Below are 72,089 nucleotides of genomic sequence, written 5' to 3'. Positions count from 1 at the left end.
CCTAACAAGAGAGTCTGCCTGCCCTTTGAAGCTTTGAAGCCAGGCACTGACTTCTCCTCTCCAGCTTTGAAAGTCCTTGGTGGCATCTTCTTCCAATAGAAGGCTGTTCTGTCTACTACATCATTTAGTGTGGCCACCTTCATTAAATACATCCCCTAAATCTTCTGGATAACCTGCTGCAGTCTCTTATCTCAGCACTTGCTGCTTCACCTTGCACTTTTTACGTTGTGAAGATGACTTCTTTCCTTAAACCTCATGAACCCATCTCTGTTAGCTTCAGACTTTTCTTCTGCAGCTTCCTTATTGCTCTTAGCCTTCATGGAAGTAAAGAGAGTTAGGGTCTCCCTCTGGATTGGGCATTGGCTTAATGGAATGCTGTAGCTGGTTTGTTTGATCTTCTGTCCAGATGACTGAAAATTTCTCTGTATCAGCCCTAAGGCTGTTTCACTTCCTTACCATTCATGTGTTCACTGGAGAAGTACTGTTAATTTCCTTCAAGGCCTTTCCTTTGCATTCATAACTTGGCTAACTGGTACAAGAGGCCTAACTTTTGACCTGTCTCAGCTTTTAACATGCCTTCCTCACTAAGTATAATCACTTCTATCTTTTGATTTAAAATGAGAGATGCGAGACTCTTCTTTGCACTCGAATGCTAAGAGGCCACTGTAGGGTTATTAAGTTGGCCTAATTCCAATGTTACTGTGTCTCAGGGAATAGAGAGACCAGAGGGGAGGAAGAGGGATGGCCAGTTGGTGGAGCAGTCAGAACATACACATTTATCAATTAAGTTTGTCATTGTATATGGGTACATTTCATGATGCCCCAGAACCATTACAATAGTAACACCAAAGATCACAGGTCACAGATCAACATCAAAATATAATAATAATTTAAATGTTTGAAATATTGCTAAAATTACCAAAATGTGACACAGAGATACAAAGTGAGCCAATACTGTTGGAAAGATGGTGCCCATAGAATTATTTGATGCAGAGTTGCCCTAAACCTTCAATTTGTTATAAAAAAAAAAAAAAGCAATATCTGCAAAGTATAAGGTGAACCACAGTAAGATATGCCTGTACTTGCTTTGTAACAAAGTAATAATAAAAACACTACCTTTGGTATGTATGGTATTTTATAACTTACAAAACACTTTAAATTCTTTCCTCCTAATACTTTAAATAGCTTTAAGAGGTAGATTAATGTTTTTCCATTTCTCATATAAGGAAAAAAAAACAGACCATAAGTACAGGTCATCAAAGAACAGTTTTCCTTCCTAAATCCAGAATATCTCTCAATCAGATACCTGACTTTCAACTCTTTAATACTCATCCCCAATTAATGAACATTTACAGACATATATAGTGTATGCAAATGTAGAGTAACACAGATACCTATGAAAAATGTGCAATATGTGCTTAACATATTAAGGGAAGTTTAACATAATGCTCCTGTGTAGGCACTGTCCTGATATGGTACTAAATCATATAATAGAACTACTGACCCTAGTCAGTTTAGCTCCATTAGTCCTAAAATAAAGCATAATCTTAGACACCTGCACCTCAATGTTCATAGCAGCACTACTTACAATAGCCAAGACATGGAAGCAACCTAAATGTCCATCAACACATGACTGGATGAAAGAAGCTGTGGTATATTTGTACAATGGAATATTACTCAGCCATAAAAAGAATGAAATAATGCCATTTGCAGCAACAAGGATGGACCTGGAGATTGTCATATTGAGTAAAGTAAGTCACAGAAAGACAAGTATCATATGATATCATTTATACATGGAATCTCAAAAAAATGATACAAATTCTACTTACAAACCAAAACAGACTCACAGACACAGAAAACAAATTGTGGTTCCAAAGGGGGAAAGAGTAGGGAGGGATAAATTAGGTGTGGGGATTAACAGACACATTACTTTACACAAAATAGATAAACAACAAGGACCTACTGTATAGCACAGGAAACTATATTCAATTTCTTATAATAAAATATAATGAAAAATAATCTGAAAAGGAAAAATACATATGTACGTTTATGTATAATGGAATCACTTTGCTGTACACCTGAAGCTAACATTGTAAATCAACTATACTTCAATAATTTTTTTTTAAAAAAAGCATGATCTTAGAATACTAACATTTTCAAGGAAAGGTAATGGTTATTCCAATAGTCCCTTGATATGCAACCTTCTACGTAGGTTATAAGCAGTCTAATATCAGAACCACCAGATGAAATGTAAAACAGCATTAAGCTTAAGAGAACTGATTTGAAAGCTTTTCCTACTCCTTGGATTAAACATCTGTGCTGGTATTACTTGCACACCCCATTGTAAATTCTGCATATCCTGCATTTAACTCTGGACTGAGATGTCTCTGTTCTGTTTAAATATACTCACTGATCTCCACAAAGATTTGCTGCAGTGCAGTAGTAATTTGAGGTAATGTGTCAGAAAAATGAAATAAAACAAAACAAAACGGGAAACTCAATTTGTTTTCCATTCATGGTAAGCCATTTTTCAATCCGAATGTTTGTCAGACGTGTATGTGGGGATAAAAATGCTTTCTCGATATAGTTTGTTTCTAACCATCTTTCCTTTTTAAAGAATAAAAGATGAATAAATAAATATAGCAATTAAGTTGAAATCTTCTTTCTCATGTTTATTTCTTTTGCAATTAGAATAAAAATATATGACATTCCAGGATTTTTCAGAGGATTAAATAATATATCAAATGGGAAATTGTGGTGTAAATTATAAACTAAATGTTCTTAACCTGAGATCTAGAGTTCAACTGTCACTATCAAAGATGTCAGGGTCCATGAATGGATTTTAGGAAATTGAGAATAACCAGAATAACTGAAAAATTGGTGGATGTGCAGCTTGTAATGCATCATAGATAAGTGGCTTTTTTGTCTATCAGCGTTTCCCTTAGTAAGATACACAGGGTTCATCCTTCTAATTTTACAGATGGAAGACACTAAAAGCACATGGCAAATTATTTGAATGGACCGCTGGACTCAGGACCCTTTTTTTTTTTTTAAATTCCAATTCTCTGCTCTCTTTACTATACTGGACAAAACCACAGAACCAGAATTTGATTTGAATCTATTTTTCTTGTCATTTCAAAGACATCGAGAAAGCCTCTGCTGTCTACAATATATTCATGTATGGATTTTAATTTCTGTGTCATCATTTCCTTCCTATCTTATGTCTTATTTGAATAATGGACAGAGTAAGCAGAGCCAGCATTCAAACCCAAACACCTGTGCTCATTTGGGAGAAGTTTCCGGGTAACAATCTGCCCTCTACTGGAAAGCAGTCATATGTGGAGAACATTCTAAAAGGACATGAATGCAGCAATTTCTCTCTTTCTTTTTTTCTTTATTGAAGTATAGTCAGTTACAATATGTCAGTTTCTGATGTACAACATTATGTTTCAATCATACTATACAAGTATAAGGTGCAAACTCAAGAAATTGCTGAATAAAAATATAAAAATTATTTAGCAACTTCTTGAGTGTGCACCTTATACTTGGCATTGTACTAGGTATAGGGAGAGAGGGACTCTTTCAGTTGATTCACTTGAGAAGGGTCTTGAACATGCAGAGATGGTGTCAGATTTGCATTATAGAAAGTGAATCATATCTGTATTTAGAGAATAGACTGGTTCTCAGTGTAGACTGAGTGACTGATTAGTGTATTGTAATGATCCACGTGAAAGTAATGAGCAATGGGGAGTGAAATGACCGTGAGATGCAGAGAAGGGGATGAATTTAGTAGATATTTAAATATTGGAAAAAGAAGTTCTTCATGGCTGTTGAGCTGATTGATGAGAGAACCAAGGGAAAGTGATAGGTTGAGGAACATACCTGGATTTCTTACTGGAGCAACCAAGGTAATGATGATGCCCTCACAAGGAACTCAGGGGACATTGGGACTTTTTTTTTTTTTTAATAATGAAGATTATTTATTCAAACTTGGAATAATTTATTTCCTTCAAAAGATAACTTGTAGAAACTTCAAGAGTTTTCTGAAAACACTTGAAGCTTTCACTTTGTTGTTTAGTTGACTTTGCGGACAAGGGCACAATGGTCAGCATAGCTACAAGAACAAGCAGCAGAGACATTTTCCACACTTGAGGTTAGATCTCACCAGCATGTCAATTGGATGAACTCTGTCCTGTCTCATGGATGGTGAAATTTCCATGCCTGTCATGCTGTGGTGTGTCATCAAGCCAGTCAACTGGCAGCAGTTTGTTCTATTTACCAAGAGCATTTGTAGCTTGAAATTGATTTGTTATCTTAATTTAGTGACTGCTGAACATGCTAGGAATCGGAGGTGAAGGGGACTGTGTGGGGAATCTCAGTTTCCTACACGTTGGGCTGGCAACTTGGACTCCTTCCTGCCTGCACTTGGCGTGGCTTTACATAAGCAACCTCAGGGCACGTGCTACTTTGCCTTTCCCTTCTGTGAAATGAGGGCAGCTGCTGCAGTTGGATACTGTGCTATGGGCATCCATTCCATGAGGGCATGATGCCAGCAGTGTTAGGGCAGCTTACTTAGCATTATGGGGCTAGAAGACTCAAGTAAAAATCATTCCAATTACACACATATTTCAGGCAAAATTAACCCTTCAGCTCAAATTTTGCTTGAAGTAGGATTTAATGTCTTTTAAATCTCCATTTTGTGAAAGAAAGAAAGAAAGAAAAACATATAAGTATTATTTTTTATAGCTATCTCCATCTCTATTATGGTATTTATTTTTCATTCTCACTTCTACACTATGATGTAGACAATCGGCTGATATACTCATTTTTTTTAAAGATAGGATCATAAGCAATTAAGAGTTTCAATCACTTGCCCAGGGTCTTTTTATAGTTAATGGTATAGACCTAAACAAAGCACAAGTCTGATTATTTATGGCAAGAAATAGAACCTGGGTGATTTTGCCTCTGAGGGGACATGTGGGAATGTCTGGAGACATTTTTGATGGTCACAGATTGAGAGTGGGGTCCTACCAACATATAGTTAGTAACAGTCAGGGATGCTGCTAAACATCCCACTATGCACAGGAAATCCCCTGCCATATGTGCGCCCAACAAAAACTATCCAGCCCCAAATATCAGAGGGCTGGGACTTTCGATTTAGGCAGCATGAATGTACATCAAGATATGGAGGTAATCAGGGAGCTCATTTTAGGGAGTTGCAAGTCCAGGAAAAAAAATCCTAGTAGATATGGAATGGACCACTTCACTACCTGAGGAAGTAATAGAAGATATATATTGGTGTTTCCACATTTCAGGGGAAGTATGGGAAGCATATTCTAATATTATTATTATTATATAATTTCTCATATATTCTTCTGAAGATAATAAACTTATAAGGGAATAAGAATGACTCAACAAAGTCTGTCAAAATTAGTTGACTCTGACTGACACAAAAGCACCAAAATTGAATGTATATTAAAATACACATATACATATATATGTACATATACACATATATAGACATATATAAGTATATAAATTACATACACGCTAATATTTACTAACACATACTCACATGATTTACTTTCTAAACACATTGTACACACAGTGGATTCCACTGGTTCCCCATAGACTTCAATTATCTGAAGCTCTTGCAATCATTTTGAGAATTCTCCCTGCATGAAACTAACTACAAACCCTTATATCAAAGGTTCATGACTTCTGAAATCACCCAGAGTAAAATCCACAATGTCAGATCTAGAAGAGGTAAATCAACATGTCAAAATTAACTCTTCATGGAAAACATGAGAGGCATCAAGGCTATTGGTTCTCATCATAAGTACTAACTGTAAAGCATACCACAACGAGAGTTTAAAAATTCAAATACAGCTTCCAATTTGGAGCCTCTCCAAACAAGACTTTGACATCACATTTTTGACTGCTGCAAAATAACCAGATAGATGGAGAGAAGAGCCCTGCCTATTATAAAATGGGTACTTTTCAGCATTGGCATTCTTAGATTGAAGTAATTTATGTCCTAACTGCACAGGATTTCAGCAAGTCAAAATATGTGCATCCCTGGAATTCAAGTCAACAGAAACAAAAGTAGCAGACATGGAAGAGGGTATAGAGAAGTAGAGTTAGCAAAGGTCAACATGCAGCCCAAGTAAATGATTGGGAGGGACTGTCGAGTGTTCTGGAGAATGCAAGGTGAAAGATGAGACTGGAAGGGATCTGTGAAAGATAATTGATACTGCCTACCTGTGCTAAGGCACCATGGGATGCACAAACATGTAAGACACAGGTCTACCTCCAATGGAAGCCTAGATCCCAAGAAAATAATAAAGTTTCAGGATAAAAATTAATTCTTACAGTTAAGTTGGAGAATAGTTTCATAAATGTTTTATTTAGCTCTTGAGTTAAGTCTTAAAACTCTAAATCTATATTAGAATAGATAGTGGAACAAAGAGGGAGAAGATGGTTTTATGCGTTTGTGATCTGTGATAAGGTCCTAACTGCTATTTTTTTTAACCCACATTCTATTTCCTGTTTTAACCATCCACTGACTACCTAAGTTGTTACCTACAGAATTCTCCATGCTCCTTTAACCTCAGTATACATCTTCTTATTTTGTCACTGTCTTCAAAATTTAAACTCTTTTTAGGGCAGAGTAACTGTCTTTCTCACAGTTATAGCCCCAGTTTATTATAACCATGATACAATATAAGCAGTCTACAAAACTTGGTTGAAATAGTGAAACCGAAATCCCAGAGCAGCTCTGCCCAAGGCTGAAGACTTCCTTTAACCCTCAGAGGGAGACTGTATGCAGAAACATGCTGAGACCTTATGCAGAAACATCCTGAGACTGGGCACAGACATAGGCACTGAAGCAGTGAGTCACTTTCAGGAAAACACTTCTGTCTTTTTAAGAGCATCTGAACATATCAGCCCCTTTTGCTCACTAAAAATGCCACATATTCTCAGAAATAATGTACATACATTGAGAGACTGGGAAACAGGAGTGATAATGCCTCTATCTTTAGCAAATTTCTCTTTAACAGCACCTTACTTATCACTTGCTCAGAGTAAGTGTACAGATTTGAGAACTATTCATAGGCAAACGTTCAGTAAATGATTTCCTCTTTACGTAGAACCACGCTATGAAAATCCTTTCCCCCCTCATTTTGCCTCTGTGAAACATCACCTAGGCAGGTGGCTTCTGTAACTTTAGGGGTAGAGTCACCTATCCTGGATGAAACTTTATAGGTAATTAGGGAGCTGGGCTTATGGACTTGCCATCTGTCTCACATCGGGTTAGCTAGGGTTTGGGGGCATTTCTCTGTCCTTGAGACACACTTTAGAGCTATGCAATTCAACATGTATTTAAATAACATTACAATGACATACTTAAGACTTGGAGAAATCATTGGCAACTCGAGTTCTAGCGACTCTTCAAGGGCTAGTGGAGTAGAGGCGAAGCAGTTAGGAGAAACCTCGGTTAGGGTTAGGGCTAGGGTTGGGGTTGGGGTTAGGGTTAGGGCTAGGGTTAGGGCTAGGGTTGGGGTTAGGGTTAGGGTTTAGGGTTAGGGTTAAGTCTAGGGTTAGGTTAGGGATGTCTATAATTGTTTTCACATGGCTCTAGGGTCTGTAAGTCCAAACTAATTCACCTTCAAGCTAGTCTTTAACTAATGGTAATGCTACTACAATAATTAAATGTTTAAATCAATTGAATGAACCCGGTGAGATTTCCACGTATAATCTCCCTCTGAGGAGTAAAGGAAGTCTTCAGCCTTGTGCAGATCTGCTCTGGGATTCCGTTTTCACTATTTCAACCAAATTTTGTAGACTGCCTACATTGTATCATGATTCTAATAAACTGGGAATATAAAAACTGAAAATGACAGCTGTTCTGCCCTAAAAAGAGTTTAAGTTTTCAAGACAGTGACAAAATAAGAAGATGTATGTTGAGGGTAAAGGAGTATGGAGAGGTCTGTAGGTGGCAACTAGGTAGTTAGGTCGTCAGTGGATATGGAAAACAGGAAATGGAGTTGGGTTAAAAAAAAATAACGATTAGGACCTTATCACAGATGGCAAACACATAAAGCCATTTTCTCCCTCTTTATTCAGGCGAGTTGATAAGATGAACAAAAAGTCTGCTTCTATTTAGTATCTATGAACAAAGAAAGCTGCACATGATGAAGCACAGTATCTGGCCCTTCACAGGGTTTCTAACAGACTCTGTTTGTTGCCTCCCAGTATGTGTTCACCCTTTCTTCCTTGTTAACACAACCTTGATTGTATCCAGAGAAGCGATGTTCCTGGATAGGCAGTCACTCTCCCAGCCTCCCTTGCTGGCGGGAGTGGCCATGAAGCACAGTCTGACCAATGAGACGTGTAAGTTTACAGCATTTTATTCCAAATGATTTTGTTTTCTTGAAAAAAGGGGACATCTACAGCTGGTATGTAGCTTTCTATCTCCTGTTTTCAAAGAAGCCCTTCTTTTCCCTCCTGATAATACACAATCTATCCAGATCCCTTTCCAGAAAATTTTCTCAAATGGTTAATTTATATTTTCTTTTTTCCAATTTCTCTACTCTCACTCTATTTTAAACACATGCTAATCACATTTTCACCCACCACTTACCGAAACCCTCCCCACAGTCGCTAAAGCCTTCCAGCTGTCAATACAATGGTTATTTCTTAACTTTTCTGTTAGCTCATCTGACAGCAGAATTTGAAACTCTTGATCAGTTCATCCTTTTTAAAAAACACTTTCTTCATTTTCTTCCTTGGGACACCACTCTCTTTGAATAATCCAGCCTCTCATTTTTGTTCTCTGTACTAGACCTTCTCGTATTCCTGAATTCAATGTGTTGGCTGCAAGCTTGACCCTGGGAACGCCTCTCTCTCTCTTCATACAGCTTTTTGAATCATCTCTAATGCCAAGTCTTGAAAACACCATCAATTCAATGCAAACTCCCACAGTTCTATCTCTGGCCCACATTACTTCACTGAGATCCAATCTCAAATTCTCAACATTGCCATTTGAATCTCAAGCACTCACATAAAATTTAACAAGTTCCAAATTTGCCGAGTTCCCTTAAACCTGCTCTTTCTCCATCTCAGGCAACTCCCTAGTTTCATTTGCTCATGCCAAAATCTCCATCACGCTTTATAGCTCTCTTTTATTCCTACCCTACAATGCCCAGTCACCAAAGCCTGCCTGTCAGGTCTGTAAAGCAGATTATTCACAGAAAGTGACTGTTTCCCATTACCCCATCACACTGGTTCGAGTCACCTTCATTGCTCACCAGATTATTGCATGATCCTTACACATTCTCCTGTTTTCACTTTGCCTCCCTATGGTCTTCCCTTCATGGAAAAGCCACATGGTGATCATTCCACAATGTAAGTCACGTCAAATCATTTCTGTGGTCAAAACCCTCCAAATGACTATCCTTGGAGAAAGAGAAAAGTCAAAATCTTGATGTGGCCTCTGCAGCCCTGCATAACCTGTCACTCTCTCGTTCTGACTTTTTATTCACCATCTACTGGCTCTCCTCATCCCACAAATGCTTCAGGCCTGGTCCTGCCTCTGCATTTGCAATAATTCTATCTACAGGCATTTCCTTCAGATAATGATGAGTGGCTCCTTCACTTATTCAGTTCCCTACTCAAATGTTACCCCATCAGAAAATCCTTCCCTGACCACCCTCTATAAGACAGCCTTCACTCCAGTTACCTCCTCCTCCTTTTGTTCTACATACCCTGCTCCACTGCACTGCCACCTAACGCACAGTTATTTGCATATATGTTTATTTTCTGTGGATTTTCAGTAAAATATAAAACCTAAGAAAGCAGGAGGTTTGTTTTGCTTATCTAAAATTGTGCTTGGGTCTTGATGACCCAAAACCTTGTAGAGTCTCGATGAATATTTGTTTAATGAACAAACAGAGGAATCAATGAATAAATGAGCAGTTATGGTGAGCTTTTTTGCATCATTAAAATTATGTGCACCTCGACATGTGCACCCCGACACTTTAAGTAGTATGAGAAAATACTTCACATACAGTAAGTTGCCAAAGCAAAATGCTTTGGAAAAACAAGCCTAATTCTTTGTATTTTTATTAGAAAGCCTAATTTCTTTAATATTTGACACAGACATATACATATGTCAATTATTAAAAGAACTACATCAAAATATTGACAGTGATTTTAGTTCAGTTTGGGACTGAAATATCTTCTTAATATTTGACTTTTATATTCTCAAGTTTTTATTAATCTGCATGCATTATTTTAGGGGCACAAAAGATTTATTTTTAAAAATAAATAAAATCAATAACGATTACTTACATACTGTCTTATCTTTTCCACTTATATTCTTGACCGTGCCCAACATAACGCCATGCATATAGCAAGTGTGTTATAAATATGTGGAAAATAGATGACTAAAATGCTACTTTAACGTGAAAATTTTCAAAATCAGTTTAACTTTCTGGCAACAGTATTTCATGAACACTTTTATATATTCAGGCAGACAGTCATTCTGCAATTATTTTTTAAGCAGGATTTCTGACAGGCAAGATTCTAAGAACATAAAGGTGATTATGACAGCTAAAGTTTCTACCTTATGGAACTTACTTTCTACTACAATTGGGACGTGGTAAGCTCTATAAATTTGTAAAATGTAAATAATAGTCACCTACAAATAAACTTCTCTCTCTGTATCTTAACAATAAAATGGGTTTTTGTTGGCATCTTATCCTTTCTTTCTGTTTGTTGGGTATTGTAGTTAAATATTAAGACAAATTAAGGATATTTTATTTGATTAGAAACAATATGAAATTCTTTTTGGAGACACGTTTTGAGGGCCTAGTTGAGTTTATTTTATTGACCTTTGATTTCCCCTTATACACAGTGTGATAAACTATAATTATTACTGCTGTTTGTACCTTATTATCATCATCATCAATATGTGCATAACAGCTCAGACATGAATCATACTAAGAATATTAAAGCTATGATGTACATACAATGCACAGTTTGTAGCACAAACAATTTGTATATTTTAGCTCTTAACTATTACAGATACCAAATGTTTATAAGCTTAACTGATTCAGTTTGGGTGATTATAAAGTGAAATCATGTGAATTCATTAGGTTATCAGATTCCAAAGCCATTTGATTATCTGCTTAATTCTTCTTTCTCTAAGTTCATGCTTACCAAGTGTCATTCTGATTATAAGTTGCTTTTTGATGTAACTTTTCATCAGAGTTAAAAGATAGGTGTTGGTGAAGTTCCAATGAGGACAGACTTGACAGTAATATTTCTTGACTAATATAATTAAATTGCCATGATGTAACATATGTTTATGTAAAACTAACGTATAAATAAAAGTTTTCCAGATTGGTTACAACTATATCATATCTAATATGAGGAGAAATAACAGTAACACTTTACCAATTACACAAGTAATTAAATATTGATAAGCAATGTCATATTTCCTTAGATTATCAGAATGCCTTTTCCAAAACAAGATTTTACATAAATATGTGCATGACTGAACTAAGCTGAACAGCTCAGTCTAAAGTGTAACACTTGCACTTGCAAAATGATGCAAACACTGTAGTGTATCCTAATTATACCCTCCAAATATTAGTTACCCATTTTCACCTACAACTTACGTATATTTCTACAGAGTAACATCTTGCTATCCAATACCAAAGAATAAATTAAATATAAGATGCTTAAACAACTACTGAGAAAATTACAAAATATTACTTAGAGAAACTGTGAAAGACCTAAGTAACTGAAACATTACATCTCATTAATGAATTGGAAAACTAAATATTGCAAAGATGTCAGGTCTACCCAAATTCTTCTCTAGTTCAGTTTAATCCAATCCCAGTACTATTTTGGTAGAATTGAACTTACATACGAAAACAGGAAGGTTCAAAACTAGTCAACATAATGTTGAAGAATAATAACAATTTGAAGGAATTTTACTAAAATATATAAAGATATTAGAAACACCACAGTAATTAATAACCACATGCGTCTAGTTTAGCAAAGATGCAAATAAGCCAAAAGAACTGGACAGGAAGCCCAGAAATACGTGATCATTTGATTTATGACAATGACATCACTGGGATGGAGAGGAGAAAGGTTTCTTTTGGTGATTTTTATAATGATGTGGGTCAATTGTATATTCACAGGTAAAAAATAAATAATTTTATTCCTTGCCTCCTATGATAAAAACGTACTACAGGTAGAATGTAGAACTAAATGTAAAAAAAGTAAAATAAAATGTCCAACTAAAACTACGAAGATAATTAAAAGGTGAGCAATACCATATTTGTGATAAATTTGTGATATAGGACATGAAATTAAGAATATTAAAAACTCCTACAAAACAATTTTTATAAAGCCAACCCAACTTAAACAGTGCGTGAACGGTCTGAACAGAAATGTGCCCCTCTGTTTATGCACAAAAACACAGTACAGAATGGAGGAAGCTCAGCTGTTTCCTAACTCGGCCCCCTCCCTTGTGTTGGATGGCCTTAGCACTATGTTAATAAGCATAATGGAATGAAGACCAGAAAGACCTGAACTGTCCTAAAGTAAGTCAATAAGAAATAAAATTATGACTTATGTATGCCTATATTCTTACTTGTTACCCAAAATATTTGATTAACCCATATAGCTTCTATTCAGTTATGCCAGAAAGTAGAAAATTTAGTGAATTTGAACTGCTGGAAACCGAAACAGCCTTGTTAGAGAATAAATCATTTACATATATTTGCATATTTTATTTTGATACTTATATAATTTTGTTGCAGAAAAATAGCAGGATATTTAAATTTAAATATAAGAGAAAAGTGAATGATGTAATACACAAACAAAAGATGGAAAGCTGGAAAACAAAACAAAAACAACCTGAGTTTAGGTAAGAGGTATCTCTGACACCACAGGGGCAGTGAGAATTATTCTCATGAAATGGCTAACTAAATGTACAAAAATATCAGTATGCAGATGAAGAAACATAGTTCTGCACCTATTTAGGTTTTCATCTCTGAGCTTGGTTTGCCTGTTATTTGCTTTCAGGACAGGTATTAAAAGGACAGATAAGGGAGGGGAAAAAAAACAATTTTTAGCATAATGAACAAGATAATTTTAAATTTTAAAACTGACCTTGAATATGCTTGAGTCAGCAAAGGTTTGAAAAAATAAGCAATGGGATATACATTGATTTAAAAAATCATGAGAGTACGTTGTATCCTTGACATTTTATTTTATTGAAACTAGCATGTCATAGCACATTTTTGCAAGTAATTTATACATTGTATAGCTCAATAATTCATTATTTTCTGAGAGCTAACTCCTAGTATACTATAGTAACCATCATTTCTGAAGCCTAGAAAAAGAGTAGAGCTGACCATGTTTCGAATGCTTCCCATTTGAGTTTGATATTCCCAAAAGACTAGTCTATGTCATTAATTCTCCCCTACTCAATAATGCATGTTTCTTCATTCCTCTTTACCCCCATCAGCAAGTATTCTGCATTTACGACTCATGTCTTAATAACGTAGGATCTTTAAGTGACACAGTTTTCTGCAGTAGACTGAGTCCTTACCAGGAAACAGCTTTAGGAGTGAGGAAAGAAATATCATATTTTGAGGACATTGAAGAAAGATTTCCAGTCTTTGAAATCTTTCTGTTAAAGCTAACACGTTTTAACATACATAAATGTTTGAGCCTCAGGTTTCTTCAGGTCTTACCAAAATTCATCTGAGAGTTTTTTATACTCTCTTAAGATTTACATTAGCATCCTTATGACCACTATTTTATAAAAGGCAATTCTTGGTAAAATAATTTTTATAAATGATTAACTGTGTCATTGGGAAAGTTTTATTTAAAATAAAATAACAGCTTTCCAAACCAACAGATAAAATTTTCTTTATAATCCATAGAGGCCATATATTCCTCTCTTGAGGCAGAGACTTATCATGGAGGTGATATGGAATCTTGAACCAAAAAAAGTGACAAGCAGGAAGGTCCTAGTAACAACTTCTGTTTGATTTAGAGAGCCATTCTTCTTTACATTACTTTATTATTTGAGGTAACTTTCATTTACAGAACATCTGGGCTCACCACATTCATTTAAGTAAACAAAAACCCAATTTTGATTGTTGACCCTAACACCCTTATCTGCAGAATTTCTGCTGTAAAATCCATTTTTGAGTGAGTCAAGTATTAGCTTTTCTAGTCAAAAGGCACTGTGAACAATTTTGTCAGTTTTCAACCAAGGGAGTGAAGAGATAAGCTATGACAAAAGTTATAGACATAATAGCAGAAGTCTTGTGTTCACAATGTCTTTGCTAGTTTCTAGTTGGAAAGTCTAATTTTAAGGTCTTAATCTCAATGTTCTAGTAATTCAGGGCATAGTACTACGATCTCATAAGATTGAGAAAATTAAATAAATTTATATATATAAAGTAGTCAACACAGTGTCTGGAACTTTGTAGATGCTTTATAAATATTATCATTCTTCCTTCCAACAAAGATGAAAGTTATCATGTTTATTCTAATGTTATTGCTTTTTCATGAGCAAATAGGGTACAAATTAATTTGTACCATATATAGGCTGCTTGCAAGACTTATACAAATATTCAGGTCAATTTAATAATTTAAATGAGATTATATATGGATTCATCTTATGTCAGATGTAATTTACATTAACTTTCATACTAAAAACTGGGAATTATATTCATTATCTTGTAGTAACCTATAATGAAAAAGAATATGAAAACGAATATATGTATGTATATGTATGAGTGAAACATGCTGTGCACTAGAAATTGACACATTGTAACTGACTGTACTTCAATAAAAAATAAAATGAAATAAAAACATTCATACTAAAACCCTTCACATTAAGTTTTTCACTTAAAGATTTTCAATTTGTTTGATGTCCTGTATTTATTCTCTTTAAGAGGTTTAGAAACAAAAACAATGTATCTACTTCTCTGAGATTACTTATAGTAAGAAATAAATTCAAGTATATAATCCAAGGCTAAAACCTACTTAGATTTATGTAAGGTAAGAAGTAATTTTGGTAAGGTGATGAAGACATGTATTTTCCTCTGAAATATGGCTTTTTAAGAAAGTACCTTTAGTTCTCAACTTCAAATGTACTAGGGCGAATAAAAGGAACTTTAAGAAAGTGTCATTTGCCTTATGGTTGCACATGGCTCTACCTGGAAATAGCGTATTTCAAAGTCTGACTGCATTCTGGGCTTTTTGTTTTTAATATTAGATCATCATCAGAGTTTTATGACATAAAACAAATCTAGATTTATGCAAGGAGACTATTCAAAAAGATTATTGCAAGAGACAGAGAGGGACAACTGTGACAGGGAGAATGTTCTGGCCACAGGAACTGCATGCATCTCAAAGGTCAGGTACATTTCCTTCTGTAGGAAGGAGTAAACAAGGCTAGAAAAAGCAGGAATCAGGAAATTGAGATCAGGGAATGTCTTTCTTTTTGATCAGTGATTTTTTTAGGAAGGGTTGTTGAGGAAGGACTATTTCTCATTCTAATGCTGCCTAAGTTGTGTGGGTCTCCAAGTTCAGGGTCCTGTGTACAGAAGAAAAGCTTAATAGAGTTGGATAAGTCAAGCTCACAACTATTTTGTTCAGATTAATCAGTGAAGACAAGTATTTCAGCTAATCCTTTACAAGGCAAAAAATGAAATTTGGAGGGTTTATACCTGGCCTTATCATTGGTAAATAAAGGGGCATCCTGAGGCTTACACAAGCCTTGTGGAGAAGGTGGTCATCTATAGTAAGCTATTCTATGGAACACAAAGAGTAGGGGGATTTTTTAGAACATCTCAGTTTTTCAGGATCCCAGGTTAAAGTTCATCATTGTCAGACTCCAGCCAAATGTCTGAATTCTAGTTAACTCAACCTTTGGTAGGCAAATAATAATAGGGAGGTATGGTTTTCTGACACATTTTTGTATTGGAATTCAGCCCATCTCATGTGGAAAGCTAATATGCAATATTTAAGGCTGTATCATTGCTTCCAGATTCAAACAATAAGCCCTTAGATAAATTAGTGATAGTGGCCTCCTGCAGTTTCTAAAAGAAGTATCTTAGTCACTCCCTTAATCACAGTGTCCTGTAATTACTGAACCTGTCTGACACAAGCAGGCATTACATTCTGTGGTGACTGAATTGCAATAATTTCCATTTAATTAATACTTATTTAAAAAAATTATACCACTTACCAAATTATTGTGCTTGATAGAACTAATACACTGATATGTTGGAAATATTACCTACAATGTCCTTTTTAAATTTAAGAAAAGGCCTTGATGTCTAAAGAGAATACATCCTCATTCAAAATGGGAGCAGTATGGTGTGATGCAAAGAACAAGACTTTAACTCAAACAGATTTGGGTTCAAATTCTGACTCTTCCAGAGAACATGAGCAGAGGACATAATTTCATTTTGCCTTAATTTTTGTTTTGTTTGTTTTTTTCAGTTCAATGCTACTGAATCAGAGGATTAGAAATAATTTAGACAGTCAATCCTCCTTATACGTAGATTCTCTATTTGTAAATCTGCCTAGTCACTAAAATTTGTTTGTAACCCCCAAATCAATGACTGTGGCTTCTTTGTGGCCATGCATGGGTGGGCACAAAGCAGCAAAAAGTCTGAATCCTCCAATGTGCACCTTCCCAGCTGAGTTCAAGAAGGCTGTGCCCTGCCCTCTTGTCTCAGCTCTCATCATGTGACAACTGTGGTCTGTACAGTTTTACATTTTTGGCATTTTTATGCTTTTTCATGGTGATTTTGCAGTTTAAAATGGCCCTTGAATGATAGGTGTGCTAATATTTCTAAATGCAAGAAGTCTATGATGTGTCTTGTAGGCAAAAAAAAAAAAAAAAACAAAAAAAACCACGTTGAGACCAACTGTGTTCAGGCTTGAGTTACAGTGCTGTGAGTTCAATATTAGTGAGTCAACAATATGTATTAAATAAGGTGTTTCTGAACAGAAATACACATGGAACAAAACTATATTATCGATTAGTTGACAAAAATGATATTAGTGGCTCACGGGACCCTCACCCTGTATTTCCCATAGGAGATAAGCTTCAATATGCATTAATTCAGTGTTGCCGGTGACTTTGTGACTATCCACAAACAATGAAAATTGACTGCATTCATACACAAGTTGAGTGCTTGATACATTATAGTGAGAAAAATAAAAGCAACCTTTGACATCTAGGAGCTGGCCTGGCACCCCCAGCTAGGTATTGGTATTGGAGCATAGATGATTTCACAGAATGTCCACATCAGACTAGGGGACTCTGTGACCTTGATGGCTCTCATCCCTCACGATGAATACAAACGATGGCTGCTTCTTTACCTTTTGCCTATTACCCCTCATAGTTGCCCCTCTCTACGGATAAGATCTGTTGAGATAACTATGTTTAGAATTGCCCTCAATCTCAGACAACACCCAATCTGGACCAACTTCCATTGTTTTGGACTCTCCCCAAAATCACCACCAACCCACCTCCAAATCCTTTATGACACCCTCCTGCCCTACAGTTGCCCATGCCGCACATTCTCCCTGCAGTGAGAAGCCAGCCCATCCCGATCAACTATGCATGTGTTCCTGATGGTCTTTGGCTGGAGGACTTTGACAATAGACATCCCATAACTAGAAGGTAGAAGTAGTTTGGTTGATTTTATAGATACATTTTTAAGGTTAACCCTTGCTAACTATCCTAGATAGACTATATACATGTATGTATACATATATTTATAGATATATAGATAGACTAAATATATATATATGCAGTGTAATTCCCTCATAGATAGTGAATTTTGCTGTTGCCAGTGTGTTTCAGTTTATTTATTGTTTTGTATAGTCCCATGAACTGTTAAAATGTAGAAACTTTAATGTATTACATATGGCTCGTATTTTCTGATGCTTTGACATCTTAGGGCCTTGCTGACTCTAGAGAGACTGCTTCTTCCAGGGCTAGCTAATTCTAGCAAACTGCTCACCCACACATTTTATACAGAAACCAACCAGACCAAAGTCCATATCTCTAACCACCTCCTTTACACGCTTACACCTGGGTCACTATTGCCCTTCCCTAATCACCTCAGGGCCAAGTACCAGACAGCTAGAGATAGGCTGGTATGCCCCTAAATCGGCTGAAACTAGTCAAACTCGTCCATAGTTGCTTACTTACTACTTACAGCCTATTTCCCCTAGCTTGCCCACTCTTTCCCATAGAAACCACAGCAAAGGCTCCTGCTCCCTCTGCCTCCTGACTGATCCCGGTGCTTCCCTGTGTGGCCCTCCATGGTGTGCCATGCCTTCTTCTCCTGGGATCCACGAGTATAACAAATCTCCTGATCTGTTGGCCTTGCTCTACCTAAACAAAAATAAAAGCTATATTTTAAAGCACTTAGCCTTTGTCATAATGGAATTTAGAGTGTAACACTGGAGACTGGATAACTCACACAAGAAAACAAAAAGAAAACGACCAAATGTAATATGTAACTAAAGCAAATCTATGCAAAGCCGAGTGCTAAGGCATTGTTGGCAGCAACCATGAAAGGGCTCTATGAGAGATTAAGGACAGCAGTGCTTGGAGGAATGCAGTTTATTTGTTGAATGAGGGAAAGTTGAGGGTCTTTGCAGAGAGGGTGATGAATAAAGCAGTGAATTTGGAAGTAGGTGATTCCCCTGCAAAATTACTTGATTGAAGTGTAACATTATAGTTTTCACATTTTAAATTTATTTTTACATGGAGTTGATTGAGAATGGATTAAAATGTCTAAATGATACTAACCCTCAAAAGCAAGTATCTTTCTGACATTTTTTTCAGTGGCAGAATGGAATCCAGCCGTTTGTTTCATTTTTAAAGGGGCTATCCTAAAGCACGTTTGATGTTTATGACATACACTTCTGTATCCAGGCAACATGACTTTGAAGAAGAGGTCTGATTATTGATATTTTATAGCTGGAGTTCCAAGAACACCAAAAGAAATAGCCGTTGTGGAAGCAAAAATAGCCCACAGACCAGGGCTCCTAGAAAATTGGGATAATTACTGAAATCAATTCTGGCTTACAAAGAATATAGAAGCTGAACACATGCTGTTAAATTGCACTTAGCTCACCTGTGGTTTACCGTACTCTTTTTCTTTTTTATAATGCCCAGATTTTGTAAAGGCCACATAGAATTTCTAACAGATCATTAATGAAAACCACTTATGGCAGTGATGGGAACACCAACCTATCACAGCTCTCAAAAATCTACACTTTATGTAACTTGGAAATTCATAGAATGGAATGAAAATTACTAAATCGATTACAACAAATGATATTTATAAATAACATGTCTATGGAAGTACTTTTTAAAGCTTTTAACACTTAAATGATTCAATTTATTTATGGTGTGGTTAATACAACTTGGATTTGAGAAGTCATATGTGTATGAATAATCCCATGAATCTTTGGTAATTATTCACTCATTGCTACACCCCCACTTGATCCATACATGATTCATGAATCCCGTAGCTGACTTTTCAGAATAAAACATAATTGTGGTCATCAGTTCTATAGTGTAAATGATTGCCTTAGATTGGGGAAGGAGTGATCTGGCTTCATGCCCAATGAACAGGAGACCACGTTCATATGACACCACTGCCTGGGAGAGGGAACAAATGCCCAAACCAAAGGAATGGTACTAATATGACTTCAAGTCTGTTTAGACCATAGGAAATCCAGATAGACAAAGTCAACACAACTCTGCTAAAGCCTCATAAATCTATTCCATAGTGTGCTCTTTAAGCTTATTGCCCGAATTTATCAGAAGTGATAGTGAAATTCATCTTTTGTTCCTCAGTTGATATAATTCATATTTATGCCATCTGTTTGAGGAATTACAGGTAGCATCAAAGAGTAAAGTTTTTGGAGAGGTGAACAAATCTTGTTTTGATTCTTATAACTGTCTAAAATAATAACTGAAAATAAATTATTAAACCTTTTGGAGCTTTCATTTTGCTCATTTGTATACCTCCTATATCTTAAAGACTTACAGAAATAAAATCAAAACATATAAAACAACAAGGCCAGCACATAGCAGGTACTCAAAATGTGGATTAGTCTTCAAAAACTAATTCCAAAATAAATAGGGATATTTAGAAGAAATAGCCTGAAGGCACCCTTGATCTTAATCAAAACTGAGACGTGAGGGTCTTATCTTTGTCACCATTCAATCAATTTCCCTTTCTAACCATTTTATTTTTGTATGGTGGCTTAGTGCTTGTCAGCATTCTTGATCAATGCCTCTTCTCAGGAGAAAAATCTGTAATATATTCACACTGTGCTGTTATTAATGGATTATCTATTCCAAGTATTTACAGACTTTAAAAGACTATAGAATTGGGGATTTCAGTTAGTGGGTTCATATGTTTTATAACCAGTACATACGTGTGGGGATGGGTGGGGCTGGAGGAGAAGGAGGGAGTTCAGAGGTTGAGAGCACCACGAGGGCAGCTAGAATGTTGATTTGCTAAATTTACACATCATGGATTATAATCAGGAAAACTACTTTCTGAAGAAAAGGTTGGTGTTCTCTTTTAAGGTACATCACATGAGTACTTATATTCAGAATATTTTCTAAGGACAGATTTCAATGCAATATGTTTTTAAGTAGGTTCTTCTTTACAGAACTTTTAAATGGTTTTCTGTCTAAAAGTGAACCCACAAACAAAAATTAGTAAGAAGGTCCTATATATTAAACTCTATAAAACTCATGATCTTATAAGACTTTAAGAAAATTTTTCTTTGTAGTGTCCTAGACATTTAATTTTATTCACTTGCTTTTACCATTTCGGGAATAAATGTACTTTCTTGCTTTTCACTCACTGCTGATCATATGTATTAGAAAACACAACTAAAAGTTTGGAGGCTTAGTATTCAAAGTCTAAATTACCAACAATTTGATATTGAAACATGAATACCTTTTTTTCTTAACCTTTTCAGGTTTAAAAATATGTTATCTGTAAAATTAAAGGAGTTTTTTTCCCTCCGCTTGGAACACTTGCATAAGCATACCTGGAGGTCTTCAGGTATCACAAAGTAAAGAGCAGGGATTGGACAATTGATTAGGGGTGATACATGAGTATACTAATGATGTTGAAGAGTAGCAGAATATATCACCTCAAAATACGACCGTAGGAGTTCAGGACATGCTGCCTCCAAGTGCCACTTTGGTATATTTATTGATTTGAGCTGTAGACACTTGAAAACCAGCAGACGCTAGAGAACAGGAATGAGCTTTTCTCTAAACTCCCTTCATCTGCCTGAAGGTAGACCCTCCAATGGAACTCAGCTGTCACACATCTTCTCCGAGAGTTTCATCAACCAGCAAAAGATGGACTCTTTTCACAACGGAGGAGACTAGGCGTTAACGCCACACTCAGACAAACTTATCACAAATTGCTGAAGGGGAGAATTTGTCACTCCTAAACATGCCTCTTTGGCATAAGGAGTATTTTAGGCTATTTGTTGAAACAGCAGATACAGGAGAAGTTCTGAAAACTAGAACTTGGAAGTCAGAAGGAAAATAGAAGTTACTTTTGGAAGAGACATTTATAAAGGAAATCTTCATTCATGAGGGTGTCTCATTCCTTGTAGGAGGAAGAGGAGGACAACCAAACCTCTAGAAGCTATCAGTGGAGAATGAGTGCTGACAAATCTGCATAACAACCATGTCGTTGTTTACTGTGCTTTTCTGGTAACCTCCCAGAACTGGCTCCCCAGCCTTCAATATCTTTATTTTGTATTTGGCTAAAGATGGTATTTAAGGTAATGGCCTGGTCCATTTTGAAGAGTTATTCAGTTTTCCTGGTTATCTCCCATGTACATAGGAGGTATACATGTTATTAGCTTTGGTTTGTTTTTCTCCCGTGTGTGTGTGTGTGTGTGTGTGTGTGTTTATGTAATTACAAGAGTGTCTCAGCCAAGAACCTAGGAGCATAGAAGGAAAATTATTTTTCCTTTCCCACACTATCATACCTCCCATATATTCTTCTAAGGAGCTGTTCATCTTCCCTAAAAATAAATTATTATCTTCAGAGATCTACATTCTCTCACTCTTTCCCCTATTATCATAGTATTAAAACTTGAATTCCAAGCCATCTCAGGGAGTGACCCATTTTTCCTTGGGTTTCTTCTATGTATACATGAGTTACACATGTTAATAAACTTCAGCTTGTTTTTTTCTTCTTGATGTATCTTTTATTACAGGGGTCTCAGATAAGAACTCAGAAGTTATAATACAGTAATAACTGCATCTATTTTTATACTCGGTGAACTCTCTAGCATCCATAAAAGAGTTTCATATGCTTATGTGATTAGAATATGGCTTATACTCCATGTAGTCTGAAGATTTCTTCCTTAGAAAAAGTCATATGTCATTGATTCAAATAATTTCAGGTGGAAAAAGTTATATTTGCAAGAATGTTAAATTGGGTAGGTGCACCTGGAGGCTTAAAAGAAGCATATTAGAAATTAAAAAAATAATCTTACTTGAAACTGTAATGTGGGGAATATATACTGCTGATTATTTTATATAATTATTGGTGCTATTCTGAAATGATTACTCTTCAGAGTCTTAATTCCTACCCTTCTCTGATGGCATGCTGGAATTGATTACACAAATATAAAATTTAACCTTCTAACTCATATGTTTTACAAGTGCAGTTTAACTTTGGGCAATTACATTTAAAATTAAAGGATTTCAACTGAAGGGAAATAGATTCAGAGAATGTATGAATTAAAAAAAACTTTCATTTTGTTAAGCAATATTTAATCAAATGGATGTATAAAACCTAAAACTCTGCATTTTTCTACCATTTCTCTTCTCTCTTCCACTTAAACAAGGCCCCTACATAATGATGATCTTTGGAGCTGTTCCCTACGTGCTACTATTAACAATGCCTCCCCTTTCTTTTGCTGAGTTGGTTTGACCTTTAAAATAGATGGTTTGAAATCAGTGCAGATCTTTGGCATACCTTTTCCTTAAGAAGAAAATGTGTATGGGAGAAAATATTTACAAAAGACACCTGTAATAAAGACACCTGTTATCTAAAATACACAAAGAACTCCTAAAACTTACCAATAAGAATACACACAACCTGATTAAAAAAGAGCCAAAAATCTTAGCAAACACCCCACCTAAGAGGATATACAGATGGGAAATAAGTACATGAAAAGATGCTCAACATCATATGTCATCAAGGAAATGGAAATTAAAATAATAATGAGACACCACTATGAACTGATTAGAATGGACAAAATCTAAAACACTGTCAACATCAAATGTGAATGTGGAGCAACAAGAACTCTCATTCATTGCTGGTGGGAATGCAAAATGATACAACCACATTGAAAGACAGTTTGGTGGCTTTTTACAAAACTAAATATACTCTTACTATGCCATCAGAAATGTCAATCCTTGGTATTTACCCAAAGGAGCAAATTAGTTTAAAGCTTATGTCTACACAAACACTTGCACACAGATGTTTATAGCAGCCTTCCTCATGACTGTCAAAACTTGGAAGCAACCAAGATATCCTTCAGTATGTGAATGGATAAACTGTAGTATATCCAGATAAAGGAACAGTAAGCACTAAAAAGAAATAAGCTATCAAGATATGTAAAAACATGGAAGAAACTTAAATGCATATTACTAAGTGAAAAAAGTCAGTTTGATTCCAATTATATGACATTCTGGAAAAGGCAAATCTATGGACACAGTAAAAAGATAAATGGTTGCCAGGAGTTGAGGAGAAGAGAGAAATGATTAGGTGGAGCACAGAGGATACTTCAGATGGTGAAACTATTCTGTAGGGTACTCTAACAGGGGATATGTGTTTTTATACGACTGTCCACACCCATAGAATGTACTATACCAAGAATGAACCCTAATGTGAAGTACGGATTTTGTGTGATAACGATGTGTTGATTTAGGTTTATGAATTGTAACAAATAAACCACTGTGGTCAGGATGTTGATAATGGAGGAGGCTATGCGTGTGGGATGGGGATACGGAGTGTGTGGAAAAATCTCTGCACTTTCCTCTCAATTTTTCTGTGAATCTAAAACTGCCCTACAAAAAAAGTCTATTTTAAATTATTTATATATATATGTTTATATAGGCATATATATTGGCCTTAAAGACTTCTGGCTGTGATGTGCTGGTCAATGTTTAACAAGCAGAAAACCAAACAAACAGAAAAGGCAGTGATGTATATACCATTTGTTGCTGTGGGAGAGGAAGATATTTTCCTCTACCCTTCTAGTTTCTTCTGGGTAGTCTAAGAATTAAATTGACATAAAACAAATTAACAGGAGAAAAATCACACAAATATTTAATAACATGAGAGAAATCCATACCAGCTAAATAACATGCCAAAATGACCAAACTCTCAACTTAAATAACATTTTCAGCTAAAGACAAAAGAAGGTGTTGAAGTTAGTGGTTTGGGACTTCAAGGGGAGGAAGCAGTTGACACAGAGATGGAAAAGCAAATGTTTGGTAAATGAATGCTTTCTGGGCCATGCAAAGACAGGGGGACACAGTGTGAGCTCTGACTTCTTGGCCCTGCCTAGTTTTCCCCACCAAATATCTCTCATCTTCTTTGCAGATATCTCTGGTGATAGCTCTCTTACAGGCACAGGTCCTCTGTCTAAATTATTTAGGCAATTAAGGGGGAGGTAAAAAGACTTCCTGAGTCTTCTGTTTCTTAAAAATAGTCAGTCTAAATTAATCTTTATGCCAAAAACACACATTTTGGGGTGGCAAATTTTGCTCCCTATGCTGATTTCCATGGTCCAAATACTTTTGGCCAGTTTCTAGATATCAATATGACATCATTGAATGGGAAGAGATACACAGTAGCACACAATTTGATGGTACAGTTAACCCTTGAACAGCATGGAGGTTAGGGGTGCCAACCCTCTACATCATACAAAACCTACATAGAACTTTACAGTCAGCCCTTTGTATCCTTGGTTCTACATGCAACAATTCAAGCAACTAGACTGTGTATCACCACAGTATGTATTTATTGAAAAATACCCACATATAAGTGGATCCCCTCAGTTCAAATCCAAGTTGTTCAAGTATCAATTGTATTTTCACCTATCCTTTTATATGATACAACAATGCAAATAATTTCGAGAGCATAGAAAATGGTAAAATGTAGCAAAACAATTAGAAAGTGATATGTTTTGAGTATTTATTATTTCTACTTTTAATATAATTGACTTAATTTTACATTTATATGATTTAATTTTAAATAATGTCTATGTTAAACAATTTGCTCACAAAATTACTGAAAATTCAATGATTCTTCTGGGCCAGTACATCTGGTTCTAGCACACCACTGGAAAATCTAAATAATAATATTATTGTTAATTAATTTAATTACTAATATTAATTATTAATTAATTTAATAGAGGAAAGTACAAACAACTGAACTGCTGGGTGTAAAAAAAGAATGTTGCCTGTCATTCCAGTTCTACAAATTGCAACCCACTGTCATTTCTCACTGACAGTGCATCCTGAGAGGGACTCAGAATATAAAGAAATAGGATGAGGCATTCTGTGCTTTTGAATATATAGGCCCCTAGATAGTTAAGATGCACACCTAGGGGAGAATTTCAATGACCCCACATTCTTGCATCTTCTCATAGATAGAAATGCACTAAAATTATTAATTTGAGATAGCTATTCTTTAAAATTAGCAGTAATCTTTCAATGTTTCACTACATGTATTTCCCAGCCAAAAAATTCATATATATATACATATATATACACACACACACACACACATACATATATATACACACTGACTCCCCTACTTCTATCTCTTTGGAGTAGTTCCTCAGAACTATATGAGAGACTGTCTTCTGGGATATAGTCTTTAGTAAGGTCCCTGAATAAAACTGAAACTCACTGCTCTTACATTGTGCCTTTTTTTTTCTTTTCTTTCAATCAACAGTTTTGATGACCATGAAGGGACCCAGAGCTGACCTCTCTCTCATCTCAACTCTGTGAGGCTCTGGAGCCTTGGTACCAGCAAGGGCCCCTCGTACATGTCCACCTCCTCAGCAAGTCCAGACAAATTTGGATGAGTCTCAACTCTGTGAGGCTCTGGAGCCTTGGTACCAGCAAGGGCCCCTCGTACATGTCCACCTCCTCAGCAAGTCCAGACAAATTTGGATGAGTCTCTCTTGGTCTCAGATCTCCCGTCTTGGTTAATAATCCTGAGTTTTATTCAGTGGTGGATAAAAAATGTGCCCAACTACTTAGTTGAGAGATACTGAGAAAGTGCCTTGCTGAGAGATGCTTTCAGGGAGTGCCTGGTTGAGAGATACTGGGAAGATTTTGCTCAGTTGAAAGATACTGAGGAAGTTTGAACTGGGTGGTTAGGTAAGGGGTACCAGATAACATCTAACTAATACCCCAGAGGGTAGTTTATGTACATACAGAACTCACACTTGCAAGTACTTACTTAATTAGGAACTAAGGAAATCTCACCCTAAAAGTGGCCAAGATGGGCTCTCTTTGATATTCCAAAACTGGTTTTTGCATATACAGTTAGAGGAATCTGGCTTGATAAACAACTCTTCAAAATTCTGACTCTAAGAGAATAAAGTCCTTCTAGGAGGGGCTTGCATTTCTCTGCCTGTGCTTTTGTGATATAAATGTTCTACCAAGGCTCTCAGGAACTCTTTATCTTTCTCTTATATAGACCACCTCCAATTCCTGAGACTTAAAAAAAAAAAAAAAAAAAAAAAAGGAAAGAAGCCTTTTTTAAACTCAAGAAAGTAAACTTAACTTATTCCAACAGATATTTATAAACTAGTGAGTTTTACATTATAATACTGATTTATGACTAAGTTTTAAAATGAAGCTATGAGATCTCTAGTTGTATCTGTCTATATGTCTGTGTGTACATTATAGATATGGTATGTCTCTACCTCCAGATGGCACTCCAAAAATCAGTTTGTAAATGAGCATTGGATTATACTGAATTCCTAAAAATCTGGTATGTCCTGGTATAGTGTTACCAGCCATAATTATAGTTATTATCTTAAAATATTATATATGTCACAGAAATAACCAAGTATTTTTGACGGTTGTATTGTAATCAGATCATTAATCATGGCATTTTAAGTTTTTTGTCATTTATAGACAGTTATTATTTTATGTGATGCTTTTGCAAAATACTTCATCTTCAAGAAGAGCCACAGAAAAGACTTTTTGACAAACACAGCTTTTTGATAATTTTCATATATTACCACTGAATTGAGTAAGAAATCAAATGGTTCTAGTGGAAAAGCATGGCTTCATAAAACTGTTAACAGAAGATCAAGATCAACAAGAATTAGTTACATAGGGCTGAAAGATAATTTTCATGACTTTTTGTCTAAAATATTACTGGCTTTTCATCTTTGTTTTCCAGATACAAAGAAACTTTCCTTCTTAAGCTATTTATGACATGGCAATTTGGCAAAGTGTTTGGCAAAGTCTTTTTAAACAGAATTGAAACATTTATCTTTTCTCTCTATCTCACCTTAAACCAATGCTCTAACAGAAAAGAAAGAACACTCATGCCAGGAGGAGAAGATTATGTCAGAAGTAGACAGCTATCCCAAGAAGCCAGACCTGACTCATATTATTTATCATGTTTTCTTGATTTCTTGGACTTTTGCAAGTGAATCAAAAATTTTTTTTCTATCACGAACATAATCCTTTGAAAATTTCAGAAATCAACCCAATTGCTGGGTTTGTGGTCAATTACCTACATCCACTACTTCTGGTTTACCTTGGAGAATTTACCTTCTCTGAGAGTCTGATTGGATAGCCCTTAGAAAATTTATTTTAGAAAAAAGAAGTTATAGTTCTGTTTCGGCCACTATTGATATTACTAGATGAAATCCTCTCACTTGGCCAGTCAATCATACTTGCTCTGACCATGGCCATGAATATCAATTTTTTTAAGGTCACTCAAGCTCAATCAAAGCAGTGAGCTAAATTTCAGTTAAAGAATATAACTTCCCAATTATTAGAATGGGCCCTCCCTCAGATATGGGATGGATCTTATGGTTAACACCAGGTCATGGTCATCTAAGTTTAAAGGTCCTTCTGTTGACAACAGTTAAATCATACTAAAGGCAATCAGCTTAATTAACACTAGGAAATTGGGTTCGGTGCCTTATCAACCATGCCACCAAATAATTCTCTTTAAAGATAGTGATTGGTATGAAACAGACTGGGTCAGATCATCGAGGATATGCTGGGCCATACCTAATGGCAGTTCTTAGTTTAAATTATTACGTATGACCTTGTTAATGCTACCAGCTGTATTATTTATATTCTGCCAGTTTTATAAGATTTTTGTTTCTTTGTGTGACCTAGCCTCTGATAAAAATGATGACTATGTGACTTGAAGCAATTGACCAAATAAATAGTTCTATACAAGATCAAATGACTACAAAAGTGTAAGTCTAGATATGAGGAGAAGCAGCAGGAGGGAATGATTTCCTGGACCATAACAGACTAGTACCACAGGTGGTCTAGAGGCTTTGATCGCTACCGCTTACAGGGTAACAGCACAGTAATAACACACTGAGCGACCTGTCAAGGAAATCCTCACTTTACCTAGGAATGAGACTCCCAAACGCCCTGGGGTAAACTGGTCATGAAAGGCTTCCCAAACCTCACTCACATTTATGACCAACAATGAGCACTTTAAACAAAGAACATTATCCACTATTCCAGTTCTACAAGGATTAAGTTGCAGCCCACTACAGCTGGCCACTGACAGTGCACTACGAGGGGAATTCAGGCTAGCAAAAAACAGGATGAAGCATTCTGTGCTCTTGGATATACAGACTCTAGATTGTTAAAATGCTTACCCAGGGACGCATTTCAATGATCCCAGGTTCTTGCATGTCCCCATACAAAGAAAAGCATTAAAATCATTAACTTGAGATGTCTGTTTTGTGATTAGCAATAATCTTTGTATGCTTGACAACGTGTATTATTCCAGACAAAATTTCATAGGTATTCTGGCTCCTCCCCTACCTCTTTAGAGGAGGTCCTCAGAGCTATCAGAGAGGCTGTCTCTTGGTCTATTGCCCTCAGCAAGAACCCTGAGCAAAACTGAAATTCACCATTCCTAACATTGTATATATTTTTTTTCAGACAATAGGATTTTAATAAGCAAGACATTGTTAGGATTCTAAACTGTTAATACTTCTTAAATACCAAATGAAATAATTTTCTTTATCCTTAGTATGTTTATACATCACTTTAGCATTAATAAATTCATCATGTTTTTGCATATGCATGAGGGCCGCTATGAAATTTCTGGACTTTGAGGACCCTGAGACATTCATATTAGAAAGAAGTTCGGTTTTTAACACCTCTCTAGTCTCTGCCAAATCACCTAAGTTATTTTTTAAATATTCATAGCAGCCTTTATTTCAATAACTGAACTTAAAGTAACTAAAAGGAAAGAAGTTTATCAATGCAGAATAAATTTTAAATCTTAGGTTCTAGTGATCATTTCTTGAATGCAATATTTTTATGGTCATTGAGAGGATATTTTCATTAAAATTAAATTTTCAAACATAAATGTCTAGGAAGCTCTCCTTCCCATTTATCAAATATCCACATCCTGCCTTTGCACCTGAACAGAGTCTCCCAGTAATGGTACTGTCAATCCTTTAGCTTTATGATACTAAAAACACATAGCCAGTTCCTTTATTGTTTCCTTTGTTTTTTTTTTTTTTTGCTTTTGAATCAGGTTGTGTTGGAGGTCATCTCAGCTATCAATCTCATCTACCCTCAGCATGAGCCTCTGTTTGTGTGTGTGTGTGTAAAAATTAAAGTGCATGTGTCTAATAGTAATTTCAGCTACATTTTTTGGAGCTAGGTGAGTTATTAAATCACTGGGCTTGACTAAAAATTATTTTACAAGAAGATGCAGTACACCCAACTGGACTTCAGCTACAAAAAGAAGAAAATGCACAACAGTTTCATTCCCTTCAAGATAACAGGTAAATAATAAAACAAAACAATAGAGGGGATTAAGATAAAAGAAATCAGAAAAATATATTTTCTCTCTAAAAATGCTGGATTGGCACCAGATTTTGAGAAAGTCAATTTAGTAATTTTTTTTAATTCTCAATTTTATTCTAATTGACTCATCTTATCAATCAATAGCTGACAATATTTTTTTTCTATAATCCATGCATTAGATTTTTCTTTCTTGGATAATGGGAAGGAAATAAAGATACTATTATTGAAGTACTCATATCACCTAATACAATCAAGAATGTTTACAGCAACTTTAAATTTGGGATAATTAAGGCTTTGTAACTTATTTGCTGTTCAACATTCACCTTTGTTTTCATTTAGACAGTGTGGTAGACAGCTCCAAGGTGGTCTCCAGTGATTTCTGCCTCTTGGTATTGATGCTGTCTGTTGAGTGTGCGTTTTACCTAATGACTGGCTTCTAATAAACAATGGACAACAATAATGGGATGTCACTCTTGTAATTAGATTACAAAAATACTGTTGGTTTTTTTTCCCCCTTGGACTTCCATCTCTCACTCTTTGGCTCACTTGCTCTGTGAGAAGCCAGCTGGCATGTTGTGAGCTACCCTATGGAAAGACCTACATGGCAACAAACTATTTGTAGCCAACTGTCAGTGAGGACCTGGGGCCTGCCAACAGACATGTAAGTGAGGTTCAGGGCAGATTTAGTAAGGGCTCACAGCTAAACCTTGGGATGACTGCAGCCCTGGCCAACACCTTGAACACAGCATTATTAAGACTCTCTGAGCCAGAAGCACCCAGATAAATACTTCAATTCATGATCCACAGAGCTGCCAAGTTTACCATATCTGTTATTCAGCAATAGATTATAATACTATCAGATTTCTGCTTTTCTAATAAAAATCCTGTCAATTTGTAATTTTTGTTCAAATTCTATTCTGTTCTGCCAATTTATATATATATATATGTATATATAAACCACAAGTCTAGGGAAAATATCTGCTGTCATACTTTTTTGGTACTCTTTTATCTCCCATTTATGTTATAAACAGTATATTCTTTAAATATAAAGGAGATTGGGGGTTTCAGGCTAGCATTTTTTACTTCACCAAGAAACATCAGGTTCTCTCAAAGAATAACAATCTGGTGACAAAATATATTTCTTTTACATAGACTAGCACAGACATCTGCATAAACCATTGCTTTTATTAGTTACAGAAAAGAATCAGTAATAAAGTCAATTACTTTAAATCATATCGGCATCCCTTTGCCAAAAAAAGATTATTTAATTAAAATTTTCATCCAATAAGAAACAAGACCCTTAATATAGAAAGGAAAATTGAACTATGTTAAAAAGAATACTGGATAAGTTCTGAGTCAAGCTGTGAAATCCTTTCCATAAGACAAAAACTCTTGAGAAGACATGAGTGGATTTTTATTAGGATACACAATTTCTGGAAGGTTTTATAAAGTTGAAGACATGCATTTTCATTTTCTTCTCCAATCCTGCCCCAGTAAAGTGCAGTGGAAACTATGCACAGCAGTGGTTTTAAATATCAGTTTGAAGCATGTATGAAATTATCTAGCCACATTTGAATATTTTGTGGGAAAAATGTGAGAAAAAATTTACCTATTTATACACCATTTCTAGAGAATTTGGTTCTAAATTTAAAACTGTAGCATATAGACCTTTTAGCTACTTTGAATTGCTCTTAAAATGAAGCTCCCTGGCAAATGAAAGGTCATATGAAATAGAATTACAGGGTAAAAAGTCCCTTTAAGCACCTTGGGACACAGTCTTAATTTAGAAGTTCTTCCTATAGGTACATTCTTAGATGGAAGTCAGGAAAAGTATTTTGCTAAATGTTTCCTAGTAATAAAGAAATGAGTAGTAGAGAGAAGCCCAGAGGCAGAACCTTTAGAAGGAAATACACTTTCCTTAGTTTTGTCCTCCAAAAGAGACCTTTTCAACATCTTTCAAGAAGGATAACATTATGTTTTTGAATGAGATTTAATGAAAGCTGAATATAATTTTTAAGCATGTTCCTACCACAAAATATTTATTGTTTGAGGGAAGTATTTATATACTTAATATTAACAAGTCTTTTTATGACCAAACTGATTTGGTCAAATCAAACTGATTCACAATTTCCAGTCTTATTAAATTTGATTTTTTAATGCTGCTCTTTAGTGTAAAGATATTTATTATGGGATATCTGGAATCATTACAAAAGATAGATGATAGTATGAAATAAAATTTATATTTTATGGCAAGACAAGAAAAATTTAAACATAAAAAATTATTCCTGTCCTTTGGCTTCCTCTCTCCCCACATTGTTCATTGGGTATCTGCATTATGCACTGACCAAACCTCCCCAACTGGCAAGAATACCTGCTCAACCATCAAGAGCAACATCAACAAGAGAACTTCTTAAAAGATAACATTTGTTTTTGATCTTGTAAGGGGTCACATGACCCACCAAGATAATGCTTAGATCTGGATTATGTAAACTGTCAATAATACATCATTTGATATATAGCCTTCTGTCTCAAAAAACTTATAAACCTATGCATTGATTTCTAACTGGCAAAAACAGTTATCAGGGCTTTCTGAGATCCTCTTCCTGGGTTATAATCTTCAAATTTGGCTCAAACAAAATTTTTCATTTCTTTCTTAGATCAACTGATTAATCTTTCATCAACAATAGTTAAATAAATAAATAACAGACAGATGGGTGACAGATATATCTCTATCTGTATCTTTATCTCTTTCTACCTATCATATAAAATGTATTTTAACCTTACAAATATACTTATAGACCTAGGACTAATGCTGATGACATAAATTTTATTAAACATTTTAGCATTTTTTCTAAGTTTTGTCAAGGGTTTCTTTATTATAAAAATAGATTTGATGATATTTTCAAATATATGTAAAGTTCTCAAGAAAACTTAAATACGTGGAAAAGAATTCTGGCAGAACAAGAGTTATGAAAAATACAATGATTAATAAACTCTTCAGAATATTCAATGTATTCAAAATAATATGTCTTTTAAACTTGAAACACAGGTTTAGTTTGTCTTGAAACATTCAGATAAGTTGCAAGAATATACATTTAAATGTAACATTCAGTTACATTTCAACATAAGTTGCAATAATATATATTTTATACAATGTTGTAGCAAGTAAGGATAAAACGGGAAAAACATAAATTTTATCAGATTTACAATCACTGTCGTCTACCGACATTATTTTTTTTCCAAAAAAATTCTTTCTTATTCAATACTAATGGCAAAACTTATTTTTCACTTGAGGATTAAATGTCAAAATAAACTTTCCTTTAAATTGGTCTGACTTTCTCTGAAGGCTTTTTCACTCCAGAACGAATGGCTGTGACTGCAAATTCAATTGATTTTTTAAAAAATCTAGTACTTAGAAAAAAAGAAATAAGAAAGCACCAGGACATTTGACAACAAATTATTTGCTATATAGTGCTTAAAAGGAATGACTACTCAGTACCTTGAAGGAAAGTACTTAATGGACAAAGTGACCCAACAGGAACTGAAAACACAATCTACAAAGCCAGAAAAAAATCTGCTGTTTTGGATAATGTGACAGAAATAGCATTACTTGGAAGAAATTATTTTTACCTAATCCAAGTTAACCTCTGAATATTTCATTTTTCCTTCTTCAGAGAAAATACTCTAATTTCAACATAGAGCTCTCACTTTATCTTGACTTATAAATTATTTATCTAGTTCAACTAATGAAAATGTTTAAGCATCTTTGATTTAAAGAAAACATACAGTAATTTTGAAGTAAGATTATGTTACTTTAAAACAGACTGTTTAAGAAAATAATCTTTCTGCAAGCTAATGTTTCAGTGCATAAGATCAGAAACTAATTGCTTTAAAGTTATTTTCATTCCATCATGGCACCTCAAATCATTTTTAGTAATGTTAATCAAAAAATTAAATAGTGATTGTTGGGCATATCTGTAAGGGAGCAAAATTTGCCACCCCCAAATGCATCTCTTTGGCATGAGAGTTAATTTAGGCTAATTATTTTTTAGAAAAAGAAGATTTAGGAAGACTTTTTACCTCCCCTTTAGCTTCCTAAAAAATTTAGATAAAGGGTCTGTTCCTGTAATAGAGCTACAATCAGAAATATCTACAAAGCAGATGGGCTAGGTGTAGTGGGGGAAATTTGGCAGACCAGAGTCCACTCCATGTCCCATTGTCTCTGTATAGCCCAGCAAACATTTTTTTGTTGTTGTTATTTTTTACTAAATATTTGCTTTTCCATATCCATGTCAATTGCCTTCTTGCCCTTTGAGGTCCCAAACCACTGCCCACAACAATCTCTTATCTTTAGCTGAAGATGGTATTTAAGGTGTGAGCTTTGGCCATTTTGTCAATGTTGGGGCTCAAGGTAAGCCACCCCAAAATATGCCTCAATGGCATATTAAGTATTCTGAATTAAAGTTACTCAAGAAAGGGCCAATACAAGAGGGCTCAGACCCTCCTTTCTGTCTCCCTGAAAGCAGGAAACAGATCTCTCATGTGAAAGGTGTCCTCCATGCATCAGAAGGTGGAGGGACACTCATCAACAGAGATAGGAAATTTAGACCAAGAAGCCTGTATAAACAAAATTGTTACTTCTTCAATTTACTACCTCAGGCCCAAATTCTGTTTATATTTTTCACTAGTTGAGCACCCAAAACCTGCTTCTTTGTCCCATCAACTCCTCACAACTTGATTGTTTGTTTAAAAAGTATACAAACTTCCTATTTTGGCCACTTCTTTTGTCCCATTTCTTTGAGACCTTCATGCACATAAATTAAATTCTGTTTCTTTTTCTCTTGTTAATCTGTCTGGTATGACTGTTATATTAGTGAAGACACAAGTCAAGAGGGATAGGGGTATTTCCTCCTCCCTGAGAGTTATTCAGTTTTCCTAGGTTTATTCCATGTATACATGTCATTAAACTTCTGTTTTGACTTTCTCCTGGTCATCTGTCATGTTAATTTAAATTTTAGACCAGCCATAAGAACTTAGAAGTATAAAGGAAAACTTTTCCTCCCTGACACACAAACTCATATATTTATAAATTTTCATCTAAATGCATCTTTTGATAGACCAGGCTCATAGGAGCTATCTTACCCTTTAAAATTCCTTTTGCTATAAAATCTTTAAAGCTTTGAATCGCATGTTGAGAACTTAAAAATGGTAGTAGATTGGTGCCCAGGGAGAGTATATATCTTGGTTATAGCTATAATAACATAGTAAATAGTGTATAAGAAAAAAAAAAAAAACACTTCAAGAACAAGAATTAAACTAATCAAGACAAATAACTTAAAAGTTGTATGACAAAGAGAACTCTGTGGCATACACAGGTAATGGGGTTAAGTGATACTGGATAGGAGTAAGAAAAAGAATAAGCATCCATCTCTTCATATCTACTTGTTTTAAGCACTTCATTAGGCACCTTCTTTTTTTTATAGTAATAATAGAGACAGTAGATTATTATATTTATTTTACAGCTGAGCAAACTGGGTAAGTTATATTGCTTAACTATGATCACACAGCTTGTAAGCTTTAGATACAAATACATGCAGTATTTTGGGTAAAATACTCATATGAAGTTTAGTTGGGAAACTCAGAGAAACTTGTCACTATACAAACCCACATGTGTGACTCCAGAACTTGCTATACCTGATAGTATCCTATGAGCATATCAACCATGAGACGTGAAGCAGTATAATGTGTGTGGCTGATGAGGGTGTGGTTGGGGGCTTGGGCTATGGAGGTAGTAATAGAGTTGAACTAAAAGTCAGGCTGTAATTTAACTTTCCAGATTAAAGAAAATCTTAAATACCACTGTCAGGGATTCAGACTTTATACTGCACTCAATGGGGAACCAACAAAGTTTTGACTAGATGGTAACTAAATCAAAACTATGGTCTAGATTTGTGTATTTCCTCATCTTGTTCTAGAAACACATTCTCTAACATAGCATCCTTTCCAAAAACTGTTCAGCTGAAATGCAATATACTGCAGTTATCTTAATTTAGAAGTAAGTTTAACTTAATTTACAATTAAAATATTATTTAATTTAGAATTGAAGTATAAGATAGCTTCATAGCAATTGTAGTATTTCCATCAAATTTCTGCTCCCTTATTTTCTTTTAAAAATAAGCTCTAAAATCTCTTTTTAATGATAAAATATGAAATAAACAGTTAAAGTATAAAATAAAACAATAAAACAGTTATTAGTCTCAAAGGGAGCTATTAGGAGAATGTAGGTGGACAGTATTTATAGAAACGTCAATGTTTATGGTAAAATGTATTAGGGAACATATCGTGGTATAGCAGGTGAAAAGGAAACATGGAGGTTCTTTTCCCCAGCCTTTCAAAAGATTTATGAAATACCTTCTACAGTCCAGAAACTCTTACTGGTTCTGGGGTTACATACAGCAGTGAAGGAAGTCCTGGTGCTCAGTGACGTTTTATTTCAGGAAGAGGGAGACACTCAATAAGCAAGTAAATAATGGAATAATAAAACTCTGACAAATACAATAAAGTGGGTCAAGGGAATAGGAAGTTCAGGATAGTGGTGGTGGTGGTGGAGTATACTGCAAATAGAACATTTGAGTCTGAGACCTGAAAAGTGTGAGGAAGTGAGCTACAAGCTTATACAAAAGCCAGCGTTTCAGGCCAATGGAAGAGCTAGTGCACCAGATTTAGCAAAAAAAATGTGCTCAGAGGGTTTTAGGCCTTCAAGTGCACATGGCAGTGATAGCAGATGAGAATCAGGGAGGTAACTTGGGGAGGCCATAACAGGTAGGGCCCTGGAAGATATTATTTGAATTTTCCTATTTACTGTGAAAAAGAAATTCATTAAAGGATTCTTTATATGCATGACATGTTTTTTCTCACATTCTGAAAGGATCATTAAGGGGGCAGAGTAGGGAGCAAGGACAAAAAACAGGGATTCCAGTTATAAACTATTGCAATAATCCAGATAAGAGACAATGATGGCTTGGAATTTGATTGCAGCAGTAGAAATTCTGAGAGTGGTAAAATTCCGGTTCTATTTCAAAGCTTAAGCCAAAAGAATTTACTGATAGATTGGGTGTGGTGTATGAAAGAAATAAAGGAAACATAAAACACTCCAAATGAGATAGGGTAGATGTGGAGGAGAGAATTTGGGAGCACAGAGGAATCAGGTTTAAGTTTAAGATGATTATTAGATATACAACTGTAAATGCTGATGAATTAGTTGTATGTGAAAGTCTAGAATTCAGAGGAACAGTCAGATATAGCGATACAAAATGGGGAATCCTAAATAACACTTAATACTGTAAGATTGAATGGAGTCTCCTACAGAGTAAATATAGGTGAAGAAGGGAAGTCTGAGGCTTTAGTCCTGGGGATCTCCAACAGGTTAGTGGAAAAAGAAAAGCCAGCAAAAAAGGTAGCAGCAATGGAGGTAGGAGGAGATGGAAGAGAAACCGATGTCTTGACAGCAAAGTGGAAAAAGAGTTTATGGTGGAATAAGTGACCAACTGTCTTGAGAACTAAAACCACTGGATGTAGCAATGTACTGGTCATTGCTGATTTGAACAACAGCTGCTGGAGTGGTACAGAAGAAGGTCTAGTTATACTGGCTTAAAAGAGTAAATGAAGGATGATAAGTGGAGGCAATATTTTCAAGAAGTTTTATTGTATAAAGATGCAAAAAAATGGGGCATTAACTGGAGCAGAATGTGTGCACAAATGCATATTTTAATATGGCATATAATATATCAGGTTTTTATCTTAATTGAAATAATCCAGCAAAGATGAAAAATTGATAATATAATGGAGTAAGGAGAAACTGAGTAGACAAGAGAGGACTAAACGTAGTATAAGAGAGACAAGTATTTCGACCATAATAACAAAGTTATAGGTAGGTTGGTAGATGTGACCTTAAGAGTGTGTGTGGATGTTCTCTTTAAATGCTTCTGTTGGGGTTTATTCTGTATCCTTATTACCCTTAAAAAGATATTGAAATCCATAGATTTAATTTTTATGAAAAGCATTTGGTTTTTAGAATAATGAAGAACTTTCAGGTCTTGTTATTCTCAAGCCAGTGCTTTTTAAAATAAAAAATAATTTAAATAATTAATATACATAGCTTAATAAAAAGGTTGATAAATAAAGACATTATTTTAATGAGTCCCTCTTTTCTGATTTGTTTTCAATTTTTGTGAATGATATCATTAATTTTCTCATGTTCCTGAAGCATGCTAACTTCTCAATAACTATAGCTATTATTAGGAAAATAAAATGGGAAATGTAATTTCTTGGTTGACATCACTTTATGACACTTGAGGCTTTGGACAGCCTTTGTTTTTATACAAATTAACTCTTCAAAATTTTGTTCAACTGTGGGAAAAGCATTTATTTTGCTGCACATAAAAAATGAGAAGAGCCACCTTCATTCTTGAATAGTAGTTCTCCTAAAAACATGTTCTCAGGAAGACATTCACGGACATATGTCAGTTACTAAAGGGCTCTATTTTAATTTTCAGGTAAGTTCACCTAAATGAACCAGAAGGATCTCCAAAGCCTTGGCTTATTTGTTTGTAAAATTGAGCTATCTCAAATCATGACACAGTTCACTGTTATGGTCATGGTTATTGTCAACTCTAAATCTACAGATCACTGGAGGGAAATAATCAACAAAACAGTTGACATTTGCATTACAGTGGGAAAACTGAGAGCACAAAAGAATATCAACATTTGCTTTATGCTTTCCTGTTTATGTTTCCTATTTATGGAGAATGGGAAATAGAGAGGTTTTCATTTCTCTTCTAATACCCGTGTGAAAAGAGGTAAGTGAATCAAAGTCTAATTTCTTTTTATTGAATAGATAAATTCAAATAAATACAAAGTTTAAGAATGATCTATTTTGTAACTATATGCACTTAAATAGATGAATATTGAAAATTATGAGAAAGAAAAATACAAAAGGCCAGAAACAGTGTATAATCATACAAATTAATTTTCATCATTTTCCACTGAAATAGCACTTAGCTTAAGCTTTTGACCCTATTTACCACAGACTAGTTCCTTAGTAAACTAATAAAGATTTTTAGATGTCAAATTGTGAGTCTTTCTGATTCTCCTTCATTTCCATAGAAATGAATTTTTTTATTTAAAAAATCTGAACAAAATCTGTTGTGACTATGAATTAAGAGATACAAATTTCTAGTTGCAAAATCTATCATAAATATAAATGTATAGTGTGGGGAATATAGTCAATAATTATGCGGTATCTTTGTGTGGTGACAACTGGTAACTAGATGCAGCCTGGTGATCATTTTGAAATGTATAGAAATATCAAAACATGTACACCAGGAACTAACATAGTGTTGTAGGTCAACTAAACTTCAAAAACAAACAAACAAGCAAATCCACAGAAAAAGAGATCAGATTTGTGGTTACCAGAGGAGGAGAGGGTGGGTAAGGGAAACTGAACGAAGGCAGCCAAGAGGTACAAACTTTCAGTAGAAGATAAATAAGTAGTAGGGCTGTAATGTACCACATGACTAATATAGTTAACACTGCTACATGTTATATACGAAAGCTGTTAAGAGAGTAAATCCTTAGAGTTCTCATCACAAGGAAACAAATGTTTCTATTTCTGTAAATTTGTACCTATAAATAAAATGACAGATATTCACTAAACTTATTGTGGTCATCATTCCATGATGTGTGTAAATCAAAGCATTATGCTGCACACCTTCAACCTAGTGCTGCATGTCAATCATATCTCAACAAACCTGGAAGAGAAATACATCTGAAAAAAGCTGTTGTGAGTTGGAATAACCTATGATTCTACAAAAAAGCAAAAATTGCCCCTGAGAATGTTCAGACTATGTTACTTACAGAACATAAACAGTAATATAAGAATATTCAAATGACAATTCAAAAAACTTCTTGTCTGATCTTTCCACAAGCTCTGTCACTAGTCCAATCATTAGCATGACCTTGGTTGCTGGGTTTATGATTTTATCACAAACCAAGACATTTTTAACATGTCATATTTTTATAATACACATCTTACTTATTAATTTCTTTATATAAAGGATTGCTGGAAAATAAAGAGACGTAGATGTAAAAATACTGATGTCATCAAGAGGAATATAAAATGCTGCACTGATCAATTTTTGAGTGTGTCCAGACAGACCAAAGAGAAGAATAGTTTACTCCCAAACTGACCACACAATGATGCTTCTGCCAGAAGTCAGAGAGGTGGAACCAATTACAGGAGGTGAGATAATTAGGAAAGATTACAACTTTGAAATTAACCTCAATAGCACAGTTTTAAAAATTTCTTGTTTGTAATAATACCTCACACGCTAAAGACTGAGTTCTCTGAGAGGGAGTCACATATTTCACTCAGTTTTCAAATTTCTTAAAGACTAATAAATTATTTAGCACCTGTCAGAGGCTCACTAAATATTTATAATGTAATAGATTGATATTTTATCAGAGACCACATGACTCCATTATTTTACATACCAACAGGAACACCAACCAAATTGACATTAAATATTCAGCTGAAAGTTACATCTGAAATATTGTTTTGGAAAATGACAAATATATGCACAGTGACTAATTCTCATTATTCTGTACTAACTGCCCTCTCTTTAAATATCAAATCTTGGATGATTTCAATTCTTAATTCGTATGAAAAATAGAAGTCCAGACAAAATAACATTGTCTCTTCCATTTAAATGCTCTGTTTTAAGATTTTGACATGCATTCTCTTTCTATCAATATGAATTTGAAAAAAAGGGCAGTTTTTATATGTTCAACATAATGGAGTGGAAAACTACAATATAGGACTTCATGACCATAGTTTATGGAAAGAAAAGAACAATTGTTACTTGTGATTGTGTCTTTCTCTTCTGATTTTTTTTAGGGGGGTAAACAATGCAATACATTATCTTCATTATCTTTTAGAGTCCTACTTGAGAGTACCTCTTTCGACATAAGAATCATTGGGTGAAATGGCAAACTTGATTTTTCGATGAAAAAAAAATGTTGCAATCAGTGCACAATCCGTTTTTAGAAAAAGTGTTCCTTTTATGCTCTTACAGGGAATTTAGAATGACCAACATGAAGTGATTATTTGAAATGAGAGGGTTCCTTCCTCAGACTTCATTTCACAGAAAATAAGATACTTTTAATGTAACTCCTACTATTTTTAACATAATTAACACATACAAGTCACAAAAACAATTATAGTATATGGTGCCTTATAGAAAGCTAGTCTCTTCTTCAGCTATTGGAGGAGGCTTTCTAACACTTCTTCAATTGTTTCCAACCAGATTCATTTTCATAGAAAAGGTCTAGAACTCTGGGGATAGCCACACATTTGTTATCAAGTGTATGTTTTATAAGTAATCAGTCAAGGATGATGAAACCTAAAATCATGGATTCTCAGAAAAAAGATTTAAAATAAAGCAGAGATGTAGAAATATTTCGCCACTACCACCATCATCATCACCACTAGAATGTACTGAGCATAATATGTGAGGAACAGTTTCACATCACCTCTTTTAAACTCCATGTGCTAGATAATTCTATCCATGTGCTAGATAATTCGATCACCTACATTTAACAGATTAAAGGATCAAGACATTGAGAAGGTAAATAACTGTCCACGGTTTTACAGATAGTAAACGGTGGAGTTGAAATTTATATCCATGTACTTTAGTTGCAGAGTTCACATGCTTAATGATTACACTCTGTTGCCTCATCCAACTCAATGCTTGAAACACAAAAAGGTTTAGATATTTTAGAATCCCCCTACCCTCACCCAAGAGAGAAAGTTTTATTACTCTGGGAATACAGACAACTCCTTGAGAGCAAGAAAAAGAAACCTGGATTTATAGTGAAGACTTTAAAAATTACAAATGCCAGCCTGGAGTCAAGGCACCACTTTAAAGGTTAAAAGTAGCTAAAGGTTAAAAAAATGTCTGCAGCATTGGAAAATAGAACATAAGGCAAAGATGTTTCAAGAACTGAGACTTTGCTAATTAAGGACACATATTTATGTAGCACCTTAAATCAAGAATTGCTATGATTAAAAAAATTAACTGTTCACTTTCTACTGTGATTTCCTGTGAAGCAGAGTGCGTTTATTAAAATTAGAAATGGTTGGAATCTGGTTTTAAATACAGTTAAATGAAAGGATTATATCTCAATAGTACTGACAGTTTGTACCTTCTGTCTTCATTATAGTTTCCATTTTAAGCAGAATTAAGAGGGGAAGGGGCTCTCATAGTTAGAAATTGGCATATACATTCTATTATTTTTAAAAAGAATCCTATATTCTAAAGACGAGGATTTGAATACCAGGAGCTGAACTATGTGTAGAGAATTAAACTCAGCTTCATAAAGAATTTTGCTCCCTAATATGCAGTGAAGTTAGAAGTGATTCTGATTTTAAAAGGTAGAGCTTAACATTTGTTGCCTTTTAATTACAGAAGTAGAAATTTTTATTCAGAACCTTTCATTGTGGATCATTACTGACTCTCAGAGAATCAGAGGCTGAGAGAACACATAACTCCTAAACTTCAGAATGAGAGAACTGACATGGTTTTTGGCAAACTTCTCCATTTCCCTGCTGTTGAGTACCATCAAGTATAAACTCTCATAATAAAATGGTATAAACTTGCCATGAAGACAAGTCTCCCAGACAGACTCAGACATTGAATTAGAAGTACAAAGTTTCATATGAACACTCAGCCAGAAACGTGCTTTCTTGTTTTGCCCTAGGGTTTTCTGCTTTATCCATTCATCACCCTCAAGTTTTGTAGAGTTCTGTGTTACACAAACAAAGAAAAGAAAATCCATGCTACTTTCATACTGTCCACAAGAAAGAAAGAAAGAAAGAAAGAAAGAAAGAAGAAAGAAAGAAGAAAGAAAGAAAGAAAGAAAGAAAGAAAGAAAGAAAGAAAGAGAGAAAGAAAGAAAGAGAGAAAGAGAGAAAGAGAGAAAGAGAGAAAGAGAGAAAGAGAGAAAGAGAGAAAGAAAGAAGAAAGAAAGAAAGAAAGAAAGAAAGAAAGAAAGAAAGAAAGAAAGAAAGAAATCTTTATTTGTGGTGAATTTATACATTACTGCCACTCAAGATGAAGGTTTTCGGTATTTATTAACTTGTTGGCTATTCTTAACCAAATTAAGAATTTGCCATTTCCCATCTGATATAATAAGAAAGAAAAGGAGGAATATTTTGGAATGTTATTTTTACCTAGAAAAAAATTTTAAATTCTGAATTAGTAGAAACTGATTTTTAGATTATTTCACTGTATAGTTCCATACCTGATAAATAACATAAAATATATAGTTTATACTTTTTGCAAAACTAAGGAGAGAAAAAAGATTTATGCTGAGTTGAAAATTAGGACTCAACAAGTATTTGTTAAAGCAAATGTAGTCATTTGTTGACCATTCTCTGCATACCAGCACTCACTTATTCACTGACTTCATGAAAACTAGGAATCATGATTTTTCGGTGACTACTTCCAGGTAGACTAAAACTAAACTGGGCTGCAAAACCACTGCTGTGAGCCTGGCTGTGAACTGAACTAATTGCAAAGTAAGTACTTTGTTCTGTGTTTTAATATCTTGTTTATTTTATTAAACTTGAGTTCAGGAGCTTTTACTTAAATCTATGTAAGTATACCTGTTGTCAAAAGAAATAAAAGCAAAGATAAACAAACAGGACCTAATTAAACCTAAAAGGTTTTTGCACAGTAAAGGAAACCACAGACAAAATAAAAAGACAAACTACATAATGGGAGAAAATATTTGCAAATGATATGACCTATGACCAACAAAGGGTTAACATCCAAAATACATACATAACTCATATAAACTCAATATTTAAAAAAAAAATTAAAAAGGGCAGAAAACCTGACAAAACATTTTTCAGAAGAGAACATGCAGATGACCAAAAGCTACATGAAATGATGCTTAACGTTGTTTATCAGAGAAATGCAAATCAAAACAATGAGATCACCTCACACCCATCAGAATGGCTATCATCAAAACACCTACAAATAACAAAGAATGTGGAGAAAAGGGAATCCTTTTACACTGTTGGTAAGAATGTAAATTGTACAGTCACTATGGAAAACAGTATGGAGGTTTCTCAAAAACCTAAAAATAGAACTACCATATGACCCAGCAATTACATTTTTGGTTACATAGCCAGAAAAAAACAAAAACACTAATTCAAAAAGATACACGCATGTCAGTTTATAGCATCACTATTTATAATAGTGATACGGAAGCAACCTAAATGTCCACTGACAGATGAATAAAGAACTGCTATACACACACACACACCAAACTATTACTCAGCATTAAAAAGGACAAAATTCTGCTATTTGTATCAATGAATCAACATAGGTGGACCTAGAGAATATCACGCTTAATGAAATAAGTCATACAAAGACAAAATTGTATGATATCACTTACATGTGGAAACTAAAGAAATAAAACGAATGTATACAACAAAACAGAAACACATTCACAGATACAGAAAAAAAAAAGAAACTAGTGGTTAGTGGAGAGAGGGAAGCAGCGAGGGGTACAATGGACGTATGGGATTAAGTCCTACAAATGACTATGTATAAAATAGTTTAAGTAACAAGGATATATTGTATAGCACAGGAAATTACAGCCATTATCTTGTAATAACTTTTAATGGAGTATAAACTGTAAAAATATCAAATCGCTATGCTGTATGCCTGGAACTAATATAATACTGTAAATGAACTATCCTTCAATAATAAAAAATAAAAATAAAAAATGGTAAATAGCTCAAAGCATTTTGTCTAGATCAGGAGTAGAACAAAAATGTCCACTAGCTCCACTTTTATTCAAGACTGTATTGTAAGTTTGAGTCACAGCAATCACAAGAAAAGGAGATAAAAGGCATTCACAAAAAAGTCCTGAATGGCCAAAATGATCTTTACAAGAAAAAAGAAACAAAGCAGGAGGTATTACATTCTCTGATTTCAAACCACACTACAAAGCCACAGTATAATATGGTACTAGAAAAATAATTGACACATAGATCAGTGAAACAGAATAAAGGATCTGAAATAAACCATTGCTTATTTAGTCAATTTGTGATAAAGTAGTCAAGAAAATACAATTGGAAGAGACAGTCTCTTCCATAGATCATTTTAAAAAACTGTACAGCTACAAGAAAAGGACTGAAATGTAGAAACTCTTCCTTACCATATACAAAAATAAATCAAAATGGATTAAAGATTTAAATGTTAAGACCTAAAACCATAAAATTTCTAATGAAGAATACACAGACATTACAGTCTTTTGACATTTGTCTTAGCAATATATTTTTAGATCTGTTTTCAGCAAGGGAAACAAAGGTAAAAATAAACTAATAGGATGATATCAAACTAAAAGGCTTTGTACAGCTAATAAAACCATCAACAAAGTGAAAAGGCAATTTACTGAGTGGGAGAAGATACTTGTAAATGATATGTCTGATGAGGGGTTAGTATCCAAAATATATAAAGAAATCATACAACTCAATATCAAAAAACAAACAATATGATTAATAAATTAGCAGAGGACCTGAATAGATGTTTTTCCAAAGAAGACGTACCGATGGCTTACAGACACATGAGAAGATGCACAACAATCCTAATCATCAGGAAGACGCAAATCAAAACCACAATGAGATACCATCCCACGCCTGTCAGAAGAGCTGTTGTCAAAATTACAACAAATAACAACTATTGGCAAAGAGGTAAAGAATTGTGCACTGTTGCTGGGATTGTAAACTGGTGCAGTCACTGTGGAAAACAATATGGAGTTTCCTCAAAAAGTTAAACATGGAACTATCATAGGCTCCAGCAATTTCGTTGTTGGGCATTTACTTGAAGAAAACAAAAACACTAATTTGAAAAGATGTATGCACCCTATGTTTATTGTAGCATTATTTACAATAGCCCAGATATGGAAATAATCTAAGTATATATCAATAAATGAATGGACAAAGAAAATGTGGTACATATAATCAATGGAATATTACTCAGCTGTAAAAATAATGAAATCTTGCCATTTGTGACAACACAGATGGGTCTTGAGGGGATTATGCTAAGTGAAATAAGTCATATAGAAAAAGGGGAATAACACATAATGTTACTTATATGTGGAATCTGAAAAATAAAACATACATACAAAACAAACATAAAAACCCAGAATCATAGAGAACAGAGGGTGGAGAGGGGAGTAGAAGGAGAAATAAGTGAATGGAATTTAGAGGCACAAACTTTCTGTTATAAAATTAGTAAGTCACAGGGATGTAATAGACAGCATAAGGAGTAGATCAAATAACACTGTAATAACATTATATCGAGACATATGGCTACCAGACTTATCATGGTGAACACTGTATAGTGTATGTAAATGCTGAATCATTGTATTATATATCTGAAATCAATGTGATTTTGTCAACTATATTTCAATTAAAAACTTTTTGATGACATAAAATTAAAAACAAGGAACAAGGCAAACACTGTTAAAGCTACCCTTGGTAAGTTTTTTTTAACCCAGAAATAAAATACTGGTATACCTCAGAGATTGCAGGTTTGGTTTCAAACCACTGCAATAAAGGGAGTATCTCAATAACATGAGTCACAGGAATTTTTTTTGGTTTCCCCATGCATACAAAAGTTATGTTTACACGATACAGCTGTCTATTAAGTGTGCAATAGCATTATGTCTAAAAAAAAACCAATGTTCATGCCTTAAATAAAAAATATTGCTAAAAAACATTAACCTTCATTTGAGCCTTCAGTGAGGTGCAATCCTTTTACTGGGGGAGGGTTTTGCTTCGCTGTTGATGACTGCTGACTGAATAGGGTGGTGGTTGCTGAAGGTTGGGATGGCTGTGACAATTCCTCAAAATAAGACAAAAAGTTTGCCACGTGGATTGACTCTTCCTTTTGCAAATGATTTCTTTGAAGCATTTAATGCTGTTTGATAGTTATTTACCCACAGTAAAATTTTTTTCAAAATTGGAGTCAATTTCGTCAAATTCTGCTGCTGCCTGATCAACTAAGTTTTTGTAATATTCTAAATCCTTGCTGTCATTTCAACAGTCTTTATAGTATCGTCACCAGGAGTAGATGCCACCTCAAGAAACCGCTGTCTTTACTCATCCATAAAAAGCAACTCCTCATCCCTTACGGTTTTATCATGAGATTGCAGCAATTCAGTGACATCTTCAGACACCACTTATAATTCTGGTTCTCTTGCTGTTTCTACCATGTTTGCAGTTAACTTCCTCCACTGGAGTCCTGAATGCCTCAAAGTCACCCATGATGGTTAGAATCCACTTCTTCCAAACTCCTGCTAATGACCTCTTCCCATGAATCACAGGTGTTCTTAATGCCATCTAGAACGGTGAATTCTTTCCAGAAGGTTTTCAATTTACTCTTTCCAGATCCATCAGTGGAATCATTATCTGCAGCAGCTATAACCTTACTCAATGTCTTCTTAAATAATAAAAGACTTAAAGCTGAAATTACTCCTTGATCCATGGGCTGCAGAAGGGATGTTGTGTTAGCAGGGATGAGGACAACAGAGAACTCATTGTACACAGTCATAAGAGCTTTTTGATAATCAGGTGCATTGCCATTGAGCAAGGATATTTTGAAAGGAATCTATTTTTTTCTGAGTGGTATGTTTCAACAGTGGGCTGTAAGCAGATGTGCTGTCATCCAGGCTTTTTTGGTCCATTGATAGAGCATAGGCAGAGTAAATTTAGCATAGTTCTTAAGGGCCCTAGGGTTTTCAGAAGGGTAAATGAGCATTGGCTCCAACTTAAAGTCACCACTTTAATTAGCCTTTAACAAGAGAGTCAACCTGTCCCTTGAAGCTTTGAAGCCAGGCATTGGCTTCTCTCAAGCTATGAAAGCCCCCAATGGCATCTCCTTCCAGTGTAAGGTTGTTTCATCTGCACTGAAATCTGTAATTTAGAGTAGCCACGTTCATTAATTACGTTAGCTGGATTTTCTGGATAACTTGCTGCAGTCCCTACATCAGCTCTTGCTGCTTCACCTTGCACTTTTATGTTATGGAGACTAATGGAAAAATACCAATTTAAACATTTTTCTCAGATGACAACTTTCTTACTTTGTACTGACAGGTGCTGTTCAAACGTGTTCTTCTGTGTGTATAATTCTCTGTATATAGTATGTAGTATTTTGATCATTGTGCTATGATTAGAAAGGAGCAGTGCAGATTTTGTATATGAATTATGCACTCCCAGTAAGTGAGTATTAATCTATGTCAACTAACCAAAATTTTGCAGAAGCTCAGTACAGGAAGAGTAAATCATTAGATCTCCACAAAACAGTTACGCTGTTAACATTTCCACTAAAAAATGCTTGCTATATTCATTTACTAGGAGACAAAAAAGTAGTGTTAAAACTTTACTTTTTTTTCACTTTGTAGTTTTTCTTATAGATGTGTATGAGCTGCAATGTCATAGACACATAGCTTATATGTGTACAGGTTAAATATTATTATAATGAGAATAGCTAAAAGTCATTTTTCCTTAAAAGGCATCTTTTTATTACCCAAGTTTGAGAAATGTCTAACAAGATCTTTGAAAATGCTGTTATAATTGTGTTACAACTCTGTAACTGGTAACGATATTTCTGTCAAAAATAGTATTTCATTTAAATTCAATTTAGAAGTGTTATTTGCTTGAAGTCATAATAGTCCCTCTGGTTGTTTATTATAAATATTCAATATTTTGGTGTTATAAACTAAGCAAGGCTTATTGGATTGGCTTGCCTTGATAAATAACTGTAACTTCAGACACTGAGAAAACTCATTTCTGCTTTATAACTCACAACTTATCAAACGTATTAGAACAAAAGCAATCCACAAATGGGAATTACTGATATGTATGACATGAGTTTTGAAAAGCTGGCAGCAACAGTATGCATTTCTTAAAAAAAAACTGGGTATTTAAAATATATTTCTGGTAATTTCCCTGTTGGTTGAGTTCAACACAAGGTTTTGTTAGCAATCGGGGTACTTAATGAGAAAAGTATGAAGTATGAGAAAATTCCGTTAGTCTATTTGTTATGGCTAATGCTAAACCAGTATAAGGCATTTCCCGATGATTTCTTTATGCCTCTCCATTTCAATAAATCTGAAAGATATAGCTCATGCCTCCAAGGGAAGACGACAAGCTGTCTGGGAAACTGTTCAACCTTGGAAAACAGGAAAAACAACAAAACAAGAATGTCTATTGAAGAAAGATAATTTTTTTTTAAATTGAAGAATTATTGATGTATAATACTGCATTAATTTCAGGTATATTATGTAATGATTTGATCTTTGTATACATTATGAATGATTACCATGTTAAAACTAGTAACCATCTATTCCCATATAGTTATTACAATATTATTGACCATATTCCTTATGCTGTATATTACATCCCCAAGACTTATTTACTATGTAACTGGAGGTTTGTACTTCTTAATCATTTCATTGATTTTGCCTACAATTTCCTGCTCTGTTCCCCTCTGGTAACCACCTGTTTGGTCTGTTGTCTGTATCTATGAGTGGTGGGAAAGTCAGTGACAATAGCTTTTGTCCACTAGCCCTACCTCTGTTCAAAGATGCTGATGACTCAGAGTTAACTCTGTGAAGACTGGTGGGATCTTACATGTTTAATAAATCTTCCCAGGGTAAAAAGCTTCCTTAAAAGATCAGTAAATGGAGATGTAGAAAAATAAAATTTAAGAGAATCTAAATATATAATACTTTTTCAGTTTAGATACAAATATTTAGTTATTTTAATGCATATTAATTCTACTTAACTAAAAATATTGTATTTGGAAATGTTTCAAATACTCTGTAGAAAAGTCTATTTCACTTATGCTGTAGTGTTTTCAGACAAAATAGTCTAATGGAAGAAGATGGTCCAGAATCCATGGCTCATTAATACATTGTTCAACATTCTGAATAAATAGGACAAACTTCAAAAGTAAGCATAAATATTTCAACAAAATTCTATGTTTACCAACCTCAGTTCTTGGATGTTTATGTATTTTGGAAGCATCGGTGTCCTTCTTGACCCTCTGACAGTAGAATAATTGTGCATCCCACAAAGATTTTAGTTTCCATAAGCCTGATTGTAGCAAGTGGAAACTGCATATCATTATATTCTGAGATTATACTTAGCAGGAAGAGAGTTACATGATCATTCTGACCTAAAGGTTAATACACATTGGATCCTTTGCATATATTCTTCAACCTTGCATTATGAAGGAAAATTTTAGTAGTTAATCCTTAATCTGTGCTAAATTTCATTATTAAAATAAGAATTCTTCCATAGTTTCAAATTTTTATCACTAATACAGGACCTGTTTCTTTAATTAATCACAAATACACAAAATTCCTTTCTCCACTTTTATGCTAGAAATGCATTTGTGTGTTCTCACACAAAACAAAACAAAACAAAATCATCTCTCCAATTCTCCAATTCCCCTATGAGAGCATAAATTCAGCTGAACAAGAAACTTGAAGGTTGATAATATTCCCATGAGATCTTTAACATTAGAAGGAATGTGCTTCTTAGGAAATTACTTTTAGGAAGATAGGATGCACTTTTTCAGGCAGAGATTTCCTTTGGATGTGAGCACAATTCATCATCACATATAGTAATTCTACATCATTTGGGGAAGACAGGCATCACCAAACATACATACACATGTGGTCTATGAAAATTATGGCTTGATTAGATTTTTGATTACTTTCAGGAAATTCTATAGCTTCTTGGAATCATAAGTTTCAGAAGAAAAAAGAATGATTCCTATTTTCTGGGAAAGCAAAGTAAAGGGACTTCTCTTTACAAAATGTCGACATGATCTTCCAATAATGTCCATATACTATTGGATGTTGGGTCTTCCTTCTGTATTTTCTTCCTCCCTCTGTGAAGGCTAAAAGTGACAGAATGGGAGAGAGAGAGAGAGGTATACTATAGAGTACAGGATTCTTCATCATCAATTTTAATCTCCTTGCTGTCTTCGATTATTATCTGATGCATGGCACAGGTATGAGATACCTAACCAAAAGATGTATTTACTAGAAATAAAATTTAAAATATGGTATTCTAAAACCTATATTTATTTAACAAGTATATTTCCATTAATTTCTTGCCAACTGTTATTATAGAAGATATACTATACAATGTTTCTCAATTCTTAGTCATGATTTTCCCAATCCTGAAAAAAAGACAATGGTGTCTAGATATTCAAAGGCCAGGTAACAGTCTCATGTAGTCTATCAAGATTGATCAAGTTTGTTAAAAAAGGGCTTATTAGATTCTATTTCTTAACCCTGTTTCTGAAGCCTTAACCCAGAATCTTCACAAAATGTATTATAAATGCACTAATGTAGAATTTTAGTTAAATGCCGATTAAGACATGTCTGTTTCAGAAAAGACATTTAAAGTGCGTTACAAAATATCGAGGTGGCTTAAGTTAAAAGTAGAAGGATAAATAAGATAACAGAGTTGGACTATAAGAGAAGAACAAGAAATAAGACTTAAAATGTCTTAAGTAGAAGTCTACGTAACTAGAGTAGCTAAAGAACAAAACAAAACAAAACAACTTAACATTGTGTATCAGTGTGCAGTGTATGCAGAAATTATATCTAATTGCCCACATTTAAATATTACTTCTTAAAAGTGTTTTATTAAAGTATAATATAGGAAAGTGCAGCTCGAGGAACTTCTACATGTATATGTGCACTCAGGTAATCAACCAGATTAAGATACAGAACATTTGAAAAAGCTCCCCCATGCCCCATCTCAGTGTATATACTGCACACCCAGTGGTAACCACCATTCTTTCTAATCAACCGCAAGAGGTTAGTTTTTGCTAGCTCTTAGACTTCATATAAAAAAATCATACAGTTTGTATTTTATGAGACCATCTTTTCCTCAATCTTGTATCTGTGATATTTATTTATACTGTTGAGTATAACAATCATTCATTCTTTATTTCTAAGTAGCATGCCACTAACTAGGTATACGACAAATCATTTCTATAAACATGTTACTGGTGGTGGGCAGTCCAAGGCTCCTGTTTCTCACTACCCAGGTTATTCAAGCACGCCCACACAGACTCTATTGATAAGTCTCACTTCTACAGGAGAACAAACAGTGGTGAAACCAAAAGTGGAAGATCCTCATCTTTTATCCATTAGGATGATATGTTATGTTTTTGTTCTCTACACTTCAGTTATCCTAAGGAAGTAAACCACTGAGCTCACAATTCAAAATCCACAGTGAGCCACTCCCTTAGTAGAATGGCAGGATTCAGTAACTGATGAACATGCATCAACTCTGTGGCCCAAAGAGAAAGAACAGGAAGGGGATGCGGTGTTAACAGAGGTATTTCAGCCATTCTTCAGGTGGAAGGACACAAGAAACACGCAAGCAGGGGGGCACATATTGATGGATGTGATTTGAGAAGGATGTTACTAAGAGTGTTACTTCAACTGGTGCATGTTAGAACTCATAACAAATTCAGGTTCAAAAGTTCCTTTGGCTCTATAGGTATTTATACATCATTTGATCTAAGAACATGTTCCTAGCTTTTCCAAAGAGTTCAAGTAATTTTCCAAACTGTATATACGTAAAGCATATTTTATGTAATTAATTTATCATGGTTTATTTCCTGTTATCCTATACCTCCAGATTTTCCCTTGACTAGGGACCTGGATGACAGCCTTTTCACTCTGAGGTATGGTTTGCATTTCAGCAAATAAAATGGTATGTTTTACAAGATCAAGCTCATTCTTGTGATAGTCATATTTTCCTTCCTGTAGCAATTAAGTGTGCTTTGATTATAAAAATGTTTCACAAACCTTAAAAGCCTTGATAGAAAACATATTCAAAAATAACTTTATTGCATTCCCTAAAGTTTTGTTTTTGTGTGCTTTTGTATTCCTAAAATGGTGAGAAATTTTCTCACTGCAAGATACTGACTTTTAAAGAAAGAATAGGCATTTTCCAATTATGTGTTCCATTTTGCTTCCAATTTTCTCTTATTTAGTGAATTATTTATTCACTCTTGTTTCACTCCACCACACTCCAAAAGTAAAACTATACTTTCTTGACTTACTTTTAGTACTAGAAAAGCATTGACATTTATAGATAACTCAGTTGTTCACACAGTAAATCAATACATCATAAATTATATATTAAAACTAATAAGGCATCTATAATTTATAGGTATGATTATTGACGTTTTATAAATATTATTTTTACCATCTGTAATGTTAACATAAATTAACAAATTAAAATATTTGATTTGGTCAATAATCCATTAGTGCTTCTACCCTTTACAACATTTTTTATTTTAGTTGCACACCATTCAAATAAGGAAAAAAATTCACTTTTTGAGAAAATATTATAAAAGCATGATGCTCAATTTTGTATAAATAATTCAATAGCCTTATATTTATATATGGATTATAAGTTGCTGTGGGTTTTTTTAATAAAGAATCTTTACTCTGCCACTGAAAGAATGACAATAAGCTCTTATTGCACTGAAATGGGTCAATTTTTCTCATTCTTTTAAAATGCTTGTTTCTAAAACTTATGATTACCAAAGGGGAAAAGGGGAGAAGGGGTAAGTTAGGAGTTTGGGATTAATATATATATAATAGATAATTAAAAACGGCCTACCTATAGCACAAGGAACTGTATTCAGTATCTTATAATGACCTATAATGGAAAATGTCTGAAAAAGTATATATATATATATATATATATATATATATATATATATATATACACTTCGCTGTACACCTAAAACGTAAATCAACTATGCTTCAATTAAAAAATGAAACAAAATGCTTGTTTCTATATCATAGAGCAAATTTGTTGCTTTAAAAACAAATTTTAAAAGACAATCCATTTAAAAAAATAAAAATTCCTAAACTTTACATTATTCTAAAATGCTCACTTTTCATCGTGCATTTTTTATGGATTAATATATTGTGATGCATTGATAATCTCCTTTCAATAATTATTTCAAATTCTTGCTGTTTTAGATTTGCCAACTAAAATTTAGAAAAGGACTAGTCATTAACAGTACCAACTGACTATGCTGTGTTAAGCATAGTTTTGTCCCAACTAACCACATTTTCTTTGGTGACAAGATTAGCAAACTGGACGATGTTGACAGAGTAAATCTTAATTTAATTTAGACATTCTCAAAGTCACGGTATCTTGTCTAAAATACTGGGGAGCTATGTATGTATTGTATGACGAGGCAGTACATCTGAATAGAAAACCTTTGAAGAGCACGGATTAAGGGATTCATAGGCAATGTGTAGGGCGGTCTTTCATGGACTGATACAGAGCTGTCGATGGCTTTATCAACAACGTGGAAGATAACAGAGAAGGCATGGTTACCAAATTTATGAATGACTCCAAACCAGAAAGGTTAATCAATACATGAAATAAGATGCAAGACCATGTCTATGACTATGACGAGGCATGGCAAACTGATAAAGCTTGAAGGTACGAATGTGGAGTATGAATTCTACACTAAAGGATATATAAAAGTAGTAGTGGAAATCAGCTTAATAATGAGTATGTGTGGTTGTTTGTGTGTGTGTGTGTGTATGTTCCCCTGTGCATTATGGTAGTAGACTTAGCAGTTTTATTCACAGACAAATGTAGTGTTAACTAAGAATGTCAGAGGACAGGTAGAGGCACATGGAAGCTTCAGTTGCATTCATTAAAACGTTATGTTTTGAGGAAGAGAAAGACGGACTTCTCTATGCTCTCTCTGGTTGCCCCACAACATTATGTACAAGTTTGGGAACCACATTTTAAGACCAACAACAAAAACCTGGATAACTTTTCCATCAGTGGTGCTTAATCTTGTCATAGATACTCTCTCACTGGGAATCTACAAGGAGCTATATGGATATCTCCCCCAGAAAGGTGTGCTTAATATCTATACACAACATTTTATTTACAGTTTCGGAAGGTTGGCAGCAGAGATTAAAAATCTCTGATCTAAGGCCAAGTGGTGAGGTGGTGAGCGTTGTTTATTTTCTAACACATGAAAACAGTTAAAAGAACTGGAGATGTTTGGTCTACAGTAAAGAACACCAAAAAGGTAAGGATGAAATAGCTGCCATCAAAACATTGAAAGAATTTCATGTTCAGAACTTTTTATATTTATTTTTTGTATCTCCAGTGAGGAGAACAGAAACACTAGAGAGACATATTTTGTGTAAGTAGAAAGAGGATAAGTGATAGGAATTTAATTCAGTTTCACGTTCAATCAGTGCTTTCCACATGGTATGCTAGACTGGGAGGGGAAATGTAAATATCAAATGAATAAAACATAGTCTCTTTCCTTAGTCTGTTCAGAGAAGAAAGTTTCAGCCGAAAAAGCAAATCTCCTTTAAGGAGGAATTGAGAAAAATGTATGTTAGCTCTTTTATGAGTATATGGTATAGATATAAACCTAGAATAGATTTCCATCACAAGGAAAATAATGATTTGAATGGTCTCGATTAGTAACGTAAATAGATAGTATATTAGTAGGATTCACTGTCGTATGAAAAAGATGTGACAGTAACTCTTATTCCAAAATTTTCCATAACTCTTATTCTGAAACTTCCTAGGTCTGCAGAGGTGATAGCTGGAGTATGGAGGAAAAGGTATGCCTACTGGCCAAGAAGCATCTTGATAAAAAGGAATCCAGACTTCTTTCTCTTTGAGAATCCACTTTATTAGAATCTCTGTCATAGATTGAAATGTTCTGGATGGACATTTGTTTGCAGGAAAAGGACCTCCACCTAAATTCATCCTAAAATGTGATAGCAGACCCTAACTGTCCTTAGGTGAGAGCTGCTTCTAGCCGAGCATGCTGGTGAGGCTGAAAACCCCGCCCGACCCAGCCATGTTGACAGAGCAGTTCTATTTTAAGTACAATGTTTGAGCGTGCTGCTATAATCCAGAAGAACTGTGATCTTGGGAGTACAGAATGCTGGGAGATATTTCTGTAGTCTCTTTAGGTACTTGGGACTGGAAACACTGTCTGTGAGCCACTGAATGCCATCTCCAACAGTGACAGTCTTTGGGTTGCAACAGAAACCTTAACATCTGGAAAGCAGTCACGATGGGCTGTGCAGCCCTGCCTCTCCTGGCGAGCACATGAAGGATTACCCTTTGAAGTTAATAAACTCTGAGGAGTTTTGAGAACTTTGGGCTGAGGGGTATAGAAAAGAGGGAGGTGCTGGTCTTCTTGTGTGTTGGAATTAGTTAACAAAAAAAGAAATAAAATTTTCTCAAAATGTCACTGAATCCCAAAGGGAGTATATACCTAAATTTGTAGGTTTGCATTTTTGTCTGGACTTGTCTATTATAAATTAAAGTAGTGGTGGAAACTGAAAAGAAGACAATAATGCTCTGGTTTATTTCTACACATTAAAATCTAAAAACGATGCTAGAAGGAAATGAGATCAATTGAGATAATGTACTGCTCCCTGCAAAGGGCCTGATCATCTTGAATAGTAATCTTGAGTCTCTGTTCAGTTGACTTACTATGAAAACTCTAACTCTGAATAATAACAGAACAGTCATTCTTCAGTGGATGGACATGATTATCAAATTGACTATACCCCACCCCACACTAATTAAATATAAATCCATTCATTTGGTGCCTAATCACCAATACACATTTTTTAATTAATACAAATTCAGGTAATTTCAATGTGCAGCCAGGGTTAACAACCATTATTACAGAGCAATGATTCTAAAAGTGTGGTGCAGTAACATCTAGTATCACGTGGGAACTTGCTGGAAATGCAAATTCTCTGGTCTAATCCTGACGCCACTTAATCAGAAGCTCTTCAGGGAGAGGGTGGTTGTAGATCTCACAATCAATATTTTAACATGCCCTCCAGGTGTTTCTAATGCCATAAAGTCATATAAACAGTTGCAATTTTTCTACTAATTAATATGAATAAGATTTGCTCATTAACCAATTAAAACCAAGAGGTGATCTCAGAGTAAAGAAACATACTTTCTTTCTTTTGTATCCACCCCAAATTTAGATAAATATGTAGAAACATACTTTGTTTCTTTTGTATCCACCCCAAATTTAGATAAATATGTAAAACATACATCAAGTTCTTAATAAATATGTGCTCATTAACTTGCCCCTGTGCATTTGAAGGTTATATTTATGCCTAAAATGATAAAATACTGATCATCTTCAAAGTCACTTGCTTCTTACATGTTTTTTCTTCTGTAGCAGAGGTGAGTAAGGATAGATAAATTCCTGCCATCCACTTATTCAACATCTATCCACTGACTGTGTACTATGTGCCAAGTACTATTCTAGGTCATGAGGATACCCAATGGGCAAAATAGACAAATATCCCTGCCTTAGAAGAGATAACATTCTGGTGGGGGAATCAGAAAATAAGCCATAAACATAAAATTATGAATTATATAGTTCAGATTGACAAGTACTATAAAAACTAAAGAGCAGATAGGTTAAAGAGAGTCAGAATTGTGAGGATGAGGGAGGTGGGGGAGGCCATGGGCAACGCTAAATAGAGAGGATAGTGTAACCTGTTGAGAGAAAGTGAGATTTGAGCAATGACTGGAAGGAGGTGAAGGAGGTGAAGGAGTGAGCCAAGCAGGTAGCTGTGTGATGAGCTGTCTGGGGAAAGAGAACAAAGAGAATAAAGCCTCTAAAGCAGGAGCACGTCCGGAAGGTCTGAAGACCATCATGGTGGCCAGCATGGCTGGAATCCGTGTGAGCTGAAGGCCAGCAGTGTGAGCAGAGAGGAGGTGAGAGAAATAGCAGAGGGCCAGAGCAGGGAGGGCCTTGCAAGCCATGTGGAAGGACTTTGGCTTTTACTCCAAGTCATATGGGAAGCCATTGGCGTGGCATGACCTGACTTAATTTTTAAATGAATCACTCTAGCTGCTGAGTGAGAAGAGACAAGGGTGTAGCAAGGGGATTAACAGGGGAGTGAGTCAGGAGGCTCTGGCAATCATCTAGGACAGAAAGGATGATTGCTCAGATTAGGGTGCCAGCAGAATATCTGGTGCTAAAGATTCTAGATATCTTTTCAAACTGGAGCCAACAGAATTTGTCTATGAAACAGGTGTAGGTGGGCTGAGAAAGAGGAATCACAGATCATTCTAAGGTTTTTGCCTTGGGCAACTGGAAGGATGTCAGACAGAAACAAACTACTGAAAATACTATATAAATATATTAGTATATATATAATAATATATATTTTTATAATACTCAGACTAAACACCATCACATATTCTCTCTCCTTTTAAGCTTAAACTGTATCCATTTCTCATGACAAAAGAAGGAACACTAGGCTTTTACCCACCTCATGCTTTCTTAATGCCAAATGATGGATGAGTTTAGGAATCATGGTATCTATGTCCTTTAAACTGCTCACAGTACTTTCTCTGAAGGACACCTAATAAATTTTAATTCAAGTATTTATATATTTAGCCAACATTGATCCACCCTAGGCAATGAGAAGTCAATGGTGGTAAATTACCAACAAGACAGATTGGGTGCTGCTAATGTGTACTCACAATAAACAAGATAACCTGATCATACACGATCTTCAACTTTGACTTGACAACTCATTTCATTCCCCTACCTCTCCTGTACTGCTTGAGTGATACCCTAAAAAAGACAATGTCCCTAATTTGACTGCCAGATTATGATTGATTTGGGAAACGAATACCTATAAAATGAACATAAGTGTTGGTAATGCTGTAATTCTCAACATGAGGCATCAGAGAGATAGGTAATCAACATTCCGTGAAACCATAAGGACAATGGGTAACATCCAGAAACGGCACAGGCAAATTACTTCATTCTCTCTGTGCATGTGAGGAACATGACTATGTCGTACATGGTTTTGGTAATATACAGAGTTTACAAACAGCTTTGACCTACAAAAGCTTAAAAAAACAAACATTTCTTAATCCCCAAAAGAAAGAGCAGAGCTAAATTTAGGAAACTAATATTCTTTAGACACTAGTTTATTAAAAAGACCATTTGTGCCTCCAGATCAGTACTTTGTGGGTCTATAGATATTAGTAAAATAACTTCTGTGAAAAGTCAAGGACTTTACTAGCATTTAAATTTCCTAGATAACTAAAACTGTTACATGCTTTAAAAGACAAACACAAAAAAAGCCATTGTTAAGAACTATTATTTTCTACAGCTACAAATCCATTTTTTTCCCAGGACTCAAGCCTTTAATTGTGATTTTCCCACCCTAAAGTGGGTCATGAAATAATTTGATGAATTAGATGCAATTTATGCATCATATGATGAAATTTTTATGTTTGTCAGCTCAGAGGAACTTTCTGATGCAGAAAGATAAAATAAAAATTTTACATTTTGAACTGTCCTTTGGGGAAAAATGATATGCCTAAGGGCTGTACCCACAGAGAAATTATGAATTCCCAGAATATTGTTACAAGACATATGCCTCCATCTTCATTCCTTTTCCACCCCCAGCAATAACAAAAACAAAAGAACAATGAAAATATTGCAGAAAACCACTTTCAGAGGCATGATTTAGCCAGTCCAAGTGCAAGAAGTATCATCCTATGGCACTGTGGTCATCCTTAGAAAAATGATTTTATAGTATCAATTTCATAGCCATGCATCCACTCTGTATAGCACTGCCTGGGACACATAGCTAGCTCTCAGTGCCAGCCTGTCAGTTAAAAACCTTGATATTGTGCCAAATATGTGCAGAGCACCATGGTTTTCACAGTGGGAACTCTAGAAAATTTTTGTATGTGTGTGAATGTCTTTCTATAGAATACAGAAATTTCTGGAAATGCTAATGGATAGGACAGAAAAGATATGTGGAAGAAGAGAAAGATTTTCTAGGAGAACATGGGTGATCTAGGATAATTTTTAAAATAGAAGAATACAAAATTGGTCCTAACTATCCTAGGAGATGTCTATTTGATCCATGAGAATAATTTGTACATTATCAGCAATGCATATAGGTTTCAAGTGGTTTTTGGAAAGAATCCAAAATATGTATATGTACATATGTATGCACACAGCCCATACAAATCAGTGCAGAAATGCAGAGGTCGACTGAAATGGCAACCTGGAAGTTTCTCAGATGGACAAATAAAACTGGATCTATTCTGAAAAGGAAAGCACAAGTCTATTTTGCATGGTTTATGTCCTTGTAAAGCTAAAAATCCTCTCTGGTTCCCTAAACTCAATTTCAAAGGACTGTCTCTGCTTTGTTCTGGCACATTACGCTTATCACAGAATTATGTTTTCTTCAAAGTTATTACTTGAGAGAAGAACAGCTGCCAAATATATAAAAAAATTAACTTCCGAATACCTCATTTTTCTTCACAGATCAAGTAAACTTTAAAAAAAAAAATTTGAATTGAAGTTTTGGACGGCATTCAATGTTCTCTTCAAATTTTAAGAGTCCTGGATATCTTGCCAAGCATACAAATCAACTTGTATTGGAACTGTAACACTTTAATAAGAAATCTCAGAGATCACCTCCCCCATCCCCACGGGGCAGGACTCTCCTTTATTGGAGCCATCTTTTACCAAGCTGCCAACTTCTTCTTTTGCTAAATGCTCATAAAGCTCTGTCTTCTCATTGACTCTCTTCTTGAGACAACTTTTCGTTCCTCAAGGGTCAATTCTCTGAATCAGGTAATTTTTTTTTTCTTTTTGCCACCTATGCATCCTACACCCTCTACCTAATGTCACTTGAGAATCATCTTTACCTCTTGGTGACATTGCCATTTCCATCACTAGGACAAGGACTCTAGATGTGAAGGTCCTTTCCTTAGTTCAATTAGCAAAGCAATGTTATTAAACTGGAGTTACAGCTAACCACAGAGAACTTCGCTTCAGTTCAAACACCTTTTTTTTTTTTTTTTTAATTTTGTCTGCCCTTCCTCTCTGAGAAGACTGTTAGTGTCTGTAAGTAGTGATGACAGGTCTGGAGAAGATGAATTTCATAATATTGTGGAAAAGAACAATAATGAAAGGAACATTTCCATCCAAATTTTTACTGACTTCCAGAGAATACATGAAATTAAATGAGTTATTTAAATAAAGCACACTAGGTCTATGGTTCCAGCTCATTAGTTCAAAAAAAAAAAACCTTTATAAAGTATATAAAGTAATATTTTTCCTATTTAAGACAGGAGTACTGTTTCTTCAAAAGAAATATTAAGTAGAGGATCAATGTAAAGTGTCTTAACTTTTCTAGTCAAAAAATACACAGAGGAAAGTGGGGGCCACCCCTTCCACTCAAAAGTCCTTTATTCTTCCTCAAAGGCAGCCATAAAGGAATATATTAAAATCAGTTGGGGACTTTCAGAGCACAACTTAAAAGCAATAGTACCAAGAGATACCCAACTCTGAAAGGCAATGTTTATGATTTGGGAAAATGTCCTCATGGTATATTCTTATCTGGTAATTTATTAAAATTACCAGTTAAATATCTATACTTCAAAAGAAGAAATACTTGAATGAAAAAAAATGGAAATATATTCAGGTTTGCCTATCAGAATATATGTTAATATTTTAAAGACAGGGTGCAAAACTAAAGTAGCTCATTCCCACAATGAACTATATTTTGTTTACATAGCATGGTAAAATGTACTTAGATTCCAAGAACTATCACTTCAACCATGGTTCTCAAAGGACAAATGTATAAGGACACCAAATACCAAGCAACAGAGTCTCCTTCAGAAAGAAGTTTTGCACCTGGTTTCATTTTGGCACAAACAGCAGTTAAGGTCATCACTCTTACTAATGTCTTCCCTGGAAATCACTGGGGGCATAAAAGATAGTACTATTTCTGTAATTCAAATAGCATTACTTAGTTTTTTTCCCCTTTCTTTAGAAAAGATCTGATTTTAAGTAAAAATTTCATTCATTTAAGGTAGCTTCTTTTTCTCTGATAGGAAAATGTTATATCTTTACTAGGGTTCTTTAGAAAATTAACAGATTTCTTTTCTGCCATTTGCTTTTGTGTGTTTGTTCTTTCCTAAAGATCTATTTTACCGCATGAGACTTTCAATGGATCCATGTTGATTTTTGAATAAAACCAAGAAAGTCCAACTTTATTTCATGCAATTTATAAACAAAAATACCTTTGATATAGTCAGATTCTCCATCATTTTTGTTGTAGGGGATACATCTCCCTCCACAGTTTCATGGGTACACGCATGGGCCCACTGTAACATTTTATTTGCAGCTCCTTATGGGGTTACTAACTCAAATGTCTGCCCACATTTTAGAAGCCATTTCAAAATCATGTCCTTATTAAACTTTCTCAGTCCATAGTTACTCACCCTGTTTTGAACCTGTGTAGTATTTATTTGCTAGCTCTCCTATGATGCACGTTATATGGGGAAAGAGATTCATGTCCTTCCTTAAACATGTTAAAAGATGCTGTTGATCAAGAAGATTTAATAAAACAAATTTTCTATTTCTGCAAAATCAATCCAATGTCTGAGCAGTAAATCCTGGCTAAGAGCATCCATGGAAATGATAAAGAAAGATGACTTCATTTTAGTTTTAAGTAAGATTCAATTAATTATCAGTTTATTAATTTTTGGAAAGGGAAGAAGAAATTCCAAAGAATATAGTCCACCCTTTGAGATAACATTAAAATAGCTGTGAAAATGGAGTAACTAGGCAATGCGCATTTCTCGTCATTTTAAATGAGAATTTTGTTTACTTAGTGTTAATTTTAATGGTTGGTAGTTACGAATTACAGGCAAAGGTATCTTATATGCTAGAGAGGTTTTGGATTAACCATCACTTGCCTTTCTTTGGTCTCCACGGACAACACATTAAGGAAATGAAAATCAAGTGGACAGGAAATTTTAGCACAACTTCAATATAACATCAATATACAATAAAATGTAAATTCAACAGGGCCTTAAATACAAAACAAGATGATACAATACAATTATAAGGTAAATATTATAAAAATTGAAATAGTTACCTAAATATCATTCAAAGCATATAGCAGGAAAAAATGAAAGAGAATAGAAAAGCAATATAAAAGATCTATGAAGCCAAGAGTTTTTTTTAAATGATACAGAAAATTGACAAGCTAAATTATAAAAAAGAGAGAAAACTCAAATAAAATTAGAAATGAGAGAGAAGATGTTGCAGTTGATACCACAGATATACCAAGGATCATAAAAGACCACCATGAACAATTACAGGCATACCGTGTTTTATCGTGCTTTGCTTTCTTGTACTTCACAGATATTGTGCTTTTTGCAGATTGAAGCTCTGTGGCAACCCCATGGCAAGCAAATCTATCAGCACCATTTTTTCCAACAGCATTTGCTCATTTCATGTCTCTGTGTCACATTTTGGTAATTCTCATAGTATTTTTTTTATTATTTTTATATTTGCTATGGTGATCTGTGATCAGTAATCTTTGATGTTAACTATTGCAAAGAGATTATAACTCATTGAAGGCTCGGATGATGGTTGGCATTTTTTAGAAGTAAACTATTTTTAATTAAGGTATATACAGTGCTTTTTTAGAAATGATGCTATTGCTCACAACAGACTACAGAAGAGTGTAAACATAACTTGTAAATGCACTAGGAAACACAAAAATTCATGTGCCTTGCTTTATTGTGATATTTGGTTTACTGCAGAGGTATGGAACTGAACCCATAACACCTCCATTGTATGCCTGTACATGAAAGCAAATTGGATAACCCAGAAAAATAGACAAATTCCTAGAAACATACAATCTGTCAAGACTGAATCATGATGAAATATAAATTCTGAAAAGATCAGTAATGGGTATAGAGACAGAATCAGCATCCCCCTCAAAGGAAAACCTGAAGACCAACCAGATGGTTTCACTGATAAATTCTTTCTATCAAACATTTAAAGAAGAATTAATACCAATCCTCTCAAGCTCTACCAAAAAACTGAAAACTTCCAAACTCAAGCATTACCCTGATACCGAAACCAGACAAGGACACTGCAAGAAAAGAAAATTACAGGCCAATATACCTAATGAATGTAGATGCAAAAATCCTCAACAAAATACTAGCAAGCAGGATTCAACAGCACATTAGAAGGATCAAACACCAAAAACAAGTGGGATTTACCCCTGATATGAGCACAAATTATCTTAACAGAATGAAGGACACAAATCATATGACCAACTCAATAGATGACCAAAAAAAAACCCCCAACTTTTGACAAAATTCAACACCCTTTCATGATTTAAAAAAAAAAAAAAACTGTCAACTTATTAGGCATAAAGGGTAATAAAAGTCCACATATGATAAACCTATTGCTAACATTATGGTCAATGGTGAAAAGCCAAAAAGCTTTTCCTCTAAGATTAGGAAAAAGACAAAGATTCCCACTCCCACTACTTCTGTTCAATATAGTACTGGGTTTTCTAGCCAGAGCAATTAGGCAAGAGAAAGAAATAAAAGGCATCCAAATCAGAGAGGAAGAATTTAAACTGTCTCTGTTTGCAGATGACATGATCTTATATATAGAAACCCTAAGTACACCACAAAAAAAAAAAAAAGAAAGAAAACACCAAAACTGTTAGACCTAATAAACAAATTAGAGTTTCAAGATACATCAGCATACCAAACAAAGAACCATCCAAAAACGAAATTAAGAAAACAATCCCATTTACAATAGCATCAAAAAGGATAAATTCTTAGGAATAATTTTAGCTAATATTGCTAGTGAAAGATCTGCACACTGAAAACTATAAAATACTGATGAAAGGAAAATGAAGAAAAGACAAATAAATAGAGACCCTGTGTTCAAAGACTGGAAGAATGAATATTGTTCAGATGTCCATACTATCCAAAGAAATCTGCAGATTCAATGTGATCCCTAATAAAATTACAATGGCATTTTCACCGAAATATAAAAAAGAATCCTAAAATTCATGTGGAATCACAAAAGTCTCCAAATTGTTGAAGTAATCTTGGAAAAGAAGAACAAACCTGGAGGCATCACTTTCTGATTTCAAATCATATGACAAAGCAAGAGTACTCAAATGAGTATGGTACTGGCATAAAAATAGACACACAGACCAATGGAGCAGAATAGATAGCCCAGAAATAAACCCACACATGTATGACCAGTAATATTCAGCAAAATTGCCAAGACTGCACAATGGGGAAAGAACAGTCTCTTCAATAAATGATGTTCAGAAAACTGGATACTCACATGCAAAAGAATTGAGATTGGACTTATATCTCATACCATACACAAAAATGGTAATTTATCCAATTACTAAATGAATCTACAGAGCATATGGTTTTTAATATTATAAATACTAACCAGTGGGAAAATAGAATGAATTAATTGCTCTCTCTTACAATTGTAACATAAAAAACAGAAATACCTAGGTCTTCCCAAGAAATGAATAGCACTTATAAAAACTCTATAAAAACTTTACAGGGGGTCATTTAAACTAATTTAAGGAAGGCAACAACTGTAAACATATTATCCATAAGATCTATAAATGTGATGACATCTCAATTAAATATTATTCTGGGAAATGCTATTTATTTATTTTGTCTATTTGCAAAATACTTTTAAAATGTATATGGAAATATGTTACAATAGCCAGGAAATTCTGGAAAGAGGAATAGTGAGGGAGAAACAGCCTTGTCAATTTAAATACAGTATAAATTCCCATAATTAAAACAACAGAGTATTGAAGAAGGAATATACCATATGATAACTGGAAGAATTTAGACCTAAATATAGACAATCATTTAATGCTTAAAATTGGCTTTTTAACTCACTCGGGAAACTGGTTTATTTTCTAACGGTTAATGAAAAAAATGGCTTGCTTTTTTGGGAGATGAGAGGAGGAAATAAAGCAGTAGACTCATAATTCACTAACTTTTCTGAAAAATAATCCAGATAGATCAGATATATAAATATAATGGAAGAATGTGTGTTCAGAGTGATTGATTGACTTCTACCTACGTTGTGTAGATTTGCAGGAACTCTGGAAAGGTATCAGTAGCATGAAGACAATGAGATATGGGGCCTGCAAATGCTGCCCATAAACTATCCTGCAAATTAGGAAGTTCCACAAGCATATCTGCACAATTTAAATTGTACTCCAAGAGTTGGGGGAATTTGTTGATCGACACTGGAGGAAGAACCTGGTCAGCTATTGCTGGAAAGGTACCAGCATGAAAAAGTGTTGCTAAAGCCTACAGAAAGTCTCAGATACTGGGGGAAGAGTTGGTAGGAGGAAGTGATAGCAGAAGCATAGGACTTAAGATTCAAACTAAAAACGTCAACTCTCACATGACCTAATTTACACTTTAGGACTATAGGACACAGTTTTCTTTTTTTAATTCATTGAGATTTCCTGGGTCAAATTCAATTTTTTGTCACGGTGTTTTTATATACTTAATTAAGGCAAAAGATTGCATTTCCATTTTGGAAAAAAAAAAAACAACTCATTCTTCTTACTCCCACAATCATTTTTAATTCATCTCTCAGTCTCAAAAGTTGGATTTACCTCCTTCTTTTATGCTATTGCAGTAAAAATATTTCCCATTGTCTCTGTCCCCTACTTGAACACATTTCTCTCTGTTTTTTGCCTTTAATCCTTTCTTTTAGTCCTAGAAGATGGGTTCACCCTTAAGTGACCTCTGTCAGCTGTTGCCGTTATCTCTCCACTGGCTTTGTCCTTAAGTCACTACAATCTGGCTTCCCTCCCCAGCAGTTTTCTATTCAAAAGACCTAATTATTAAAGCCAAAAGTATCTTGAAAAACAATGCCTCAACCTTTCTACTATGCCTTATGGTCACATTCTTCACAGCTACTTACAGTACATGAATCATCTGTTTTTACCCAACCTAACTTCCTCTACAACTCCCCCGTCAGTGACAGCAACCCCCAACCAATTTAAACAAGTCTCTAAATTGTCAGTACTCATGTCTAAAATATTCTTCCAAATTTCATATTTAAAAGAGGGAACTAACCTTTTATGAAAAATAGGGCCAAGATAAAACTAAATGTGGGCAGGAAAAAGGCAAACAAGGAAAACTTGCTAGTTGAATTCTGACCCACTGCATAAGCTTCTACTGCCCTGCATGGGCACATTAATTTTGCCAGTGTCTTTAAACCGAGTCTACCAGTCAAGATGATTTTTGTAGAGCTTTGCAGTCTTGTAGCCTGCAATAAGAGAACAATTTTTAAAATTTTCAAAATATCAAAAGTTGTAATAAATATTGACGAAAATTTTCAAAGTGCACATGTCCTGCACCACAAACTTCTGGAGATTTTAATAATTCCCCATCCTCATGGCAAAGTGAGTATGTCAGTCCCCAAAAAGGGAAAGGCCAATTTACAAGTGACACACCAAAGCTGAAATCTATACATTCTCTACAAATGTGGACTGGGCCAAGGAGGACCTGAGATGCAAAGCTCAACACTGACAGTTTGCAAATCGCATTATTAATGAGCTCTCCCAGTAAATTTCAGAAAACCTACTAAACTCTTATTAATATGTGTACAATTGGGAGAATTATTCTGAAAAACCCAACGCATATGCTCAGCATATGCACAGACCTCATGGGCGTCCAAAAAGGGTATCACCAACCTATAGGACTTGAATCAATTAGAATCAGCATAGGAATGTAAAAGGTGGTTTAGAGACTACTATAGGAGGCAACATTTGTGAGGTGCTTAGCATAGTGCCTTTATAGAAAATAAAAACGGAGCCACCTCCTTTGATGTGCACAACTCTTATGTCATTTAATTCCCTACATAATTATGTAAGGTTGTCTCTTTTGTCTGCAATGATAAGCAAGTAAGTAGAATGAGAACGATGGAAAGAAAGCAAAAGCTACGCAGCAGTGAGTCATAATTTGGGAGAAAGATGAGATCAAATGGCCCAGAAGGACAGGTAGCTCTAAGGGACAGGCGGGATGTGGGACAGAGCCCTCCTCGGGTTCTTCCCCCACGCTATGTTTTGATTCACTTACAAATTCATTGTAAGAGGCAAGTAAGAAAATCTTCCCTTGTGGGAAAAAGTTTAAATGGAAACAGTTTGACAGACATGAAATAAAACCCCCAAAGAAAATTATTTGGATAACTGGGGACTAAGATCTTCTAGAACTATGTTCTTATATATTTTCCACCTCCATAATCCCATACTTAAAGAATCCTATTAGTCACTATGCCCATACTTTGAAAAATGTCATACTGTGTGGGAAGTGTTAGTTCCTTCTAATGAAATACTCTCTTTGCTTGAGTGGTCATTAACAGAAAGAGGCACACTACTTACTGATTTTTATTTGCATAGTAATTGAGAAGGAGGAAATTCAACTTTTTCAGTTTTTTTTTAATGAGGAGTGCGCTTCTTAGTAGTTTAACAGTGAAACTGATGGTTATTCTGTAGTAATGAAATAGGATATAGTCTTTTCTTTTTTTCGAGTTATACCTTGATGGCTATTTATTCAGGGAAGCAAGTAACTTCTCACATTTTCATCCCAAAAGCACTTTAAAAACTGAGACATCCTGGGAGTTAACTCAGTCGCCTTGTTCTTTCTATCCTATATTCCTCTATCAAATTGCCCTTGCTTTTATTACTGCAGTAGGGGGAGCATAACAGTGCAAGGTGACGTCAGTAATGTCACTGGCTGGTCATCCAGACAATTCTTTGTGGCAACACCTTGGTGATACATCAATGCTGCAGCTAGCCTTCTGTTTCATGGGCTTGAAGCATTTCTCAGTATCCCTAAGATAATTAAAGTCAGGGAGATAGACTTACATTAACCAAAATCTCAAGAGAACAAAATGTACATGTACTGATTTCCATTAAAAAACATAATCATCAAGCAGAATGGAATGTTCAAATTAGCCTTATCTTTTTATTCACTCTCAGATGGCTGCATCTGAAATAACCACAAAATTGTTTTTAATTAAAGTAGGGCGATGGACTGAGATATTTTCAATGGATTTTGACATAAGGCTTTAATAGCATCCATCTGGACAGTGAGTATGAACACTCAGCAGACCATAAGCTGATGACCATTGTCCAGAGGACCCCACTGTTAAACACTAAGGAATAAAGTGTCAGCTTCTCCTTCTGACTCCAACATTTCTATATTTCTAATCAACCATCTACCTTAGGTAAATATCTTTTTCCTTTTAATGCATTAATAACATCATCTTAGTTTACACTTAAACATGCTTAATGCAGTCATTTGGATAGAGACTTCACCCTCATCTTTTGATTAGGCCCACCTATTTCCAAGAAAAAATAACTCAGGTGGGTGTTTTTCCATATGGCTGATTTCATCCATTTACATATTGATTTTCTTCAATCTATTCTCAAAAGTTTAACAAACTTCTAAGTTCTGACGAAAATTTCTGCCCTTCTATTACTCTTTAGAATGTGATAGAAAAGTCAGTCCTTTTCTCTATACCTCTCTTGTAGTGCATACTACCTTATAGTAATTTTAAATTAAGTTTATATATTCCATATTTTAAATATATCAGTATATAATCTTTAACATGACTCAAAATATTTAAAAATACGAAAGCAGAAAGAGAAATAGCTCCTGCTTAACTTTGTCCTCTACTTTTCCTTTTTTTCACAACTTCCATTCTACAAACACTAGTTAATCTCTCCTATATCCTTCCATAGCTGATAGACAGAGCTACACAAATGTTAATATATATTTGCTCAGTTTTCCTTATTATACAAATTTTAGATTATTGTATACACTGCTCTGTACATTCTTTAAAATTTGAAAACACAGTTTGGAAAATTTTCCAAATTGGTGCATAGAGAACTAGTCATTATTTTTTTAAGCCTCAGTAGTATTCCACTGTAATAATGTAGCATAATTTGTTCAACCAGTTCTCTATTAATATTTTTTTCTACTATTTACTTTAACGTGACAATGAATATTCTGAACATGTGTCATTTCATCCTCGTGCAAATACTAATGGACTTGCTACACCAAAGAACATATACAGTGTATTTTAGCAAATATTGCCAAATTCTTTTCATAAGGTTTGTACCATTTTACACTCCCACCAGTGATTTATGAAAGTACTTTATGCTTTGCCAGAGTGTGTTATCAACTTCTAATTTTTGCCAATTTGTTACATAAAAATGGCATCTCATTGGAATTTTAATTACTCTTCTCTGTAAGATTGAGAATAGAATTAAATTTATTCACTGAATAAATATTTATTGAATCCCTACTATGTGTCAGCCTTATTCTAGGTGATGGGAACATAAAAGTGAACTGAACAGAAAAAAATAATACATGTACAATAAATTACATAGTATATTACATGTAATATAAATTAAATGTAATTATATAGTATAGCATTAGATGGTGATAATTGTTATGAAGAAATAAAAAAGGAATAAGGTGAAGCAAGAATGAGAGTCAACATAAGCTTTATTGACTGAGTTACATTGGGGCAAAAACTTGATGATGAGGGAGCAGCCAAAGCAGGTATCTGGGGGAAGTGAGTTCCAGGCAGAGGGAACAGCCAGTGCAAAATCTCAAGATGGGAGAATATCTGGCATTATGGGGGAATAACAAGTTCAGTATGACTGAAGAACAGAAGAAGGGAGAGTGTAGAAGTGGTTAGAGAGATAATGAGAAGCCAAAATGAACAGGGCTTTATAGACAATGTGAAAGACTTTAACTTTCATTCTGGATGAAATGAAAAGCCACTGAGGAAGTCGAGTAAAAGAACACAAGGAACATTTTAAACGGATCACTGCAGCTGTTAATAAGATTAAACCACACAGAGCATGGATGGATCCAGGAGGACCAGGTAGAAAGCAAATGCAGCAATCCTATCAAGAGATGATGGCAGCTTGGTCCAGGGTGGTAATGATAGAACTGGGTTGTCAGATCCTGGATATATTTTTGAGATATAGCAAACAAGACTTCCTGAAAAACTGGATACATAATGTAAAGAAAATAAAGAAGGGAATGATTTCTCCAAGTTTTCTGGCTTGAGCAACTGGAAGGATGAAATTGCTTTTACCTGGATTATTTTTAAGATCTAATTGTATTTCTTTTTTTAACTGAACTCTATTCTTTGTTTATTTTTCTATTGTGATTCTGCTCTTAATATTTTTCTAGATCATCTACCAGCCTATCTGTCTGGAAAATTATCCCTCCATAGGGACTGGATTCAAACTGTATTATGCCAATGTATAGTTTTCTTTGATCATGTTATTTTTGAGGTGTTTTGGTTTTCTTCTGTTTGTTCATTTTAAGGCATACAGATTTTTTTAAATTACTTGAATGCATCCATTTTAATGTCTCCTGAATTTTCAGTCAAAATTAAATGTATTATTCTTGCCCCAAGGTTAGGAATATATTATCTTATGGTCTCATTTTATGGTTTTATTTTTTACACTTGCATCTTTAATCCACTGGAAATCCATCTGGTAAAGGATGGAAAGTATAAATCTGACTATGTCTAGATGACCATCCAGTTGTCTACGACCATTTATTAAATTATCTTTTCTTCATTGATTACATACACTGCCTCTCATAACTAGATTCCTAAACACACTTGAGTCTAATTCTGGCATTTCTACTCTATTCCTTCACTCTTCATGTCTGTTCATGAGACATGACCATATGTTCTTAATTTATCTAGAATTAGTAATTATTTTAATACATAGTAGGACTAAGCTCATTTCTCTGATCCTCACTTTC

The 72,089-nt window shown here is 34.7% G+C and overlaps 1 long non-coding RNA gene across 1 annotated transcript; it reads left to right on the top strand.

Moving 5' to 3' along the window:
• Nucleotides 1-23,045: 23,045 nt before the first annotated feature.
• Nucleotides 23,046-31,077, top strand: LOC116668953. Its single transcript, XR_004326265.1, has 3 exons — nt 23,046-23,056; nt 30,168-30,174; nt 30,878-31,077. It is a non-coding gene; the product is annotated as an uncharacterized LOC116668953 (long non-coding RNA).
• The last annotated feature ends 41,012 nt before the right edge of the window (nt 31,078-72,089 follow it).

Source organism: Camelus ferus, chromosome 15 (assembly GCF_009834535.1).
Source record: "Camelus ferus isolate YT-003-E chromosome 15, BCGSAC_Cfer_1.0, whole genome shotgun sequence".
Lineage (NCBI taxonomy): Eukaryota > Metazoa > Chordata > Mammalia > Artiodactyla > Camelidae > Camelus > Camelus ferus.
The sequence above is the reverse complement of the archived record's forward strand: the minus strand, read 5'-3'. Positions and strand labels throughout refer to the sequence as shown.